Source organism: Bos taurus, chromosome 9 (assembly GCF_002263795.3).
Source record: "Bos taurus isolate L1 Dominette 01449 registration number 42190680 breed Hereford chromosome 9, ARS-UCD2.0, whole genome shotgun sequence".
Classification (NCBI taxonomy): Eukaryota; Metazoa; Chordata; class Mammalia; order Artiodactyla; family Bovidae; genus Bos; species Bos taurus.
The window spans coordinates 37,975,407-38,047,495 of NC_037336.1; the positions used below are offsets into that span (position 1 = coordinate 37,975,407).

At 38.9% G+C, this 72,089-nt stretch overlaps 1 pseudogene; it reads left to right on the forward strand.

Moving 5' to 3' along the window:
- The first annotated feature begins 639 nt into the window (after positions 1 to 639).
- Positions 640 to 16,851, forward strand: LOC112448157 (CWF19-like protein 1; annotated as a pseudogene).
- The last annotated feature ends 55,238 nt before the right edge of the window (positions 16,852 to 72,089 follow it).

Consider the following 72,089-nt stretch of genomic DNA (forward strand, 5'->3'; position numbering starts at 1 on the left):
TAAGTGGATGAATGGCTTCCCAGGTGGCACAAGTGGTAAAGAACCTGCCTGCAGTCTGCCTGCAATGTGGGAAACCCGGTTCAATCCCTAGGTGGAAAATCCCCTGGAGCAGGAAATGGCAACACAATCCAGTATTTTTGCCTGGAAAATCCCATGACGGCTGGCTACAGTCCATGGGGTCACAAACAGTACAAGCTGACTGAGCAAATAACACATACATGCATGCCAATGCAGGAGACATAAAGACCCCGGTTTGATCCCTGGATTTGAAAGATTCCCTGGAGAAGGAAATAGCAATCCACTCCAGTATTCTTGCCTGGAGAATCCCATGGTCAGAGGAGCCTGGTAGGCAACAATCCATGGGGTCCCAAGAAGTTGGACACAAGTTAGTGACTGAGCATTCACACACTCACTCTTACACACACACACACACACACACACACACACACACACACACACACACAAGAGGATGCATACAGTGCCAGAGTCACCCACAGTGCATTTTTTTAACGTTAAGAGATTATATTTACAGATGCTTCACAGAGAAATCTGTCAGAAGCCCCCAAGTTTCAGAGTGGATCAGTTTCTAAAATACATACCTACGCTCCACTTGTGCGTGTTGCCATTTACTGGTCCTCCATGGTTCAGGCTTTTACAGTACCACCAAGTCCTCGGGTGTCTACCTTCTTTACCGCCCTTTTCCCAGCTCAATGGATAGACCAGGCTGCAGGACCCTGGAGCAGTCTGAGATCGCAGAGCCAGCGCAATTGGCTGCGACGCAAGGTCAGTGTGAGGTCATCTCAAGGTCAGCGGAGGCACAGCCTCCACTTCTATTCCTGCCCTTTGGCCATGGGACAGAACACGGCCAATCTGGAGCTAAAGCAGGTTGTTTAAAAAAAAAAAAAGGTTTGAATCCACATCTTAAAGATCGTAAAGGGAATCACTCTTAGCAGATGGCGTTTTCCTACAGGAACAATACACTGGGATTTTCATTCCTAACCAGAGTCATCTTCAGATGATTCTTAAATATGACCAACAATGTCTTTAAAGTGAAGATACAGTAACTATAAACTACTAGAAATGGTAATGAAATTCCAAGTCCTAAGAAAGTGAAAGTGAAGTCGTGCCTGACTCTTTGCAAACCCATGGACTGTAGGGTATCAGGATCCTCCGTCCGTGGGATTTTCCAGGCAAGAGTGCTGGAGTGGATTGCCATTTCCTTCTCCAGGGGATCTTCCCAACCCAGGAATCGAAGCCGGGTCTCCCGCATTGCAGGCAGACGCTTTACCGTCTGAGATTTTAACTGTATAAGTCATACAGATGATTGTACCGCAAATCCCTATTATAAAGTGTCTCTAGATAAAGACAGAGGATTGTCCTCAATTTAGTTTAAGCCTAATGTGCTAAGTATAAAAGCTTATGATTAAGCACTTCATAATTACAAATATAGTGTTTTTTGAGCTGAAAGCAAACAGAGAACTCATCTAGTTCAATAATGTACTCGGTCTTTTTTTACTGATGAAGAAATGAATCCTGTTTTATATCTTAGTGTAGAAAAGGGATTTATTTAAATATCTCAGGTCTCTTAAGAAAATAAGTCATGATGTTTAAAATGGTTTCATTTTACTGCATTGAGGAGTTAAAACTGCAGTATCTGTTAACTGAGTAGCACCAGGATGTGTAGTAGTCCCTGAGACAAAGCCAAAGATAAGTCAAGCAAACTGTAGAGTTTCCCAGATATTACAGCTAGGTGTAATTAGCTGTTCTCAGTATTCTTACTAAAAGTATTACTTTTCACCTCATGCCTACTTGTAAATGCCCATATACAAGGAAATGACCCAAGTTTTAGGACTCAGGAGTCATGAGCTTATTCTATTTCAACCTACAGGTGAAAGACCCATAACATCGACCAAGTGAAGGGCTTTTCAGCCCAAGTCACTTAGTCGTTACAGTTCACTCCTGCTTCCTGAATTAAGCATGTCTGTGGATATAAAACCTATCAACTAAGAACACACTGGAAAATGAAGTAAATCATAAATGCCTATCAATTTACCAATTCTGAAAAACCACTCTTTTATTCACAAAATGAGTACTGATTGTCTTCAAACTGACTTATCTGTATAAGCCTCTCTCCTGATCAACTATGACATAACAAAAGGAATCGCAAATTAAAAAAAAAAAAAAAGGAATCTTAAATATATAACCTGTGTGTTACTAGCTATGTTTTGCTCTTTGAGTCTCACGAGCTATTCAGTTAACATTTCTTTAAAACTATGCAATTAACATTTGAAATAATAAGAACAACACTTGCAGGCAGGTGATGTGGAAGCTATATTCTCCCAAGGACTCTTAACTCTACAGTTTTGTATGAAGCAGCATCTGGTAAGACATGCTGAGTGTAGGAGACACTCAATGCACTTGTCTGATGAGCTGTGGAAGAATTTTCCTGTGGAATGTACATTGTGTCTCTTCTCTGAAGTTTTCAAAAGTGTTTTCTGATCATACACTTATTCCTCTTATTTTTGCAAAAGGTAAGAAGTAGATGAATTTTGCCGGAGAAGGCAATGGCACCCAACTCCAGTACTCTTGCCTGGAAAATCCCATGGACGGAGGAGCCTAGAGGGCTGCAGTCCATGGGGTCGCTGAGGGTCGGACACAACTGAGCGACTTCACTTTCACTTTTCACTTTCATGCATTGGAGAAGGAAATGGCAATCCACTCCAGTGTTCTTGCCTGGAGAATCCCAGGGACGGAGGAGTCTGGTGGGCTGTCGTCTATGGGGTCGCACAGAGTCAGACAAGACTGAAGTGACTTAGCAGCAGCAGCAGATGAATTTTGCTTCTGTTTTCAGAAGACTCAGGAACCTGAGATCACTGCATATTTCAGAAAATGTTACCCCATAGGGCTAGTGGTACATCAAATAATAAAGCTAGACCATAGGACAATCCCTGTGGCTCAGTCCCTGTGGTTCATAGGGTTTCCCTGGTGGCACAGACGGTAAAGAATCTGCCTCTGATGCAGGAGACCTGGGTTCAATCCCTGGATTGGGAAGATCCCCTGGAGAAGGGAATGACAACCCACTCCAGTACTCTTGCCTGGAAAATTCCATGGGCAGAGGAGCCTGGTGAGCTATATGGGTTGGCAAAAAATCAGACACGACTGAGCAACTAACACACACACACAAATAGGACAATCATAATGATAAATTTCATACAGCACTGAGTCCCTCGTATAAATTAAAACACAAGTGGTGAACCCCTCCTTACAACAGAATGACAATAGAAAGGTAACTAACTAATATGGATGGAATACTGGCATTAGAAAATCCCTTAGCTGCTAAAACTAGAGGATTAAAATCTAAAGCATTCCCCCACCTCAGCAATACTGGAATAAACTACCATTATGTAGCTTCTGATACAATACACTGAGAAAGACACAGCATCACTTCAGTGATATTCCTTCCTAAATACTTTATAACCTGAATCTAATCATGAGGAAACTAGACAAACCCAAATTAAGGAACGTTCTACACAATAAAAGACCTACTTATACTTTTCAAAAATCTCAAGGATGAGAAAAACAGGGAAAAAATGTAAAACTGTAAACTAAAGAAGACTAAAAGGACATGAAAAACTAACAGGACATAATAATTAAATGAAATTCATTTAATTTGGATTAGATTTTAGAGTAGGAAAATCTGTAAAGGATATCATGGAACATTCAATGAAATTTGAATATGTACTATGAATTAGAGTATGCATAAATGCCGAATTTTAGAATTTTAACAAATATACTGAATATACTGTGATTGTAAAAGAGACTGTACTCATTCTTAGAAAATAACCACTGAATTTTTAGAGGTAAAGTGGTATGCTGCTGCTGCTGCTAAGTCGCTTCAGTCGTGTCCGACTCTGCGCGACCCCAGAGACAGCAGCCCACCAGGCTCCCCCGTCCCTGGGATTCTCCAGGCAAGAACACTGGAGTGGGTTGCCATTTCCTTCTCCAATGCAGGAAAGTGAAAAGTGAAAGTGAAGTCGCTCAGTCGTGACCGACCCTCAGCGACCCCATGGACTGCAGCCCTCTAGGCTCCTCCGTCCATGGGATTTTCCAGGCAAGAGTACTGGAGTGAGGTGCCATCGCCTTCTCCGGTAAAGGGGCATATCTCCTTTCTATTCTAAAATGCAGGTAGATGGGTGATAGATGATATAGAAAGTTTAATTAAACAATTACTAATCTGGATAAAAGGGGTGTGTGTGTGTGTGTGTGTGTGTGTGTGTGTGTGTGTGCGCACGCGCACCCACGTGCACCCTTTCAACTCCTTGGAAAATTTGACACTACGTACAAGTTAAAAAGTAAATTAAAAAGTCTGCTAAGATCAGCCCTCTAAAATACCAACAGTCCAGGTTTGACAGCTCTTCAATTACTAACCATTTATTTTTCCCAGACCTAAGGGATTTCTTGGGTGAGAATTTTCATCACTGTAACCAGGAACGTCCCAGCAAACCAGGGAAAATTTGAGACCCGACCCCCAATATGCAGGGTGAGAATTCACATTGGACATGGACGAGAGGAGTTTCCTTGCTGTTTCATTTGAATGCCGAGATCTATGCATTTATAGAAGCATCAAATCAATGTAAGAGAAAACTATTAGGATGAGAAAAGAAGATAGGAATTGTACTATTGGAGAGTTTGGCTTGCTAGAGTAGTCATTTGTTAGAGGAAATAGCAGAAGTAGATATTTACTACACACTTTCTTTGTAAAGAAAGACATTTAGCCTGTACATGTGTAAGTTCCATCATCCAAAAATATAATAAATATGCAAAATTCTTTACTTGAATTTAAAGAGTGCCTCTTTATGTGAAAGATTAAAGGAAACTGATTCCTCTCTTGGTGGTGTTTAGTCTCTAATGAACGAACTTCAATTTATTTCAACTGAGACTACATTTTAGCATTCCATCCAAGGCACAGTACCTACCATAGCTGGTATGCATGGTACACTGATTGGTTCTAAAGGGAAAACAGATGAATAGTGTAATTGTATTTTTAAAACACTGAAAACATCTTTGATGCTTGGAATGTCACTTCATTTTTTTTTTTTTGCCAAAAAATAATGCCAATTTTTCTTTGATCTTAAGAAAATAATGCAAGTTTAAAGCAAGGTTTTCAGAGATTATTATGTATTTCACTTGAGAAAAATTTTGGAAAATACAGGCCAAAATTTCATATTACTACCATCAATTCAACTTAAACCTTTTTGTAAATAGATGTTAAGCTGAATGTGAAAAAAGAAATTCTGAAGGATTTTTCTGCAAGCATGGCTCAAGTGTCTGCCTTCAAAGTCTCTTTTAAAGAAAGTTAGCAAATAGACTGTTGAGTTACACAAATATCTTCACATAAATACTTTCTCCCCATGGGCCACAACTATACTTCTTAGACTTTGAAACAAAACCTAAGAGAAACATCCTTTATTTTTCAACTGAGTTTTTCTTTTGGAATTGCAACATTGCCTTGAGGAAGGTAATTGGACTGGAATCCTAAGATATTTTTTGAATCTCAGTTTCCCTAATTATTGGTCTTAAGATAGAACAAGTCCTATGAGCCTCTGAGCCTGTTTACATACCTGTGAAATCATAATACAATAACACTTGACTTATCTACCTCACAAAGGATGTTTAAAGCATCCACTGTAATAATGTATAAGAAAATAATTTGTAAACTTTGGTTATGATCCTTTTGGATCATAGTTCATATATATCACCCAAATACTGTCCTGATAGTGTTTACAATAGTTTTGACTCAAAATGTTTTCATTTCATTTTACCTAGCTTCAAGATAACTGTATTAAGAACAGACTAGATTGTGTGAGAAATTCACGTGTGCTGCTATAAGGGGCAAAATATGACTCTCTCCTTAATGAGGAGATAACACATGTTTAGGGCTTCCTAGGTGGCTCAGTGGTAAAGAATCCACCTGACAATGCAGGAGACACAGGAGATGCAGGTTTGATCCCTGGGTCAGGAAGATCCCCTGGAGAAAGGAATGACAACCCACTCCAGTATTCTTGCCTGGAAAATCCCATGAACAGAGGAGCCTGGTGGGATACAGTATATGGGGTCACAAAGAGTCTGACACAACCTAGTGACTGAACACATAATACACATTCTACAATAAGGGATGAACTGGAGATTTTCAACAATGAGTTCCTGCCTTTATTAAGGCAATTCCTGTCAACAAAACCTTCCATCAGAGCATCTCTGGCTCTGCTACCAGCAGCTCCAGGGTGGTTTTTCTTGAAGGATTAACTCTTAGCAAAGACCTTCTATGTAATTCCCATTTGTTTCTCAGTGGTCTCAACACCTTCCCCGAAGAGTGACCCTGGTCAGCTCTCTGAAGGATCTCCATGTTTTTTGGCAGTCCACAGTCCAGGGTCACTGTCTTAATATCATCTGTCCAACAAGTATTTATTATATTCCCACAGTTTTCCCAACACTGAGCTTAATGATTGGGATAAAAGTAAGCAAAACAATATGAGAAACTTATAGGCTAATGTTAGCCACAGACCCACTTCCAGAGACAGATATGCCTTGCTGACCCTCAGGTAACTGTCAACTCTTAAGGATCCCAGCTAAAACCAGAACTAAAGATTATGAGCAAAATAATGGATATATTTTTAATTCACCAAGTTTTGGAGTGATTAGTTAAATGGCAAAAACTAATGAAATGATAATAAATAAGGATGAAATAAATATAGTTTGTAAGAAACTACGCTAATCATATTGCTGCTGCTGATAGAAATGGCCATTATCATGGAGCAAATACTGGCAGTCATAAATGCCACACTTAGTGAGAGATGTTTAGGTTTTACAGTAATGCATTTTTAGCTCTTATATTAGTCACATCAGTCTGTCATAACAAAATACCATAGACAGGGTGCCTTAAACAGCAGAAATTAATTTTCTCACAGTTCTTTCACATGGTCAAGTGAACTCTGGTGTCTTTTACTCTTCTTTATAAGGGAACCAGCCCTACTGGTTTAGGGGTCCACCTTTCCCCACTGAATATTTATCACCTCCTTAAAGGTCTTATATCCAAATACAGTCACTTTGTGGGAACACAAACATTCAGTCCATACATAAAAAGCACTATTATTGTTGAAATTCCTATAGTAAAATTCACTTTGTTATTGCAAGATGGAAATTTTCTAACCCTTAACTCTCTTTTCCCTGTTAAACAATTGCTTTTGATAACACAGTTTCTTAGTAATGCAACTTTTGCAATATTAAGCTGAACACATTATAAAAATTGTTCTTGCTAAAATGTTTGCTGTAGAACCCAATATTTTATGAAGACAAAACATTATATTGGAATAAATAACCTTAGCTTTGGTAGCTTTTTAGAAGTAAAGATAGTTTTTAAAACAAGTAAGTCAAATTTGTTGTTTTACTCCTTAGAAGAACAATTCTCAGAGGTCTACAAATATATCTCATTTTTATTATTTCCCTTTCTTCTCATATATTTTTATTTTCACATTTTAGAAATAAGATGTCAACCTTGTGACATTAATTGAATAACAAAATAGAAACAGTTATATTATGTAAATGGCAAAGAATGTTTGAAGTCTATTAGGTATTTGTTTATGCTCAGTGAAACAAGGCAGAGAGAGCAAGACAAATACTATATAATGTCACTTATACATGAAATCTAAAAACTAAAACTAGTGAGTATAACAAAAAAGAAACAGACTCACAGATAGAGAACAAGCTTGTGGTTACCAGTAGGGAGAGGCAAGTGAGGAAGGGCAAAATAGGGGTAGGGGATTAAGAGGTACAGACTGCTAGGTATAAAATAAATCGGTTACAAGGGTATATTGTATAACACAGGGAATGTAGCCAGTATTATTCAATAATTATAAATGGAGTATAGCCTTTAAAATTTTGAATCACTGTTTAACACTTGAAGTTTATATAATTGTAATAATTGTAATCAGTGGATTCATGCTGATGTATGGCAAAACCAATACAATATTGTAAAGTAATTAGCCTCCAATTAAAATAAATAAATTTAAATTTAAAAAATAAATAAATAAAAAGCAGAGACATTACTTTGCCAACAAAGGTCAAAAAATAATAATTATATAATTATAATTGCAAATCAATTATATCTCAGGAAAAAGAAAAAAGTCTATTAGATATTTGAAGACTATAAGTTTACCACAATGCATATAAAAAGGCATTTTTGCAAATTTTGTATTTCCTATAGTACAATGCTACAAAGATATCACTGGTATACTGTTTCACACTTGAAGTGTTTTGTATTGTTTTAATAATTTTTTTAATGTTATTTATGTATTTATTTTATTTTTGGCCACACGGGTTCTTCACTGCTTTGCTCGAGTTTTCTGCAGTTGCCATGAGTAAGGACTACCCTGTTGTGGGGTGCGGGATTACATGTCAGTGGCTCCTCTTGGTGCAGAGCGTGGCTCTAGCCTTGTGGGCTTCAGCAGTTGCAACATTCAGGCTCCATAGCTGCAGTGCAGGGGCTTAGTTGCTCCACAGCCTGTGGAATCTTCCCAGACCAAGGATGGAACCCGTGTCCTGCACTGGCAAGCGGATTCTTAACCACTGTGTCACCAGCGAAGTCCCGTGTTTTGTATTTTAGGTGGTGCTCATGGTAAAGAACCCGCCTGCCAATGCAGGAGACATAAGAGACACAGTTTCAATCCCTAGGCCAGGAAGATTCCGCTGGAGGAGGGCATGGCGACCCACTCCAGTATTCTTGCCTGGAGAATCCCATGGACAGAGGAGGCTAGAGGGCTACAGCCTATAGGGTCACAAATGTCAGACATGACTGAAGCGACTTAGCACACATTCACGCGAGGAAAGAAGACTAAAGTGTACAAAACAGTGGCTACATCTTAACACATAAAGAAATGGCCTGTTCAATTCAATAAATATTGTTGGCTGTCCACTATTATATTTTTCTCTTTTTTACTACACCAACATGAAGTTAAAGATATAGAATATTCTGTACCCTGACATCATGAAGATATTTTCATGTGTTAATAATTTTGCCTTTCACCCAGGCTTTATTTTGTGTATGATATAAATTAGGATTCTGATGTGTTGTTCATATAAATACATGTGGTCTGAATAGAGTTTATGGAAAATATTGTTCATCCTCCACTAAACTCCCATGCCATCCCTGTCATACATGTCATACGTGCACATATGTGTGCACATCTACTTTGGGGCTCTCCATTTTCATTAGTCCGTCTATCTACACCCATACCACATTGTCTTAATTAATATAGATTTGTAATAAATCTTTTTTTTTAATTCCCCTCTTCCTACACCCTCACCTATAGTAGTCACAAATCTTATTTCTTTTTCTATGAGTTTCTTTGCTTGTTTGTTTGTAGAAGTGTAATTGACCTATGACACTAAATTAGTCCCTGATGCAATGGCACCCCACTCCAGTACTCTTGCCTGGAAAATCCATGGACAGAGGAGCCTGGTGGGCTGTAGTCCATGGGGTAGCTAAGAGTTGGACACAACTGAGCGACTTCACTTTCACTTTTCTCTTTCATGCATTGGAGAAGGAAATGGCAACCCACTCCAGTGTTCTTGCCTGGAGAATCCCAGGGACAGCAGAGCCTGGTGGGCTGCCGTCTATGGGGTCACACAGAGTCGGACACGACTGAAGTGACTTAGCAGCAGCAGCAGCAGCACAACACAGTGTTTCCATATTTTTATATATGTATATCCAGGCAATAAGTCTTAATATACAGAAGAGCAAGTCTTTTTAAGACTGTATCTATGTGGTCTCTTGAATTTACATATACATTTTTTAATCAGCTTGTCAATTTTTATGGAAAAACCATGCTATGATTTTGACTAGGATTGCACTGAATCTATAATCACTTAAAGATAATTAACGTAACTTATTTTTTCACTTATTTAGGTATTGGTGAATATCTTTCACTTATATTTTAAATCTCCTCATAGAGTTCTTGAACATATTGTGTTAAATATGTTTTATATAATTTGTATGCTTGGTGCTAGTACAAATAATATCTTTAAATTTTTTGTTTGTCAGTTCAGTTTGGTTGCTCAGCATTATCTGAGTCTTTGCGACCCCATGGACTGCAGCAACGCCAGGCTTCCCTGTCCATCACCAACTCCCAGAGCTTGCTCAAACTCATGGCCATTGAGTTGGTGATGCCATCCAACCATCTCATCCTCTGCCATCCCTTTCTCCTCCTGCCTTCAATCTTTCCCAGCATCAGGGTCTTTTCCAATGAGTCAGTTCTTCGCATCAGGTGGCCAAAGGATTAGAGCTTCAGCTTCAGTATCAAGCCTTCCAATGAATATTCAGGACTGATTTCCTTAGGATGGGCTGGTTGGATCTCCTTGCAGTCCAAGAGACTCTCAAGAGTCTTCTCCAGCACCACAGTTCAAAAGCATCAATTCTTTGGTGCTCAGCTTTCTTTATAGTCCAACTCTCACATCCATACATGACTATTGGAAAAATCATAGCTTTGACTAGACAGACCTTTGTTGGCATAGTGATGTCTCTGCTTTTTAATATGCTGTCTAGTTTGGTTATAGCTTTTCTTCCAAGGAGCAAGTGTCTTTTAATTTCATGGCTGCAATCACCATCTGCAGTGATTTTGGAAGCCAAAAAAATAAAGTCTGTCACTGTTTTCATTGTTTCCCCATCTATTTGCCATGAAGTGATGAGACCAGATGCCATAATTTTTATTTATTGAATGTTAAGTTTTAAGCCAGCTTTTGTTTGTAATCTTACTATTTATTACTGTTGTATATGAATGTAATCCCTGGAGGAGGGTATAGCAGCCTACTCCAGTATTCTTGCCTGGTGAATCCCCATGGACAGAGAAGCCTGATGGGCTACAGTCCATGGGGTTGCAGAGTCGGACAACAGAGAGCAACTAAGCACAGAATAGGAAAATAATAATTTTACTATATAGACTTCATTTGGCAACTTTGCTTTCCTCTTAATTTTGAGTAATTTACTTGTAGGTACCTATGGCCATTCCTTGTACACAATTATATGATTTGCAAATAAGCTTTTATATTTTTGTTCTTTTTAGTCATTAAATATATTTCTTTTTCTTGTGATAACACTGTCTAGAAACTCTGATAAAATATTGAATAAAAAGTTAGTACTTAGAATCTTGGTCTTTTTTTGCAAACTCAGAAGTAGAGCTTTCAGTTTGTTCTCCTCACTCTATATAAAATTTATTGTTGATTTTGAGTCAGTTCAGGTAATTCCCTTCTGGTTCTAATTTGCCAAGGACAGCAATATCAGTGAAGATTACATTTTACTGAGTGCTTTTTCTGCAATTGGTGAGGTAATTTTGTGATCTTCTTTAATCTTGTAGTATGGCAAATTATATTAAGATACATTTTAACATTAATACAAGTTTATCTTCCAGAAATAAACCCAAATTTGTCATGGTAGATTATACTATTATGCTTTATATATGTTCTAAATTCTCTTTGTAAGCATATTATTTATGATTTTTGTATCCTTGCTTCATAAATTCATAAATAAAATTTTCCAATGTTTTGTTTCCTTACTATCTTTGTTACATGTTGGTATTGAAATTACACAAGCTTCATTAAAAAAATTTAGCACCCTGGAATAGTATAATTAAGATTGAAATATTTGTTCTGTGAACACTCCTAGAACATATGGGTAGAGAAACTGTGCTTGGAATTTTCTTAGTGGGAATATCTTTGGTTACTGATACAATTTTTAGTTATTATAATACTATCCAGATCTTCAAATTCTTCTCTAGGTAAATTTGCATGTATGTATTATAGAAATTTGTCAGTTCAGTTAATATTTTTAAATCACCTAATATAAATTTTATGGCATATTTTCCATAAACTTGTCATAAATGTTAAAAATCCCAGAAATAGCCAAATAAGTTATAAACTTACGTCCAGACAAAAATCTGCACATAAATGTTTATAGCAGCATTGTTCATAATTGCCAAGACTTGGAAGCAACCAAATGTCTTTCAGTATGAATGGATAAATAATTCATGGCACATCTGTATGACAAGATATTATTCAGCAATACAAATAAATGAGCTATCAAGCCATGGGAAGATGTGAAGGAATCTTAAATGCATGTTGTTAAGTGAAATAATTCAATTTGAAAAGTCTGCATGCTATATGATTTCAACTCTGACATTCTTGAAAAGGTGAAACTGCGGAGACAACATAAAGATCAGTGGTTGCCAGGGGCTTGTAGAAGGGAAGATGGGATGACCAAGTGGAGCACAGAAAATTTTCAGGGCAGTGAAACTATTCTGAATGATACTGTGACAGCGAATAAGTGTCATTATACATTTGCCAAAACCCACAGAATATATAATGCAAACAGTGAACTCTGATGTTACTATAAACTTTAGTTAATAACAATGTGTGACTATAAGCTTATCAGTGGTAACAAATGTTCCACACCAGTGAAAAATGTTAATAATTAAGGGAAACTACATTCAGGATAAAAGGGGCTATCTGGGAATCCTCTGTTATTTTCTGCTCAATTTTCTTTAAATCTAAAACAGATTTTAAATATAGTCCTTTGAATAAATAAATAAGCATTGCATTAATTTTCTTTTTCTCATATGATGCTTTCTAGTTTCCTTTATAATTGCATCAATCTTTAAATATATGTTTCCATTACTATATTACATTTTTATAATGATGGAATCCAAAGCTGTCTAAGTCCTGGATCCAGTTTCCTTTGCAAACTCTTTCTGTGTCATTAAAACACTACATTTTTTCCCCTAATTGACTCACTTTTATGGGTATGTTACTTTGACAGACAATTTTCAGAAATGCTCTCATTAGTGTATGTTTCCTTCCTCAATAACTTTTTTAAAAATTAGAGTTCCATTATTGTTGCTAAACTGTGATATTTTTTAATAATTACTAAGCACCAGGTGTGCCAACTAAGATAATTCTTAGCTTACCTTAGTGCACATTTGCCTGAAATGTTGACTGAATAAATTTATTTATTTACATTAACATAGTGGTCATATAAAGCCATCAGAACAGATATTTCACAGCTTTAGATAAGTCCCATAACCCTGATGGAATGGTGATATTTTTCCAATAAGTATGGGAAACAGAAAAGAATCAATTCAAGAAATTAAACAGAGACATATGTCTCAGGACGCTTTGAGAGTTCCACGTTCTCTTTCCTATTGAATGCAGCCCATGTGCACAAAGATGAAAGCTTGTGTATGTGGCCCTCTGATTGCGTAAGAGAGTCTGGTTTTGTTTTATTTGAGATGTTTAGCTAATACAACTTTCCTAAACTTTAGAATTCAAGCCTCCTTTTTTCCTTTGGGCAGCTATTTTCCCCTCAAATTACAAATGATCTGTAAAGTGAAGGAAGTCATAAGATTGATTCTTTTGCACTGACTTAAGCAGCAAGTTCGAAATATCAGAATTATTTTATGAAATTCCCTGCAAGTAAGCAGAAAATTTGCTTGCTACTATTAGTTATCTTTTTTATATTTGATTAGGAGGAATTTTCTTTTGTTTATTCTTTCTTTTATTTATTTGACCTGGAGGAACCATATGAATGAAGGACAAAGCAAAAATAAACTATCTTTCCATGTATATGTATGGCTGAGTCCCTTTGCTATCCACCTGAAGCTATCACAACATTGTTAATTAGCTATGGTGCTCAGTCACTTAGTTGTGTCCAGTTCTTTGCAGCCCCATGGACTGTAGCCCACCAGGTTCCTCTGTCCATGGAATTTTCCAGGCAAGAATACTGGAGTGGGTTTCCATTTGTTTCTCCAAGGGATCTTCCCGATCCAGGGATCAAACCCACACTCCCTGCACTGGCAGGCAAATTCTTTACCACTAGTGCCGCCTGAGAAGCCCGTTAATCAGTTATACTCCAATATACAATTAAGAGTTTAAAAAATTGAAAAAATATACATAAATCTTATACAAAAATATACAAAAATCTTAATACATACATTTTAGGTTTAGTTCATAATTCTAAGCTCTTTTATTTAGAATAAACTTGAAACTATTTCTACTTCAAACTCCTAAATATCGGGAACTATGGCACGAACAGTAAGAAGGAAGAAAATAAAAGTCTTTTCTCCCTCCTGTGGGCATGCAGCTATGTGTTGGACTTCACTGTACTTTTTTACCTATAGGTCTCCAGCACAAAATCTCTACTATATAGCTATTTGCTAACAAAATCAGTTAGTCACAAAGTTTAGAGCAGGAATTTTTTTAGCTTTCTTGAATTAAAAAAAAAAAGAAATGAGTCATAGTCCAATACCTATTTTTGTAAATGTCCTCTCAGATCCAAAGCTCAACTAAAAATCAGATTTCTCCACTAGGTTAGTTGCTTAGAAAACAGCTGTGGAATCACCATGATTGAATCAGTCAGGTCTAGTCAGGAGGAGAAACCACACCAAGTAGTCCAATAGAGGTCACTAACATAGGACACCAGTTACAAAGGAGTAGGAGCTAGAGACACTGAGGGAAAGGTGAGGATACTCAGAGTTTACTGTCACTAGCCAGAGCCAAAAGTTATTCTAGAGCTGCAGAGACAAGGGAGGTGATGCTATCGAAGGTCTGAATACAGACCGTCCAGACAAAGGCCAAATCCACAGAGGAGCAGTCGCTCATGGAGTCGGAATTCAGATGGGAACTGGGGCTGTGGCAGAAATCTGCCCAGTGGAAACTGTGGCCACAGAATGGACTTCTAGAAAGAGATGGAATTACGGAGACTCCGATTATGCTAGAAATGCAATCCAAAGCCCAGGGAGATGGCAAAGAAGTAACCTGTCTTCCCTTCCCTAGTCCTCCAATTTCCCAGGTTTGTCACCCATTAGCCGCATCTACTTTGAAAATAATTGGGACTTCCCTGGTGGTCTAGTGGTTTAGAATCCTCTTGCCAATGTAGGGCACTTGGTTCCAATCCCTGGACCGGGAGGATTCCACAGGCCATGGGGCAACTAAGCCCATGTGCCACAACTACTGAGCCAGTGCTCTAGAGTCCACGAGCTGCATCTGGCCCCACAGGCCACAATGACTGAAGCCCAAGAACTTTAGAGCCTGTACTCCACAAGAGAAGCCATCACAGTGAGAAGCCTGTGCACTGAAACTAAAGAACAGCCCCGCTCACTGCAACTAGAGAAAGCCTATGTGCAGCAAGGAAAACCTGGCACAGTCAACTATTCGATTAATTAAAAAAAGAAAACAATTGGCAAAGGGGATGTAGAAAATCAAGTTCTCAGAGATCAGAACCTTGAGACACTGAGTAGGATTGCAAATGGACCCTTTCTCAAAGTGAAGTAGTCATGGTTTGGTGGGATTTAGTAAAACATGCAGAAGCTTGGAACTAGGAAAGGAGAAAGAAATGTAGGGTTGGAGAGTCCCATAGTAACTCAGAGTAACATTATAAGACAGAAATGTTCACATTATTAGTGTCTATATTAAGTTTTATAGCAAATAACAAAGGTTTCAGGAATGTTTTTAAAAGTGAACTCTTAAATCAGTAATAAATCTTGCTTATGCCCAAGTTCTTGTGATAGCAACCATCTATTGAACATGCATTATGTGCAAGGCACAGTGCTATATACACATTTTCTTATCTAATCCTCACAATAACTCTGTGAAGCAGATATGAGTATCTTCATTTTGCAGATAAAGGGACAAAGATATAAAATAGATTAAATAATTATCTGAGGTTACAATGGTAGTAAGGGGGAGAGTTTCTATGCAGACTCAGTTTTCCCAATCTCCAAGCTGTCAAGATCACCATGCAATTCTGCCCTAACCAGTGTTGGCCAAAGGGAGCTTCATTATGTGTTATTCATTATCACCTTTCTGGAGCAGATGGCTCTCTCCCACTTCCACAAGGCTGGCTCACAATAATGGTTAAAATTAAAAAGGTGTTTTACATCCAACCCACACAGAAGATGAAATCATTCCTACTTATGTGACCAATGACTTGTCTAAAAGTTGTATGTACATTTTTCTATCATCTCTTTCATCACCTGTGACTGTTCGTCTATAAGATGGCAAAGAGGACAGGTGCACTGAGGCAGGAAGGAGACATCCGTCTACTGGCAGTGATAGCAAGTCTTTTCCTCACCCAAAGCAACCTTTCAGACCTCCCTGGACTCCAAGCTCTTGCTGACTTTGCCCTGCCAGCCCTGAAGTAGAAAAACATCTGGTGTTCAAGATTGGCACACATTGTTACCTTGCCCTGGCCAAAGGAGGCTTATCTAATTACTATGTCCTCATCTTGCCTATTGGGCTAGAGCCCAAGCAGGGTCCATATGACTTAATTTGGTAACAAGACAGTAAGAGACATCACCTCCAGCAACGGGTCATTCCTGTGCAACTCAGCCAGGGCACCACTGCTGACATTAGAAATGCCTTCATTTCCCAGGGCACAGGAACAACAGATAGTGCTCTTGGGTATCTCAGAGCCCTCTGCCACCAAGCAGATGGCACTGCCAGGAGCAGAAACATATTTTCATGTTGAATTTGAAACAGGAGAGAAGCCTTTCCACAGAATTAAAAGGAATTTTCCTCTGTAGTTTGGAAGAGAGTTCTGGCCAGTAAAGCCATCCTTAATATTCCTGACAAGCCTGGCCGGAGGCAGTGTCGGAGCAGCAAAGAAGCAGAAGAGAATCTGTTCAGCAGGTGTCATTCTGGATGATTAAGCAAAGGGAGCAGGACTTTATGAATTTCACAGGAAGTAAGAGCGGCCTGATTTTAAAGAAACTACAATATCCCTTGGGTACTGGGGCCCTTCTTTTTCGTGCATTCCCTTGAACCCTACCTGCAGCAAAAGGCCTGAGATTGAATGGTTTTTGGAAAAAGTCCATTCTTGAATAAAAACTCCATTTGTTGAAAGCATGTCTGTCACCCAGATCCAAGTACAGCTTGTGTTTATCAACATTTTCAAAAAACATTTAGAGTATCAAAATCCAAATGCTTTTCCATGAAAGAAAAAAAAAGGTATGTGATGGATAGGGGGCAACACTAATTCTGATATTTTTATTTTAGACTAAATTAGGTATTTCTTTGAATAGTTAATCTGAAACAGCTTAATTACTGACTGATTAATATTTATTAACTTCTGATACACTATATAGTGTATATATGTTGTGTGTGTGAGTATAGTATGTGTATGTGTTTAGTAGGAAAGAGTGCAGTGTACTATACTGGAACTCTCTCAAAATTGCCTAAGACAATGGCATTTAAGAACCTTATTTTTAATGGGTATTAGTACTCATTAAAAATAAATAATAATAAAATATATGCTATATAGTAGTAAATCTAATCCTTACATATTTCTATATAATGCTACCCAGGTTACACTGGACATGTTTCTCAAAGAAATGTACTTCCAAGAAAAAGTAGTAAAGAGAGGAGAATTTCACCCATTGGGTATCATGAAACAATTTTCTGTCTCTGGGCCAGCACTCCATTGGGTAGAGATTCAAGTGTCCCTGTAACCGTGGATATGTCACTTAAGCCTGTCCCATTCACAGTCATTTCTCCAAAGTGTGAGGCAATTACTTCCTGAAAATACATTCCAGGTAGGAAAATGTAAAACAAGATGGTTGATGTTAATGTACTTTGCAAATAACAAAATGCTATACAAACTTAAGTTGCAAGAGAAATTCTTCTGAGTTCTTGTGCACCGGTTTAGATATACATACTCATCCATTATAAACACTTTCATACACACACACATATCCCTAGGGAAGGAGGGGTCATGCCATGTTATATGATTCACATTTTCTTATAAGGATTTTGATTCATGGACCATGAAAATTGTTGGAGGGGTGGGAAAGGAAGGCATATAGGTTCTATAGACTGGAGCAGTTGTCCTGGCCCCTATCCTACTGCTGAACTCTCTTAGTATGTTAAACAAAGAGAGAACGGTGTGCAATCTGATGCTGGGAAAAGCATCTGTGGCAGAAAATCAAATTAAACCATCTAATTATTTTATGGTCCCCTAAAGGTTTTTCTTAGTGAGATTAGAAAAAACACATTACCATCTCATCTCTATCTAGAAGAATATGGGATGATACTTTCACAGATAAATTACAAAAAGAACTTTCTCATGATTGACATCTAGAAAAATAATCAGAAACATCAAGCCTGTCATAAAGAGCAGGACTACATTCACTATTTTAAATATTTCACTATACAAGATATATTATATCTTGTATAGAGATTTCTATAACATAGAAATAAAAATAATATTTCTCTATACAAGAGCACCAAAGAATTAATCCTTTTGAACTGTGCTGTTGGAGAAGACTCTCGAGAGTCCCTTGGACTACACTGCCAGGAGATCAAACTGGTCAATCCTAAAGGAACTCAATCCTGAATATTCATTGGAAGGACTGATGCTGAATCTAAAGCTCCAATACTTTGACCACCTGATGTGAAGAACTGATTCATTAGAAAAGACCCTGATGCTGGGAAGATTGAAGGTAGGAGAAGAAGGGAACAACAGAGAATGAGAAGGTTGGATGGCATCACCGACTTAATGAACATGAGTTTGAGCAAACTCCCGGAGATGGTGAGGGAACAGGGAAGCCTGGCATGCTGCAGCCCATGGGGCTGCAAAGAGTTGGACACAACTGAGTGACTGAACAACAACAAATACAAGATAATTGTATTAACTGAAAATTGGAGAACTGAGAAATTTTCAATCTGGGGGATTTAATTCCAGCCAATTTACTTTCTTTTTTTATCCAACACAGAAGTTCAAAACACCATAGCCTACGTTTAAATTACTAGACCATCTTTTCTGTGAAAGTGAAGTTGCTCAGTCACGTCTGACTCTTTGCAACCCCATGGACTGTAACCTACTAGGCTCCTCTGTCCATGGGATTTTCCAGGCAAGAATACTGGATTGGGTTGCCATTTCCTTCTTTTCTATAGCTGTTGCCAAACCATTTGTCATTATTAATTTTGTTTATTGCCTAGGTTTTGGTTGGTTTGTTTGTTTTAGGTATGCCGGAGGTCAGTCTTCCTGATTGTCTTCATTTCAGAAACTACTTTATGGAAAATTCCAAGCTACTCATTTATATGTGCTGTGTGCTAAGTTACTTCAGTCATGTCTGACTCTGCAACTGCATGGACTGTATGTAGCCCACTGGGCTCCCCAGACAATGGGATTCTCCAGGCAAGAATACTAGAGTGGGTTGCCATTTGCTCCTCAACTGATCTTCCCCGACCCAGGGATCAAACCCATGTCTCTTTACTTCTCCTGCATTGGCAGGCAGGTTCTTTACTACTAACTCCATGGTAAAGGTTTTTCTTTACCACACCAACACATTTATGTGTTATTTTAAGCCTCAGTTTTATTCCTTTGAAATGCCACAGTAGGTAACTCAGACTTTAACTTCCCATTTTATTTTAAAATTAAATAATCACTTCTATCTCTCAACTGAAACTTTGCATTCTTCAAGAATATTTTACTCTCTTTTCTATAATTTCTGTTTGAATCTATACTTCACTTATCATTCTGGCAACACAAATGTCTATGAAGCTATAGAAAAAGTTGCCATGCCAACTCATTTATGTGTTGTTCTTAATTTTCTTCTTGACTACCTGAAGCTTTTTATCATTTTTCCTAAACTCTGAAATAAAATATTTTTTATATTTTGGCAGTTGTCACATGCCAACAAAGGAGCATAGCACAGAAGAAAAACTATATGGGAAATTACTTAAAATCTTGCACTTCAGAGCATCTCTTATACATAATCAGTTCAGTTCAGTTCAGTCGCTTAGTCATGTCCGACTCTTTGCAACCCCATGAACTGCGGCACACCAGGCCTCCCTGTCCATCACCAACTCCCGGACTTCACTCAGACTCACGTCCATTGAGTCAGTGATGCCATCCAGCCATCTCATCCTCTGTCGTCACCTTCTCCTGCCCCCAATCCCAACCAGCATCAAAGTCTTTTCCAATGAGTCAACTCTTCGCATGAGGTGGTCAAAATACTGGAGTTTCAGCTTTAGCATCATTCCTTCCAAAGAACACCCAGGGCTGATCTCCTTTAGAATGGACTGGTTGGATCTCCTTACAGTCCAAGGGACTCTCAAGAGTCTTCTCCAACACCACAGTTCAAAAGCATCAATTCTTCGATGCTCAGCCTTCTTCACAGTCCAACTCTCACATTCATACATGACCACAGGAAAAACCATAGCCTTGACTAGACGGACCTTTGTTGGCAAAGTAATGTCTCTGCTTTTCAATATGGTATCTAGGTTGGTCATAACCCTCCTCCCAAGGAGTAAGCGTCTTTTAACTTCATGGCTGCAATCACCATCTGCAGTGATTTGGGAGCCCAGAAAAATAAAGTCAGCCATTGCTTCCACTGTTTCCCCATCTATTTGCCATGAAGTGATGGGACTGGATGCCATGATCTTCATTTTCTGAATGTTGAGCTTTAAGCCAACTTTTTCACTCTTCTCTTTCACTTTCATCAAGAGGCTTTTGAGTTCCTCTTCACTTTCTGCCATAAGGGTGGTGTCATCTGCATATCTGAGGTTATTGATATTTCTCCCGGGAATCTTGATTTCAGCTTGTGCTTCTTCTAGCCCAGCGTTTCTCACCATGTACTCTGCATATAAGTTAAATAAGCAGGTGACAATATACAGCCTTGACGAACTCCTTTTCCTATTTGGAACCAGTCTGTTGTTCCATGTCCAGTTCTAACTGTTGTTTTCTGATGGTATGGACCTAACAGAAGCAGAAGATATTAAGAAGAGGTGGCAAGAATACACAGAAGAACAGTACAAAAAAGATCTTCACAACCAAGATAATCACGATGGTGTGATCACTCACCTAGAGCCAGACATCCTGGAAGGTGAAGTCAAGTGGGCCTTAGAAAGCATCATTATGAACAAAGCTAGTGGAGGTGATGGAATTCCAGTTTGAGCTATTTCAAACCCTGAAAGATGATGCTCTTAAAGTGCTGCACTCAATATGCCAGCAAATTTGGAAAACTCAGCAGTGGCCACAGGACTGGAAAAGGTCAGTTTTCATTCCAATCCCAAAGAAAGGCAATGCCAAAGAATGCTCAAACACCACACAGTTGCACTCATCTCACACGCTGGTAAAGTAATGCTCAAAATTCTCCAAACCAGGCTTCAGCAATACGTGAACCGTGAACTTCCAGATGTTCAAACTGGTTTTAGAAAAGGCAGAGGAACCAGAGATCAAATTGCCAACATCCGCTGGATCATCAAAAAAGCAAGAGAGTTCCAGAAAAACATCTATTTCTGCTTTATTGACTATGCCAAAGCCTTTAACTCTGTGGATCACAATAAACTGAGGAAAATTCTGAAAGAGATGGGAATACCAGACCACCTGACCTCCCTCTTGAGAAAAACATCTTATACATAATAGTGAAGCATGATTAAATAGACTTGGCTACCTGAAAATAATAGCTCCTAATTTGAAAGTGCTGATTATCATATTTTATTCTGGTGTATTTCCTAAAGCATTAGAGGTTTGTATTCATCTTTTGTAATCAACCTAAATTTATATTGCAATAAAGACTATGAAGTTTCTGGGCAGAAGAATGATCATTTGGTACTGATACCAGCTTTCTAGCTGATGGAACAGGGAGGGTGTAATGGCTGGCAGTAGGGCTAAGTATTATTGTGACTTTTCATCTTTTTCTATATCTTCATAGACATCTGTGCTGCCAGAATGATAACTGAAGTATAGATTCAAACAGAAATTATTGAAAAGAAAGTAAAATATTCTTGAAGAATGCAAAGTCCCATTTGAGAGATGGAAGTAATTATTTAATTTTAAAATAAAATGAGAAACTAAAGTCAGAGTTAACTACTGTGACATTTCAAAGGAATAAAACTGAGACATAAAATAACATTTATTGGCTCACAGATTTGCAGTTTGGGCTGCACCCCACTGGAGAGTCTTTCTTCTAATCTCACTTGGGGTCACTCAAGCAGTTTCTGGGATTGAGAGCTTTACTGGGAATGGATGGTCCAAAGTGACTTCACTCGTGGATCTAGTGGTATCCAAGACAGTCACCCAAGGCACCTCAAGTATTCTGTCCACATTTACTGATGGGGTGAAAGTAGACATTTTAACACCTCTTAGGATACAGGCATACAAATCATACAAGGTCCCTTATACTATACTTTAGGTCAAAGCAAGATGCAGCCCTATTCAAATCTAAGAGGTGGGAAAACAGACTCCAATTCTTGATGAGGGCTAAGAAATTGACATTGCAAAGGGGCATGGACACAAGAGTATAATTCACTGGAGGGTCTTATTGTCCTAGTCTATCCACCTAGACATAAAACTATTCTTTCACAATAATGATTAAAATAGCTTCTAATATGCATCAAAACATTTATACATCACGCAGCTTTTCTAAATAATTAATATGTAAATTTTCAGGCAACTATCTCTTGTGCTGAGATAAGTATTGATAATTCTGAAGATGATATATACAATGGAGTATCACTCAGCCATTAAAAAAGAATGAAATAATGCCATTTACAGCACCGTGGATGGACCTAGAGATTGTCATTCTGAGTGAAGGAAGTCAGATAAAGAAGGAGAAATAACGGATGACATCCCTTATATGTGGAATCGAAAAAGAAGTGACACAAATGAACTTACTTACAAAACAGAAACAGACTCACAGACTTAGAGACTGAACTTATGGTTGCCGGGGGAAGGATCAGGGGAAGGAATAGTTAGGGGATTTGGAATGTATAACATGTACACACTGTTATCTTTAAAATGAATGATCAACAAGACCTACTGTATAGCACAGGGAACTCTGCTCAATGTTATGTAGCAGCATGGAAGGGAAGTTTGGGGGAGAATGGATACATGTATATGTATGACTGAGTCCCTTCACTGTTCACCTGAAACTATCACAACATTGTTAATCATTATACCCCCAAAACAAAATAAAAAATTTAAAAATAAATAAATAAATAAAATGGATAACCAACAAGGTTCTACTATATAGCACAGAGGAGTCAATATTCTGTAATAACCTAAATGGGAAAAGAATTTGAAAAATAACAGATACATGTATATGTATAACTGAATCACTTTGCTGCACACATGAAACTATCACAACATTGTTAATTAACTGTATTTAAATATAAAATAAAAAGTTAAAAAAAGCAGGCGTTTCAAATTACTAAGATAAAATATACTATGCAACAAATTCTTACATTATTTGGTAATTATTTCATAAAATAGATTATGAACAAAATGCTCATTTATTTGGAAAAAAGTAAACTTTTGATACACATCTCACTGACCAAAATAAATACAAATAAATTGACTAAATAAGTGTATAAGTGTTAGCACTGGAACAAAGTATGAGTAAATACATCTAAAACCTTAGAGTGTCCAAGCACACATTTCTGACTTTTTTTTATTGAAGTACAGCTAGTTTATAATACTATATTAGTTTCAAGTACACAATATAGTGTTTCAATGTTTCATGGATATACTCTCTTTAAAGTTATTACAAAATAATGACTCTATTTCCTTGTGCTGCACAATATGTCTTTGTTGTTTATGTTATACATAGTAGTTTGGGTCTCTTAACCCGTATCCCTACCTTGCCCCTCCTCCCTTCACAAGCACATTTAGATCACAAAATTTTAGGTGAAGTCTGCCTATGAAAGTCAGATTATCAGAAAAAAATTATAGATTTTATTACATAGCGATAATCATAGCTAAGACTCATTAATAATTTATAGGCAGTATTCTTTTTTTTTTACATTTTTCTTTATTTTATTTTATTTTTTAAATTTACAATATTGTATTGGTTTTGCCATATATCAAAATGAATCTGCCACAGGTATACATGTGTTCCCCATCCTGAACCCTCCTCCCTCCCCATACCATCCCTCTGGGTCATCCCAGTGCACCAGCCCCAAGCATCCAGTATCATGCATCGAACCTGGACTGGGGACTCGTTTCATACATGATATTATACATGTTACAATGCCATTCTTCCAAATCATCCCACCCTCTCCCTCTCCCACAGAGTCCAAAAGACTGTTCTATACATCAGTGTCTCTTTTGCTGTCTCGTATACAGGGTTATTGTTACCACCTTTCTAAATTCCATATATATGCATTAGTATACTGTATTGGTGTTTTTCTTTCTGGCTTACTTCACTCTGTATAATAGGCTCCAGTTTCATCTACCTCATTAGAACTGATTCAAATGTATTCTTTTTAATGGCTGAGTAATATTCCATTGTGTATATGTACCATAGCTTTCTTATCCATTCATCTGCTGATGGACAGTATAGGCAGTATTCTAAATGTCTTACAATTATTATAACACTTAACATTCACATAATGTCTATTAGGTGCTATGCTATGTGTTTAGCCACTCAGTCATGTTTGATTCTTTGCGACCCCGTGGACTGTAGCTCGCCAGTCTCCTCTGTCCATGGGGATTCTCCAGGCAAGAATACTGGAGTGGGCGGCCATGTCCTCCTCCAGGGGATCTTCCCAATCCAGGGATCCAAGCCAGGTCTCCCACATTGCAGGCAGATTCTTTACCGTCTGAGCCACCAGAGAAGCCCATAACCTAGGTGTTAGCATTATTCACAATTTACATCTGAGGACACTGAGGCATGGAGTTGCTTATTTTCTATAACCACATAGCTTATAATTGGCCAGTTAAAACTAGAACCACAGCATTTGGACTACATAGCCTGTGCTCTGCTATAAAAATATTTTTTAAGGCCAAAAAATGAAGAAATATAAAGTTGAAGACATAAAAAAAAATGGAAAAGGGAAATAGATAAAAGACATGGCAAGTGAGAAAGAGTCCTAACAAAAAATAACACCAACAGAAAACAAATGGGCAAAGAACAGAAAATGGGACATTCATACATAAAAAGAAATATAAATATTCAATAGAAACAAAAAATGTTCAATAGCATTGTTAGTTGCTCAGTCATGCCTGACTCTTTGTGACCCCATCAGGCTCCTCTGTCCATGGAATTCTCCAAGCAAGAATACTGGAGTGGGTTGCCATTTCCTTCTCCAGGGGATCTTCCCAACCCAGGGACCAAACCCAGGTCTCCTGCATTGCAGGCACATTCTTTACCATCTGAACCACCAGGAAGCATTAGTAATCAAATAAATACAAACAAAAGCAAGAACAAATTATCAATGCAAATCATTATCCTGGGAAGCATAAAAATAATGAGCTTATGGAGAAGACTGTTGAGAGTCCCATGGACTGCAAGGAGATCAAACCAGTCAATCCTAAAGGAAATCAGTTGCAAATATTCATTGGAAGGACTGATGCTGAAGCTGAAGCTCCAATACTTTGGCCACCTGATGAGAAAAACTGACTCATTTGAAAAGACCCTGATGCTGGGAAAGATTGAAGGCAGGAAGAGAAGGGGACAACAGAGGATGAGATGGTTGGATGGCATCACCGACTCGATGGCTCTGAATTTGAGCAAGCTCTGGAAGTTGGTGGTGGACAGGGAAGCCCGGTGTGCAGCAGTCCATGGAGTTGCAAAGAGTCAGACATGACTAAGAAACTGAACTGAAGTATGACCTAGATTCTAAACACTGACTTTTGTATATATTTAATCTGTATTTAGTAGACAAACTGGTTATACTGTAATTAATGTACATAATTCCATTAGAGAAATAAAGTGTTAACCTACAGTACTGCAGAGATGAAGCTTTAAATAAATACCAATACTGGCATTAATTCTATAGGCAGTTTTCAGGATTAAAACTGATTCAGGTCCAAAAGTACTCTGTTTGCAAGTTATAATTTTTATCTATACAAAAATGTCAATCAAACAGAAATCCTGCAAATAAACTAGTAACAACAACAAAAAAAAATCTTATGAGATAGCTATCCATATACAGTGATGGGAGGGGTATAAATTGGAGGGTAACAAAATGTCCTCAAAGTCAGAATGATCACACTCTGATTACTGATAGTATTTCCTATAGAAGTTTATTCTGATAAGATACCTAGACAAATGTGCAAAGATGTACATTTATCACACTATTGTTTGTAAAATGAGAAAGAAAAGAAGTCATTTTAAAACTCCTCAGTGAGGGACTGCATAATAAATTGTAGAAAAACTGTGTCATAAAATGGAATTCTGTGCAGGCATTACAAAGGATGATGTGAATCTATTCACACTGATACTGAAATACCCCTATCTTGGTGAATGAAAAAAAAAAAAACAGTTCCTAAAACATTCTGTTAATTGTTGCAGGGAGGAAGCCAATTCTGATTCCATGTTGGAACTGTTTTTTTGACATGCTATTCGTTGCTTTTGTTATTATAATCCTACAGAATGGTTTGCCTCAGAGAATCCCGCCCCACTGCCTGACTGTTAAATTGAAGTACCTTTGCTCAGAACCCTATCCACCTGTGGATGGCAGGAAGGAAGAAATTAACACATCCCCTGCCTAAGGTTTGCCATTCTAGGAGATGTTTGTAAGATTGCTGCTGCTGCTGCTGCTAAATCGCTTCAGTCCAATTCTGTGCGACCCCATAGACGGCAGCCCACCAGGCTTCCCCGTCCCTGGGATTCTCCAGGCAAGAACACTGGAGTGGGTTGCCATTTCCTTCTCCAATGCATGTAATTGAAAAGTGAAAGTGAAGTCGCTCAGTCATCTCCGACTCTTCGAGACCCCATGGACTGCAGCCTACCAGGGTCCTCCATCCATGGGATTTGCCAGGCAAGAGTACTGGAGTGGGGTGCCATTGCCTTCTCTGGTTTGCAAGATTAATGGCCTTTTTACTTTACTTCCTTACCTTCCCTCATCTCTAATCTATAAAAGAATCTGGCATCCAGACCCCAATAAGATGGTTATTTTGAGGCACTAGCCTGCCATCTTCTCAGTCTGCTGGCTCCCGGATTAAAGTCTCTTCCTTGTCTCAGCACCTCTTTTGGATTCATTGGCCTATCGCGGGGTGAGCAGAGGGAGCTTGGACTCAGTAACATAATGTGTGGTTCTTAAAATAACATGGTAATGCATTAAGAGTATGAAAAAGTATTCATACAGGTTAATAGTAGTTACAATTGAAATAGAGAGGAATTGATTTTTATTCTTTATTCTTCTATGTATTATTTAACTTCTTTACAGGAAGCTCTTTTTTATTCATTTATTTATTTATTTATTTTTGGTAAAACAGAAGGCTTTGCTTTCTGGTTGTGGCAGCATGAAGACACTGGAAAATCCTCTCCCCCACCAAAAAAAAAGCATGAAACTCAACAAAGTTGTTAAAAACAAATATTGCAGAACCATAAAAAAAATTGACCCATGATAAACAACAAATTGAGACATAATTTGAGAGAGTGGGATGAACTGAGCAAGTAGCACTGACATATATACACTACCATGTGTGAAACTGATCACTAGTGGGAAGCTTCGGTACAACACAAAGAGCTCAGTCCAGTGCTCTGTGATGACCTAGAGGGGTGGGTGGGAGAAAGGCTGGGAGGGAGACTCAAGAAGCAAAGGATATATGTATACTTAGAGCTGACTCACATTGTCGTACAGCAGCTGCCGCTGCTAAGTCACGTCAGTCGTGTCCAATTCTGTGTGACCCCATAGACGGCAGCCCACCAGGTTCTCCCGGCCCTGGGATTCTCCAGGCAAGAACACTGGAGTGGGTTGCCATTTCCTTCTCCAATGCATGAAAGTGAAAAGTGAAAGTGAAGTCGCGCAGTTGTGTCCAACTCTTCTCGACCCCATGGACTGTAGCCCACCAGGCTCCTCCGTCCATGGGATTTTCCAGGCAAGAATACTGGAGTGGGTGCCATTGCCTCCTCCGGTCATACAGCAGAAACTAACACAATATTGTAAAGCAATTATCATCCAAAAAAAAAAAAACAGAGACACGTTGAAAGTAAAAGAGTGAAAAAAATCTACCCTACAAAATGAAGTGAAGTTGCTCAGTCGTGTTCGACTCTTTGCGACCCCATGGAGGAGCCTACCACGCTCCTCCGTCCATGGGATTTTCCAGGCAGGAGTACTGGAGTAATTATAAAAATGCTGGAATGGCTACACTAATATCAGGGAAAACAGAGGTTAAGACAAGAAATATTACTAGTGACAAAGAAGGACACTGCTTGATACAAAGGTCACTATATGTGGAAGTTATAAATGTATATGCGCCTAATATTAGAGCCCCAAAATACATAAGCCAAATATAGACAAAACTGAAAAGGGAAATCAACAGTTCAACAGTCATAGGTGGAGATTTCAATACTCTACGTCCAGCAATTGACAGAACAACTGGGCAGAAAATCGATACTGTTATAGAAGATTTGAACACCTCAATCAACTTGACCTGATATTTTTACAATACTCTACCCCAAAGCAGCAGAATATACATTCTTTTCAAGGACAAACAGAACATTTCCCAAAATACACCATAAGTCTAGGACATAAGATGTCTCAATAAATTTAAAAGAATTGAAGTCAGATGAAGTATGTTCTCTGAACAGAATGAAATTAAATTAGAAATTAACAGCAGAAAAAATTTTGAGAGATCCAAAATATTTTCAAATTAACACATTTATAAACAACCCAAAGATGAAATAAGAAAGCACAATGAATATAAGAAAATATCTTTAATTACTTGAAAAAGAAAACATAACATATCCAAACTTGGAAATACAGCAAAAGTAGTGCGTAGAGGGAAACTGAGTGCTTTGAACACTTACATTAGAAAGAAATAAAGATACAAAATTATTAAGCTTCCATCTCAAGAAAGAAGAAGCGCCAATCAAACCCAAAATAAAAGATTGGTGCTGAAATCAATGAATATGAAAATAGAAAACCAAAAGAGAAAATCCATGGAACCAAAATTTGTTCTTTGAAAAGTCAACAAAAACTGATAAAGACACATAGGCAAAAAACTGACAAAGGCAAAAAAGAAAGATGATACAAATCAATAAAGTTAGGGATGAATGAGGGGGCATTAGTAATTCTCCAACAGAAGTTCAAATAGTTATAAGAAAATATTGCAACCTACTTTATGTTAGCAAATTAAACAACTTAGATGAAATGGACACATTTATACAAATATATTTATTACCAAGAGAGATACAACAAAAAGTAGAAAATCTGTATAAAGCTATAACAAGTAAAGGAATGAACTTAGTAATTAAAAAGCTTCCCACAAAGAAAAGAACAGATCCAGGTGACTTCACTAAGCATTCTACCTCACATTTAAAAAAAAAAATGATACCAATCCATCACATTCTTTCAAAGAAGGAAGAAACTTCCAATTCATCCTGAGGTCAGAAAACTGTAAACAAACATCCTAAATGAATATAGATACAAAAATCCTTTATAAAATATTAGCAAATCTAGACAACATAGCAAAAGGATTATATACCATGTACAAATGAGATTTTCCAAAAGAACACAAAATTGCTTTAACATCCTGAACATCAAATAGTGTAATACACAATATCAGTGGAATAAAGCACAAAGTCACTTGGCCATCTCGGCAGAATCAGAAAAGCTTTTGAAAAGAAAAACTCAATACCCACTTACAATTTAAAAAATACTCTCAACAAATTAGTAATAGGAGGGAATGTTCTCAGTCTCATAAAGGGCACCATGAAAAGCCAACCATTCTTTATAATGAATGTTTGAATGATTTCACTCTTAGATCAGGAACAAAAAGAAGATGCTTGCTCTTGTCACATCTATTCAATACTGTGTGAGAGGTTCTAAATAGTTCAATCAGGCCATAAAAATAAATTAAAAACACATATCAGGAAATAAAAGAAATAAAACTGTCTTCATTTGCAAATAACATGATCCTCTGTGTAGAAAATCTTAAGGAACCTCAAAAGTGTAAAACAAAACCCAGAATCAGTAAACAAGTTTGAAAGGCCACAGGATGCAAAAATCAAAACTAAAAATGCAATTGTTTCGTAATGCTAGCAAAAAAAAACAAAAAACTGAGACCAATAAAACAATTTTATCCCCAATAATATAAAAATGAAATATTAAAGAATAAATTTAATAAAAGAAGTGAAAGACCTGTACATGGAAATATAAAAAGAGTACAGAAAGCAATTAAAGAAGATCTGTAAAAAAACGGAAACTTATTCTATATTCATGGATTATAAAACTCAATATTTTTAAGATGTCAGGTCTCCCCAAATTGACATCTATTTAATGTAATCTCTATTAAAAAATCATTATAGTCTTTTTTGAAAATAATTGATGGTGATCAAAAAATAAGTGTCAAAGCAAAAGACCTGGAATACCAAAAAAAAAAAAAGCTTTGAAAAGGAACAGAGTTGGAGGACTTCCACTACTACACAACTACACAACTTTCTATAAAACTATATAATTAAGAGTGTGGTATTGCATTAGGAGACATATAAATCATGAATCAGAAGAGAAAATCCCAAAATAAAGGCTTAGGTATATGGTCAATTGTTTCGTTTCATTTTCTAGACATATTTACATAAATGCTATTTCCCTAGTTATATTAAATTTTCTCAAAAGCCTTTTTAAAAAGTTAATGTTTTGTTTTAGAATAGTTTTAGATTTACAGAGAGTTGCTGCGTGTGGTGACTCGATTTCCCTATGGTTACTATATTACTGTGTTTATCAGTCACAACTTCCCTATGGCTCAGACAGTAGAGTCCACCAGCAATGCGGGAGACCCAGGTTCGCTCGCCGGCTCAGGAAGATCTGCTGGAGAAGGAAACAGCAACCCGCTCCAGTACTCTTGCCTGGAAAATCCCATGGATAGAGGAGCCTCGCAGGTCACAAAAAGTTGGACACAACTGAGCCGCTTCACTTTCACTTACACTTTATTTGAATTTCCTCAGCTTGTATCTAATATCCCTTTTCTGTCCCATCCTGGATACCCCATCCTGGATACCACATTCCATTTAGTCATCACGTCTCATTAAGCTCCTCTGGACTGTGACAGTTTGTCAAGCTGTCCTTGTTTTTATGACCTTGACAGTTTTGAGGTTTACTGGTCACGTTTTTAGAATGTCCCTCATTGGGTATTTCCAATTTTTCCCCTCCATGGATGTAGTGTGGTTATGTGTTTTGAGAAGAAAGATCACAAAGGTGAAGTGTCCTTATCACATCATATCAAGGACACATGCTATCAACATGACATCACAGAGGATGTTTTCCTGGATCACCTAGCTGTGCTAGCACTTGTCAGATTTTGCTAGTGTAAAATTCTTCCTTCATGCCCTCCCACTCCCATCCATACTGTACTCTTTGCAAAAAAGTCACAATGCAATCCCCACAGCAGGCAGGAAGAATTATTCTCCACAAGGGTCAGTTGGCAAACTGTTTGGTACTATTCACTATTCATTCTCTAAAGAAACTTTCATAGCAACTTAGAGTCATTTTTATCTGTTAAATGTGGAAATTGTGTTTTAACATATCTTTGTTTTATCACATTTTTCTAATAATCCTTCTTTATTACTCAAATTGAAGAAAGTAGGGAAAACCACTAGACCATTCAGGTATAACCTAAATCAAATCCCTTATGATTATACAGTGGAAGTGAGAAATAGATTTAAGGGCCTAGATCTGATAGATAGAGTGCATGATGAACTATGGAATGAGGTTCGTGACATTGTACAGGAGACAGGGATCAAGACCATCCCCATGGAAAAGAAATGCAAAAAAGCAAAATGGCTGTCTGGGGAGGCCTTACAAATAGCTGTGAAAAGAAGAGAAGTGAAAAGCAAAGGAGAAAAGGAAAGATATAAACATCTGAATGCAAAGTTCCAAAGAATAGCAAGAAGAGATAAGAAAGCCTTCTTCAGTGATCAATGCAAAGAAATAGAGGAAAACAACAGAATGGGAAAGACTAGGGATCTCTTCAAGAAAATCAGAGATACCAAAGGAACATTTCATGCAAAGATGAGCTCGATAAAGGACAGAAATGGTATGGACCTAACAGAAGCAGAAGATATTAAGAAGAGGTGGCAAGAATACACAGAAGAACAGTACAAAAAAGATCTTTACGACCCAGATAATCACGATGGTGTGATCACTGACCTAGAGCCAGACATCCTGGAATGTGAAGTCAAGTGGGCCTTAGAAAGCATCACTACGGACAAAGCTAGTGGAGGTGATGGAATTCCAGTTGAGCTATTCCAAATCCTGAAAGATGATGCTGTGAAAGTGCTGCACTCAATATGCCAGCAAATTTGGAAAACTCAGCAGTGGCCACAGGACTGGAAAAGGTCAGTTTTCATTCCAATCCAAAAGAAAGGCAATGCCAAAGAATGCTCAAACTACCGCACAATCGCACTCATCTCACACGCTAGTAAAGTAATGCTCAAAATTCTCCAAACCAGGCTTCAGCAATACGTGAACCGTGAACTTCCTGATGTTCAAGCTGGTTTTAGAAAAGGCAGAGGAACCAGAGATCAAATTGCCAACATCTGCTGGATCATAGAAAAAGCAAGAGAGTTCCAGAAAAACATCTATTTCTGCTTTATTGACTATGCCAAAGCCTTTGACTGTGTGGATCACAATAAACTGCAGAAAATTCTTCAAGAGAAGAATACCAGAAGAATTCCCTTCAAGAAGGGAATACCAGAACACCTGATTTGCCTCTTGAGAAATTTGTATGCAGGTCAGGAAGCAACAGTTAGAACTGGACATGGAACAACAGACTGGTTCCAAATAGGAAAAGGAGTTCGTCAAGGCTGTATATTGTCATCCTGTTTATTTAATTTATATGCAGAGTACATCATGAGAAATGCTGGACTGGAAGAAACACAAGCTGGAATCAAGATTGCCAGGAGAAATATCAATAACCTCAGATATGCAGATGACACCACCCTTATGGCAGAAAGTGAAGAGGAATTCAAAAGCCTCTTGATGAAAGTGAAAGTGGACAGTGAAAAAGTTGGCTTAAAGCTCAACATTCAGAAAACGAAGATCATGGCATCCGGTCCCACCACTTCATGGGAAATAGATGGGGAAACAGTGGAAGCAGTGTCAGACTTTATTTTTGGGGGGCTCCAAAATCACTGCAGATGGTGATTACAGCCATGAAATTAAAAGACGCTTACTCCTTGGAAGGAAAGTTATGACCAACCTAGATAGCATATTCAAAAGCAGAGACAGTACTTTGCCAACAAAGGTTCGTCTAGTCAAGGCTATGGTTTTTCCAGCAGTCATGTATGGATGTGAGAGTTGGACTGTGAAGAAGGCTGAGCACCGAAGAATTGATGCTTTTGAACTGTGGTGTTGGAGAAGACTCTTGAGAGTCCCTTGGACTGCAAGGAGATCCAACCAGTCCATTCTGAACGAGATCAGCCCTGGGATTTCTTTGGAAGGACTGATGCTAAAGCTGAAACTCCAGTACTTTGGCCACCTCATGCGAAGAGTTGACTCATTGGAAAAGACTCTGATGCTGGGAGGGATTGGGGGCAGGAGGAGAAGGGGATGACAGAGGATGAGATGGCTAGATGGCATCACCGACTCGATGGATGTGAGTCTGAGTGAACTCCGGGAGTTGGTGATGGACAGGGAGGCCTGGCGTGCTGTGATTCATGGGGTCGCAAAGAGTCAGACACTACTGAGCGACTGATCTGATCTGATCTGATTATATTTAATTAGATATATGGTTCATGATAGACTGAATATTTTAAAAAAGAACAAACTTCTTTTCCAGAGTTGGAGAAGCAGTGATCTTTAACTATTTAATAGGTGAAGAAGCATGAAAAAATTTTGAAAAATATAACACTGGATGAAAAAAAGAAAATTTGAAAAGTGTATAGTATATCACCAGTGATTTTATAAATAAATGTATACTTAGTAAAATATTTGTCATATATATATGTTAAAATGAAATGGTAAAAAATATATAACCTGTATAGTAAAAAGAGTAAGTATATATGGATGAGTCATTCATGAGACTGATATACACCAACCTCTGTGTAGAAGCACCCTCTGCAGAAGGGAAGGAGGCAAGGAGGCAAGTAGACTCAGAGGAGTAGGGGCTTCAACAGTATATGGGGTGTTTTTGCTTCTTTCTAAAAATATATCTAAAACAAGTATGGCAAATGCTACATTTTTTAAAGTTTGCTCGTGGGTATGTGGGTATTCATTAAACTGTTCTCTACCTTTTATGTTTGAAATATTCTATAATAAAATACATAAAAGTAAACAAAGTTTTTTTTTCCAAATGCAATATAAATTACAGATTGTTGGAAATTTTCCATGGAAAAAAAAAATGAAAAGAGATCTAAGAGAACATCAAAGTTTTTCTGAAGTATCTGACAAATTTTAATGAGTTAGGTATCTTTCCAAAGTCCTTTATTGAACAACTATGTGCGAAGAACTCTGCAAGGTCTTGAAAGTAGGGAAAACTATGTGCTGAGGATATGGAAGAGACTACTGGAGAGGAACCCGAGACTAAAACAAGGGTTTATGAAGCCAGATGTCTTGATACATACCCAAAACCAAAACTGGATCTGTATCTTAGACGGGCAAGATTTTACCTGGAAAGGGACAAGTTTCCCTCTGTTATTACTTCATTTTCCCATATTATCGTTGTCTCATATTATCCTGGTCTTAGCACTATTGCCTGGTAAACTGGCACTTCTAGGAACACAGTCTGAAGCTCATCAGAAAGACAAAGTTTCTAACAACAGATGCTGGGCAGATGTCCCCCCTCCAACTATTTTTTTCTTTCTTTTCTTTTTTGTTTTTCCTTTTCTTTTTAATTCAGAAGTTGGGCAAGTGTGATCTTTATGTTTTTGTTTAACTCTGCAGACCAGCTGCCTCCACAGCAGCCTCAGAACAAGTGAGTTTCCTTTGTGTTTGAAATCATCCAACACCAGATGTCAGCTTAGAGGTTTCCATCCCTCAAGAGTACAGGGCTGCCATGTTACTGAGCACTGGGAATGATGCTTCAGAAACAGTGCTTTCCTATCCCGTTTCATTAAATTGAATGTGAAGTGAAAGAGAATTTGACCTCCCTGAGAGGATGGTTTCTTTGACCTGTGAGAAGTTTGCTGTTATAAAATGAAAATGCAATCACCAGAGAGATGTAAAATACGAAGCTAAGCTGGGCAGCTTGTAAATCATTTAACAGTCTGCATGTGATTTAATAGTAATAGGGTCAAGATTTCCAGAGAAAACAATTTGATGCTGATTACATGATACTAAAATGTAGAGATGCTTCTGTGTGCCACTGAACAATGAGGACATAAGAAGAGCAATAAACATTCTTCATTATGACTCTGCCCCTCTAGGGTCTGGTCACTTCAGATATCCTTCAGTAGAAGCTTGAGCAATTAAGATGGCTGATTACCCAGGGAGAGAGCGAGCTTTGTGTTAGCAAAGCTCAACTGAGCACAAAAGCCGAGAAGACTGTCTGAAAATAGCTAACTCTATTGGCTCTAAAATTTCTCTTGTCTTAATTTACAGCCTAAATTAAACCTGACTGTTTTTCAGAACCAAGTATCCAACTGTTAAAGTAATCTGGGGAAAAGAAAGATATTTTTTTGTTGACATGAATTTAGAAATTTGCCTTGTAGAATTTTGCAGGAATCTTTTAAAGTCATTTTTCAGATCTAAAGAGAAAAATCAGAGCCATTTTACTGAGTAAAGGAGATGAAATCTGCCACAGGTAAAATTTGTTAGCTATTCGTGAAATTCTTTTTTCTCTTCTGTCATGTTTAAGGAATAAAAGCTGAGGCCAAAACCCAGCCTGATAGAAACACTGAAATCAGTGGTTTCTAAAGCTGGTTTTGTAGCATCACAGCATATCTCCAATGAGCCTCGGGATTTCTTAATTAACTTTCCACCATGTAAATGTTTATGTTATTAATAAGACAGAAAGGCAAAGCAGAGGAGCATCTCAGGGAATTGCAAGCCCTTAGCCACCCTCTGCCCTCTCTCACCTCATAGGTTCTCCATGAATGTTAAAAGCAATGACTCTCCAGCAGGCCTAGAATCCTGCTTCTGCTACCTCATAGGAGCAAAACGGCTCAAACCCTCTGCACCTCCTCTCTTCATCAATAAAATGGGAAATCACAGAGTACCTACATCACTATTCTGAAGAGTTAGAGCTTTATATTAACATGTGGCAAGGGCACAGTACCTCTTACAAGCAACATGTAAACGTCAGCTACTCTTATCATCTAACTTAATTGGGTCATTTTCCAGTTGAAACATTTTATTCAGTAATGATGTTAACTAGATAAACTTGCACAATTTTTGGCCTTAAAATTTTGTAAATACCTATCTGCACTTCAATATAGAGATATAGATATACATGTTTTAAAACAAAAGGAAATATCAGAAAATAATGAGTGATTATGAGTTTAGTGACATTTTCTTTTTGATGTTTTTCTATTTTCTAATTTTTTAATGATTTCTCCTATTTTTCAAATTTTACTTTTGTAATAAAAAAATAGAATTTCATGAGGAAGTAAAAGATATCAGAAAGTTGCAGTTCTAGCATTTGATACCTTGTCCTCCAGGACACCTGAATTCCATGCTCTTTTAGCAAGCTGGACCCAGATCTCTGCTATTTCCTAATTGACAGCTTTCAATTTATAGGCGTGTGTATGTGGTAAGTTGCGTCAGTCGTGTCCGACAACTCTTTGCGGCTCACCAGGCTCCTCTGTCCATAGGGATTCTCCAGGCAAGAATACTGGAATTCAGTTTATATGTCTGACATGCTTCTCTAAGAAGAAATTTCCAGCTTCTTTCAAGATTGAACTCTACTGACAACAGCTCTAGGAACAGATTCCTCATTTAGTGTAACTATAACCATTTGGGGTTCTTCTTTTGTCTACATTGGAAACACCTACAAATATAATTGCAAATACTAAGGATTAGTCTTAAAGCAACCCACCCTGGTATTTGGTACTTTTTTCACTTTATTTGGGGCCTCATTACTCTCTGAACAAGCTGAGGCCCCAAACTAACAGGTGGCCTAAGTGAAGACATAGGAAATTTGGTTTCTCTTCAGAACTACTCTGAGATCTTTTTAAAAGATGTTTTTGGGACCCTCTCCAATCCTATTAAATCAGAAACTCTCAGGAAAGAAATGAGAAGGGAGGAAAGACCTGCATTTTTGAATGACAGCTAAGGATGCTAGTAACTGGGCAACTTTGTAAACAGTTACAGTTTGGGACCAGGTAATATTAGGAGAAATGGTCAGTAATAATTGTATGTAGCTCTATTTTATATCATATGTGTTATATACTATAACATATACATATACAGCATCTATAAATGTTCTGTATATTTGATGTATTTTTAGCTCTACATTATCAGTTCTCCATCACCTTGAGTAAATGGAGATGTTTGTAATTGCTGGTAGGCAAATAATCCTCACTCAAAATGTTATCTTAGGCTCATTTATTTGGTCCAGTATTTGGGTGGTAAGTCCTCTACAATTTCCCTCAGAAGATTTCTTTGTTTTAAGTCTAGTGGTTTTCAGTAACAGAAATGCAAAGAGATTTTTCTGGCAGGACACTCCGTACTTTTGGCTTCTTGCATTTGGACCAATTCTGAAGTTGAAAGGTGTTTGGGAAATGGTTCAGAGGCCCCTCTAATAAGGCATTAGGCTTCAGTTTTACGTGGACTGCAAATGAATGTTCAATTATTGGTGCGTGAATTGAGTACCTTCCAGTTCAATGATAATATCAAAGCATTATAAAAGTATGCTCTGATCCAACTTTACTGATTTTAGGTGCTTCAGTTTGGCTTGAAAAATTCCTTTTCAATCAAGTTGCAGACATTAGAGTTACTTCGAGAGTGGCTGATATAATCATGAAAAATTCCCAAATATTTTGCCAATTTCTTTCCAAAAAAAAAACACCCTAGTTTTTCCACTTAAGTTATGTAAATTCTATGGGTATTGGGAAATAAATATAAAACAATAATGAAAGCAACTCCCCCTACTGAGGAAGAGAGTAAATAGAAAAGTAGTAGTTTCCTACATTCAGTTTTTACCTTAAGAACAATTTGACCAGGCAATTGACTTGCTGGTCTGTTTCTCCCTACACCTTGCAACTTGAATAGCATGAATCTTGTTGATTCAAGACAGGATTATTTGTTTCTAACCTTCATATTTAAAAAGTCATTTTTATTTAACTAAAGAGAAGATTCTTAAAGGTTTTATCATCCCCAAAATAAGTTCATAATGGAAAAAAAAATAAGTCCATAGTGATATTGGGCTTCCCAGGTGGCACTAGTCATACAGAACTCATCTGCCAACACAGGAAACATAAGAGACGTGGGTTCATCCCTGGGTGGGGAAGATCCCCTGGAGGAGAAAACAGCAACCCCTTCCAGTATTCTTGCCTGGCGAATCCATTGGACAGAGGAGCCTGGTGGGCTACAGCCCTTAGGGTCACAAAGAGCTGGACACGACCGAAGTAACTTAGCACGCACGCATAGTGATATTATTATTTTATGGGTTGAGACTGCTCTTTCAACTAGACACAAAAAATTTTCCAAGATTTAGATTTTTAACATTCAACTTTCAACTAACCTGTCAGTATACATTCCAATGCCATATTCTCAAAATTAAAGCACCAAAATTTCAAATGAAAGAATTATTTGAGAGAAACGAACAATGACTCACAATACCCTGGTATGCTGATTTTGATTGCTGTATCTTAAAAGCTTAGTTTTTAATTATAAGATAACATCACATCACTAAGGATGAGCTTCTTCCATATGATGAACCAGGTTTGAAGAGATTCCATGTTGAAAAAACACAAGTCTAAATTCTAAGATCCTGAGTTAAAACAGTCCTGCTTTGATAAATCCTACTTAAGAATACTTTAGTCTGAGGACCTTGGGAGAAAACAGCAGAGTACACTGTTTCCTTTCCAAATCACTCTCCCTGGAGAATAAGTGACCATCCAGACTTGGAGAGACCAAAAATGGCCCTCAGTAACTTCAAGAAACCAGATTAAAGGAAGTGATATATTTCTTTCCTTGATAGAAAACTGTTACTTTACAAAGTTGCCCCAAACCAAAGGCCTCTTGTGTTCCAATTTATTTAGTATTCTTTGTAATACCATGCATTCAAAGAGTTCTGTCCTTCTCAGGGAAATTCAGGGGGAAAAAAACCATATTTAATTAACCAGCCAAATGAGTGAAAATTTCATTTAAAGTTAAATATTTTTGAAATATTTGGCTTAGTCCCATAATTCAATACCCAAAGTGTCTTTAGATTTTTGTTCCTAAGTGGGTTTTCAAATTCAATTAAACTTTCTGGCTTCAAAGCTACTTAAGAAGTATTCTGGGCCAAAGATATTTCGGTTACCTTTAAGCCCCCTGGGGAACGCCTCTCCAAAAAAATCAGGTCATTTATTCTTGAAACTCATAAATGTCAATGCAAACATATCCTGAAGTTTCATTTATCACATAGAGGTTCAGTGAACCTATGATTGGAAGTAGAATGAATAGTAATAACTTCTGAATATATTCCGTACTTTTGCACGCTCTGTAGTTTTTAGTATCAGTTTTCATTTGGTACCGCAGAGCTGGAATTTATTAAGGTATATTAGGGATAGGACCTAGATTCATATTTCAAATATTTCTGCCAACTCCCATGCCAAAGTAAAAAATAAGTGTTCATTGATACTGATAATTCCCACCACTGTTGACAAGTTTCACTTTTTTTTTTTTTTTTTCCTTCCTTTTCCCAGCTGAGAAAATACTTGCTGTTGAACATCTGGCTAAGGAATGTTGAAAAGTCCAAAGGCCTGTAGTATCATATGAAGTGGACTTTTTGAAGAACAGTAACATGGAGTACTAGGCAGTTTCCCAGAAAAAGATTTTCAGAAAAAAAAAAAAAATTGCCCAGTGACATTTTGTGAAAGTCAGAACATTTTAAAAATGGAAGGATGGGAAAAAGACTTTGATCAGTATGGTGAAGTTATTGTGGGTTTAGGATAAGAACACTGTTATCCACCTGTGTTAGCACTCCTGATAGGAACCAGGAGGAAAGTACATAAAATTGTCCTTACTGAATCATCTAATCAAGCACTTGACCTTCCAGGATTGAATTCAATGAATTTTTGTGCTGAAAATACATTCACGGGTAGAAGGAATGGTTGGGGGTATAATTCAGCATCGGAAGAGTTTATGGCAAATTAAAGAGTACGTTTATACATGTATAAACAGGCCTCCACAAACTAATATCTGTTGAGTTACTCTAACACTCCGTCCCCAGCAGGTCAACAGCACAGGCTGAATGAATACTTACAACCTCATATCTATGTGCCTTATCTTCCCTGGTCACTCAGACAGTAAAGAGCCTGCCTGCAATGTGGGAGACCCAGGTTCAAACCCTGGGTTGGGAAGATCCCTTGGAGAAGGAAATGGCAACCCACTCCAGTATTTTTGCCTGGAAAATTCCATGGACAGAGGAGCCCACTGGGCTATGGTCTGAGGGGTCACAAAGAGTCCAACACGACTGAGTGACTAACACTTTCCCTTTCATACTTCACCACAAAGCCTTTGCATTGATTATGTTAATGTGTTTCAGAAACAAATGCTACTCATTTTAGACAAGTGAGAACCACTTGTAGCATAATGTGAGTTATGCAAAAGTAAGGATCTTATCCCCCAAACCTGGCACTAAAAATGTCTACTGTCTGAATTTAAATGTGCCCGCTTAATATATAGAATTTTAGATCCGTAAAAGGACAGAGACATCATCTAGTCCAATCTTCTCATCTGGCTGAGTAAGAAAGTGTGATAGGAAGTGGGATATTTCCCTAAAAATATAGAAATAAGTATCAGATTCAGAGCCCCTACCTCTTTCTGTCACACTATAAGAATTCTTTTATGTTCATTGTCATGATATGTATTGCCTTGACTATTAGGAAATTGTTTTGTTTAGGTTTTCTTCTAATTTCTGGAATTGTTAAATTCTCCTGCAGTGCATTCAGTGGAACTTTTATTTATTTTTTTAATCCTGAAATGTTAATATGGAGGAGATGAGATGCATGCCAGAAAACCAAGACCAACAAAAGGGGCTGAGAGCTGGTGTGCTGCAGTGTCACAGCCCAGGACCTAAAAACAGGATCCCTGGGGGTCTTTTACCTTCTCTATTTCTCCCTTCCTTATTTTCTTTCTTCCTTCTTTTCTTTTTTCCTTTGTAATAGTTTAACAAATGCAGCTATTACTGTGACTGGGGAAATGATTCTTTCAGAAATGTGCAGCCTGATACCCATTACACTAGAAACAGGAATTTTAACACATTCTCTTGAAAAATGACCATTACTTTTGGAATGGTAATAATTTTCCCATTGAGTTAATGCTAAATTGCCCTCCCCCCTTTATTTTGGCTAGGAGCTTTTTTCTTATTTTATAAAGGTAGAAAATAAAGTTCTTGCACAGTGCTTGGTGGTTTGGGTTTGGGTTTCAGGCTCTTCTGGAGGAACAGAGAGGCATAAACGGCTGCCTTCAAAGCCTAATGTGGGTTGTCCTTTCCCTGTGGCTCCTACCAATTATTCACAGCCAAACAGTAGAACTACCGATCCAGTTCCCATTTTGTTGATAGCTTTCACTTCCAGATCCAATTTTCCCTAGTGAATCCTGTTGGAAACCTAGCATTCCCACACATGGGCTCACATTTTCTCATTTCCAAAATGAACAAAGAATGGACTATTAGTCACAGAACCACAGAACTGGGAACAATGTTAGCCTCATGCATGTAACAAAACCAAAAACAAATAAGCAAACAGAGACCCGGGTCTGTGGGAGGTGAGCACTAACACCAGGAGATGACTGCCTTCCATCCCCTAGAGTCCTGTATTATTCAGAGAGTTCTCAGACAATAATAAATTAGTTTGACAAATTATTCCTCTCACCAGACTTAACCGTTATCAACCTTTCTGAGAAGGGTTTTAGAAAAGAAGCTTTGTCTGCAAGTGACAGGCTGAAGGCATCTGTTTAACAGATTCATTTTCTTAAGGGTCTGTGAAGGCTGCTTTCATGAGGGTAGAGTGTGGGGTACGGCGGCTCTTCATTCTTACAGAGCTCACACCCCATGTGTCACTGTCAGTCTCTCTGCCGCATGCTGATCCGTCCTTTCCCTGCCCTCTGGAGTGATGACCGCTCTCAGAGGGATGGCTCAGCCCACATCACATCCTGTTTTGCAGAACACATACCTGCCACTCACGTATTTCACAAGTACATTTTTCTATTATCTGGGTGAAATTCATTTTCCAAAGATCATAAAACAAAAGCCAAAACATTTTAGTCAATAAATTGCATTACCGTATTTCTCCTCAGCATAATCATTAAGATATATTTTTCATCCTACGAGAAATGAACAGCAAGCACATCCATTTACCAAACTCTTCAAAAAGGCACTGCCACAAATCCTGGAAAAATTAAGGCTGGTCTTTGTGTCCAGCCTTGCCCTCTCCAATCCATCCTTCACAATGCAGCTAGAGTCATCTTTCAAAAATACAGATCTGAGCACATCGTAGACCTCAGCTTTAAATGCCTGAATAATTCACTTCTCTTACAATAAGGCTAAATTCTTAGCAAGATGTATAACATCCTTCATGATCTGGCTTCTATCTCCCTCTGAGATCAGTTTTATCTCTTGATACATTATAATACCACCCTTGTAACCTGTATCAGTTCAGTTCAGTCGCTCAGTCGTGTCCGACTCTTTGCGACTCCATGAATCACAGCATGCCAGGCCTCCCTGTCCATCACCAACTCCAGGAGTTCACTCAGACTCACGTCCATCGAGCCAATGATGCCATCCAGCCATCTCATCCTCTGTCGTCCCCTTCTCCTCTTGCCCCCAATCCCTCCCAGCATCAGAGTCTTTTCCAATGAGTCAACTCTTCTCATGAGGTGGCCAAAGTACTGGAGTTTCAGCTTTAGCATCATTCCTTCCAAAGAAATCCCAGGGCTGATCTCCTTCAGAATGGACTGGTTGGATCTCCTTGCAGTCCAAGGGACTCTCAAGAGTCTTCTCCAACACCACAGTTCAAAAGCATCAATTCTTCAGTGCTCAGCCTTCTTCACAGTCCAACTCTCACATCCATACATGACTGCTGGAAAAACCATAGCCCTGACTAGACGGACCTTTGTTGCCAAAGTAATGTCTCTGCTTTTGAATATGCTATCTAGGTTGGTCATAACTTTCCTTCCAAGGAGTAAGCGTCTTTTAATTTCATGGCTGCAGTCACCATCTGTAGTGATTTTGGAGCCCAGAAAAATAAAGTCTGACACTGTTTCCCCATCTATTTCCCATGAAGTGGTCGGACCAGATGCCATGATCTTCATTTTCTGAATGTTGAGCTTTAAGCCAACTTTTTCACTCTCCACTTTCACTTTCATCAAGAGGCTTTTGAGTTTCTCTTCACTTTCTGCCATAAGGGTGGTGTCATCTGCATATCTGAGGTTATTGATATTTCTCCAGGCAATCTTGATTCCAGCTTGTGCTTCTTCCCAGACCACTAAAATGCCTTTGGTGGTGGTGGTTTAGTAGCTACGTAATGTCTGACTCTTGTGACCCCATGGACCCACCAGACTCCTCTGTCCATCGGATTTTCCAGGCAAGAATACTGGAGTGGGTTGCCATTTCCTTCTCCAGGGGATATTTCTGACCCAGGGATTGAACCTGGGTCTCTTCCACTGCAGGCAGTTTCTTTACTGACTGAGCTACCAGGGAAGCCCCAAAAGGGACCTGTTTCTACCCAGTTACAGGCAGAAACATACACTAAATGCCTTTAGTTTATCCAAATGTGCCTTACAAAATAACTTACCCGCCTTGCTCTCACTTCCAGGTCTTTGAACGTGTAATCTTCTCTGCTTGCAACATTCTTTTCCATTGCCTTCCTCCTTTGGATAAATTATAATTTGTGTTTCTCATCTTAGTTGCCATGCTCTTCAGGATGATCCCTGGTCCCCCAAGATTGGGCTAAATGCCCACAATCCTAACCAACTCAGTTACACTGATCAATTCAATTGTAGCGAACTATTTTCTTCTTTTTCGTCCCAGCAGTCAGTAAATAAAGTGCTTTCAGATAAGGAGTATATCTAACAAGTCATTATAGTCCCAGCATCTAGAATAGCGTCTCATACAAAAATGGCAAAATGTAATAATTTGTTAAATGGTAAGCCTATTACATAAAATAAGAGCTGTTAAAAAATGCCCTCCTAGTGCTGATGGAAACATAACATTTTTACTCAAGGAATTTGCTATTTATTTGGAGTAATGAGAATTCATGTTTTAAAAATCATTAATAAAAGAAATAAGGCACATAACTATTGGATACAAATGATACATAAGTAAAATAAAACAAAAACAATTGCTACAATACTTGATAGGGAAAAGTCATCACAAACTATGTAGCCAGGGGGACTCTATGGGGGTGAGATTAACCCTAAACTGTGAGAGACAGGACTCCTTGAATAAAAAGAGTACAAGGATAGAAATTCAAGAATCAAAGAAAGGAAAGGTCTAGATGGAAAGGCATACATATAAGTTCAACAAACAATGACTGACTGGTTAATCTGGAAAGAAGGAAAAGAAGAGTCTTGTGAGACCATTCCTTAATTTAAGCAACACGTACACCACATATCCTATATGCCAGGCACTGCTCTCAGCACCTGGGAAAAGTCAGTGGGCTAAAAACAATGAACATTGCCCTCATGGAGTCCACCCTCCAGTGGAGAGAAAAAAAACACCACCAGTATATGAGTCTACAATCCCTTCACTGAAAAACAAGTCTAAATAGGTCTAAAACCCTAAAGTTTTTGCTGTTTGTCAGTAAACTTGATCTGAACTGAATGACTATGTGTAGTGTTTATTTCAATTAAAAAGCTTACTTCTGTGTTTTGCTTCAGAAATATTACTGTATTTGATCACAGAACTCAGCTATGAATGAGATGTAATGTATGGTATCTAATGTGGCATTCTCTACTAAAATTTGAAAAAGGCTAAATGCTGAAAAGCATCATCCCAAGGGTTTTGGATGGGATTGTGAACCTAGAGACCTAGAAAATGTGGAGCAGGGTGAGGGAGATCTGGAGGGACAGAGGCGGGGAGGGGAGCTGATGCAGAATTAATTAGAGTGGTCAGGCCTCTTGGAAAGGTGAGATTTAGGCACTTTCACTCACAGAGGGGAGGGAGTTAGCTAAGCAGGGACCCAAGGCAAGAGTGTTTCAGAAGCAGGAGAGCAAAGATCCAGGAATCAGGGGAACACAGGGCACCCCTAGGCACCTGTAAGAAAACATAAAGACACGATCAAGAAGGAAGAGTAGAAAAGACAACCAGAGGAGTAATAGGAGACCAAATCATGTTGAATCGCTAAGCAACTTCAGGGTTTTGAGCAGAGGAGTGACATAACACAACTTCAATATTAAAAGTGTCATTCCAACCGCTATGTTGAAAATAAGCTGCAGGAAAATAAGGGTAGAATAATGAAGACCTACTAGCAGGGGATTGTGAGAATCCACATGAGACCATGGTGGTTCAGACAGGGGTGATGGTAACAGAGGTGGTGAAAAGCAGTCTGATCCTGGAGAGATTTCAAGGACAAAATCAATAGGATTTCTTAACATCCTGGAGAGAGAGGAGACATGGGAGACTCCAAGATTTGAGGCCTGAATAATCAGAAGACGGGAGATGTCATCGTCAAATAGATAAACTAAAGGTTCAGCAGGTTTGGTAGTGATGATTGGGAGGAACTGGACTTATGTTAAGTTCAGACATCTATGGGACTCCTAAGAGGTGATGTGGAATAGGCAGTTGTACATAAAAGTCTGGAGTTAGTCCAGCCTAGATATAAATTTGGGGTTATTAGCATAGCATCGGGAGAAGGTAATGGCAACCCACTCCAGTGCTCTCGCCTGGAGGGTCCTATGGATGGAGGAGCCTGGGTAGGCTGCAGTCCATGGGGTCGGGAAGAGTCAGACACAACTGAGCGACTTCACTTTCACTTTTCACTTCCATGCATTGGAGAATGAAATGGCAACCCACTCCAGTGTTCTTGCCTGGAGACTCCCAGGGATGGGGGAGCCTGGTGGGCTGCCATCTATGGGGTCACTCAGAGTCGGACACGACTGAAGTGACTTAGCAGCAGCAGCATAGCATTGGCATTTAAAGCCATATGACTAGATGAGAACTATAAGGAAGCAGATGAAGCTAGAGAAGAGACATTCAACGATTGAACCCCAAGAAAGAAGATAAACAGAGGGGGAAGTACCAGTAGGGAAGTCATACATGTGTATCTCTAGAATTGAGCATTCACACCTGTTGTCATCTCAAGTAGTATCGAACTCAGAATAGTATGAATGAGTCTAGTAATCCCTAAATATAAGGTTGGGAGATGTAAATAAGATACATTAGAAAATGAACATACATTTCCTGGTTTTTAAAGTATTGGCTGAGACTGGAAATAAGAGTTTACCAGAGTAATGTAGCTCTCCAGTGCCTAATATATTCCTGGCAGGATTCAAATCAACATAAAAGCATACCATTCAGACCTAATTTTTATTCCCACAGAGCTGGAAGAAATGTAATAAATGTTTTCAGTTACTCTAATAATCAGCATCAATTATGGTAACAATGGTGTTTGCTGCTGTGGTGAGAACTAATAGGGAGACTTTAGAAGGTGCCAGGCACTGTTCTAAGTGCTTTATGCTTGTTAACTCATTAATTCTCACAGTAACTCCCTGAAATAAATAACATTACTAAGGTTTAAGAATATTGCCTAAGATCACACAGTTGTGAGTTGATAGAACTTGGATTTGAACTCCAGCAGGGTGAATGAGGGGAGTGAAAAAGCTGGCTTAAAACATTCAGAAAACTAAGATCATGGCACCTGGTTCCATCACTTCATGCCAAATAGAAGAGGAAAAAGTGAAAGCAGTGACAGATTTTATTTTCTTGGGCTCCAAAATCACTGTGGATTGTGACTGCAGCCATGAAATTAAGACATTTGCTCCTTGGAAGGAAAACTATGACAAACCTAGCCAGTATATTAAAAAGCAGAGATATCACTTTGCCAACAAAGTTCTGAATAGTCAAAACTATCATTTTTCCAGTAGTCATGTACAGATATGAGAGTTGGACCATAAAGAAGGCTGAGCACTGAAGAACTGATGTTTTCTAATTGTGGTGCTAGATAAGACTCTTGAGAGTCTCTTGGAGAGCAAGGAGATCAAACCAGTCAGTCCTAAAGGAAATCAATCCTGAATATACACAGGAAGGACTGATGCTGAAGCTGAAGCTCTGATAGTTTGGCCACCTGATGCAAAGAGCCAACTCATTGGAAAAGACCCCAAAGCTGGAAAGATAGAGGGAAAAGGAGAAGAGGGTGGCAGAGAATGAGATAGGTAGCATCACCAACTCAATGGACATGAGTTTGAGCAAACTCTGGGAGATAATGAAGGACAGGGAAACCTGGTGTGCTGCAGACCATGGAGTGGCAGAGTCAGACTCAACTTAGGGACTGAAGAGCAAAAACAACAACCCAGTTACTTTACCATCATGCTACACTTCTCCTTAGGAGGAACCTTATTACTTAGCATCTGATTTCTGTAATAAGTTCTAAAAGTGAATCTATCTCTCCAGGATGATATACTATTAAACCAAACAACTAACAGAATAATTGAGATTGACATCAGAATACAGACTCAAGTTTACGCTCTGCCACTCTCTAGTCATGTACCCTGACTTAATATAACAATCTAGAACCCTCCTATGCAAATTAGGATAAAGTGCATGCATGCATGTATGCTTGCCAAGTTGCTTCATTCATGTCCGGCTCTTTGCTATCCTATGAACTATAGTCCCCAGGCTCCTCTATCCATGGGATTTCCCAGGCAAGAATACCCGAGTGGGTTGCCATGCCCTCCTCCAGGGGATCTTCCCAACCCCGGGCTCAAACCCTTGTCTCTCAATCTCCTGCATTAGCAGGCCAGTTTTGTTGTTGTTGTTGTTGTTGTTAGCCTTCAGTTGTGAAAACGGGGAGCCTTCTATCCTCAAATCACCTTCTGCTTTATAGTGGGTTCTTTACCAGCGCCACCTGAGAAACCCAAATTAGGATAACAATGGCACTTAATACAACCTAGCTATGAGGATTTATGGCAAGTATATATGAAAATAATGCTCTGTATGTCTTGAAGCATATGTATGTTATTTTTTAGGACCTGACAAGTGGGAGGAAATTCTTTGGGAAGAAAATATCTTCTGTTACAATGACACTGCCCCAGTCCCACAAAGTGACAAGGTTCCATGCTCAGTCCCAGAGCAGAAAATCCTCCTCTCGTTACAGATATCCCCAGAGACAGAATTTGGTCCCTTCTTCATACCTCTTCCTACTCCCCTTTTCTTCTTGCATATTATATTCTCATTATCTATTATAATTCTGACCTATTGCACCTTAGAGCCAGTTCCTTGCAGCTGCTTACACCCAGAAGCCAGCCTTGATGACAGGTCTCTGAGCCAGAACTGAAAAACACTAGCACTAGGTTGCTTGCCTGGATTAAGTGTTTTAGAGTCTTCTGGGGCAGCAAGAGCACACTTATTTTTGAAAATGTGGGACTGTGACAAAGAGCTTCTCAACGTATTAGTAATCCCTATAAAGGTGGATTTTATGCATCAAGGAATTTCCTCTTCCTTGCAAATTTCACTGAAGGTACTTCCCCATTTGAACTGGTTACAAGTTTGCTGAGAAAGCTGTATGCCTTGGCTGCAAGGTGTGAGCAACAATTCCCTCCCGTTGAGAAATGAGCTGTTTAACAAGGAGCATTCAGAAGCCATTGGGCTATGTTAAAAGCTGTGAAAATGACTTAGACTGGTAGCCAGTGATGAACTTCTCATAAATTACTTTGTTTTTTACAGATTATCAGGGGGTGATATCTCTGGAGATATATGTGAAAGAAATCAGCATTGCTTAACTGTCATATTTATCAGTCCTGTGACCTGTATAAATTCTATTCACTGCTCCCAACCTTACATTATGACCTGGAATGCTGTATCAGTTTTCTTTATGGGATCCCATTAAGGAAACTCTCAGAAATGAAGCATAGACTATCACCGCTACTGAAGCCACATTGACTTTTGCTATTTTCCAACTTTTGCTTTATTCCACACGGGATGAAATCATCACCTCTGCCATTAGCACCTGTTTCAGGTCTCTGATACCACAGAAGTTGAAATGAATTCATGTATGTCTGAGGGCATGATCCAGAGAAATAGGAGAAGTAACATGGGAAAGAAACACTTTCTTTTCTCTCTAAAATTTGTTGGAAAAAATTGAAGTAAAGCTGTTTTCTGCTTGATGCTTTGAGAGCCTAATATGTTGGGGAGCTCTTCTCTCAGCAAAGCTCATTAACATTGTGTTTGAGAAAAACAAACGATTGAACTATTCCAACCAAAGCTTTAAGACACCATCTGTCTCAGTTGGTGGTAAGACATTAAAGAATCCTACCAAAAAAAAAAAAAAAGTATGGTGAAATGCAATCTTATGAAGAGGAAAGTGTGCTGCTAACAACTCCTATTCTGTATTTATGAAAATTAAAGAAATCAAATAATAAATAATCTTTAAAATACCCTGAGAGATCCAATTGCCAATCTGACCATTAGTGGCCAAACTCCTTCCTCAAATACAAACTCAAAAGTATTCTTTTAATTATCCAATTACAAGCAGAATGTTCTCAGGCATTTACTCAAAGTCATATCAGTGGGCAAAGGTAGGATTTTCATAAAAGAATTGGGATCTTTAATACCCATTCAGATCTTTCTTTGTTTCAGGACATACTCAGATTCGAATCTCTAAGACTTTGAAAATATTCTCTAGCCTTCCAGCCCCACCTTTCACTCCCACTTTGTATTTACAAATTTACTGAGAAAAGTAAGCAGTGGTCTACTTCTCTGCCAAAATACAGCTTAGAGTTCTCTTAAATTCTGCTCATGTTTTCTTTTAAAAACAGCTTTATTTAAATATAGTTGGCGTACAACTAACTACACACAGTATACAATTTTATGAGTTTTTAAACATGTACATACTAGTCAAACCGTCATCAAAACAAAGACAATGAAAGTGTTCAATCCCCTGCTAAAAGTTACCTTTAGCCTCTTTGTATTTCCTCTTTCCTCTGCCCCTTCTCCTCCCAAAGCAGCCACTAGCCTGCTCTCTGTCGCTACAGATTAGTTTTCAATTTCTAGACTTTTGCATAAATGAAATCATACAGTATGTGATGTCTTTGGTTTCTTTCACACAACATAATTATTTTGAGATTCATGCATGTTGTACAGTTCTCTCCTTTTTATTGATGTGTAGTATTCTATTCTATGGATACAGCATCCATTTACTTATTTCTAGACATTTGAGTTCTTTCCAGTTTTTGACAATTTGAAATAAAACTGCAATAAATATTTGAATTTTTGAATATTTGAAATAAATGCCTTTGAATGGACATACACTTTCATTTCTCCGGGTTAAATATTTAGGCATGAAATAGCTGAATCATATGACAGCCATGGGCATTCCTGGTGACTCAGCAGTAAAGAATCTGCCTATAGTGCAGGAGCTGCAGGAGACCTGGGCTCGATCCCTGGGTTGGGAAGATTCCCCCAGAGGAGGACATGGCAACCCACTTCACTATTCTTGCCTGGAGAATCCCCATGGACAGAGGAGCCTGATGGGCTACAGTCCGTGGGGTCGCAAAGAGTCAGACATGACTGAGCAACTAAGCATAGCACAGCAAACCACACATTTACTTTCTATTGGGCACATTTTCGTATCACATAGATCTACCCCATCTTTTTTCAGAGCTGAATAACATTTCACTCTTGGGAGGTCCGTTAATGGATTTTTCAACCCCTCCCTATTGATGGGCATTTTAGTTTCCATAATTTTGTTATTAAACAAAACTTACCTTTTTACACGCACACAACTTCCTGTTAGGAAAGCAGTGCACATTTGTTACTGGAACTGTTGCTGTATTTTCTACCTAGCACTTCCTTCTCAGGTGCATCCCTGCTTTCCGTAGTCTCTCATTCTATGCATGTTCTTTACATGTCAAGAGGCACCAGTTGAATCCTCAGAATTAATAGCTGCTGTGCCACGTTGTGTGCCTCCCAGGTGGCACTAGTGGCAAAGAACCTGCTTGCCAATACTGGAGACTTAGACGCAGGTTCGATCCCTGGTTTGGGAAGATCCCCTGGAGGAGGGCATGGCAACCTGCTCCAGTATACTTGCCTGGAGAATCCCATGAATGGAGGAGCCTGGCAGGCCACAGTCCATCTGGTCACAAAGAGTCAGACATGACAGAGCAGCTTAGCACGCATGCACATGCCACATTTTGAGGAGAAAAAGCAGCCAGCAAAAGGAAAGTGAGTGCTCTGTGACTTGTCTTGAATCTCTGTGGCCCCGCACTCCACTGCTGCAAGAGGTAGTATGCTTGGTGACAAAGGCTTGGAGCCATATCTGGACTTAGAGTTGAGCCCAGCCTCTAGTTACCTTTGCCCCCACCCCCCACCCCCTAGCAAGTCACTGTAACACTCTGAGACTTGCCTTCCCTATTGTCAGTGGGAAGTGAACGGGGGTGGTATTTGAATAAATCTGGGTGGGGTGATATCCCTACAAACAGAAATGGAAGGACATACTCAAGGAGCTCAGGGCAGCAGTTATTAATATTTCCAACTGGTACAGAACCATATATTACCACCACAGAAGTCTGACTCTTATCCACTCACAGAAGAACATCAGTGTAAAGCATTGTACCTGAAACTTGGTTCAGTTCAGTACAGTCGCTCAGTCGTGTCCAACTCTTTGTGACCCCATGAACCGCAGCACACCAGGCCTCTCTGTCCATCACCAACTCGTGGAGCCTACCCAAACTCATGTCCATTGAGTCAGTGATGCCATCCAACCATCTCATCCTCTGCCATCCCCTTCTCCTCCTGCCCTCAATCTTTCCCAGCATCAGGGTCTTTTCAAATGAGTCAGCTCTTTGCATCAGGTGGCCAAAGGATTGGAGTTTCACCTTCAACATCAGTCCTTCCAATGAACATTCAGGTCTGATCTTTAGGATGGACTGGTTTGATCTCCTCGCAGTCCAAGGGACTCTCAAGAGTCTTCTCCAACACCACAGTTCAAAAGCATCAATTGTTCAGTGCTCAACTTTCTTTATAGTCCAACTCTCACATCCATACATGACCACTGGAAAAACCATAGCTTTGACCAGACAGACCTTTGTTAGCAAAGTAATGTCTCTGGTTTTTAATATGCTGTCTAGATTGGTCATAACTTTCCTTCCAAGGAGTAAGCATCTTTTAATTTCATGACTGCAATCAACATTTGCAGTGATTTTGGAGCCCAAAAAAATAAACTGTATCAGCCACTGTATCCACTGTTCCCCCATCTATTTCCCATGAAGTGATGGGACCAGATGCCATGATCTTAGTTTTCTGAATGTTGAGCTTTAAGCCCACTTTTTCACTCTCCTCTTTCACTTTCATCAAGAGGCTCTTTAGTTCTGCACTTTCTGCCATAAGGGTAGTGTCATCTGCATATCTGAGGTTATAGTAAACATTTAATTCTTTCCCTCTATATTATAAAACATGTCTTTAACATTTCTTTCATTTGTTTTTCTGTGTCCTAGCCATATATTTTTGGTTTGTCATGCTTCTAATATAGGAGAATAACATCTTCTTGGAAAGTTTTATAATATCTTTGTGATGAAAAGGGTAATATTAGCAGTCAATTTTTATAGAAAACTAAATCTATTACAAATGCTAAAGAAATCATGGGCTTCCCAGGTGGCTCAGTGGTAAAGAATCTGCCTGCCAATGCAGGATATGGGTGTTTGATTCATGGGTTGGGAAGATCCCCTGGAGAAGGAAATGGCAACAACTCCAGTATTCTTGCCTGGAAAATCCCATGGACAGAGGAAACTGGTGATCTATTGTCTATGGGGTCACAATATAAGTTGGACATAACTTGGTAAACTAAACAAAAACAAAAATAAATCATATTTGAGCCATTACCTTCCTCTATTTCTTCTTCTATAGTTGTACCGTCAGTACAACTAACAAATAACTACATTAAAAGTTACATTAGGGCTAGTGTAGGCATTCTGTCCTTGTTTGAGTGAGGAACAGTGTCTATGAGAAGACAGGTAGCCAACCCCATGGTGTGACAAAGGTCCTTATATACTGTTCAGTTAAAACGAAGACCCATTTGTCTGTGCAGTTCCCAGCACCATGCCTGACAGAGGGATGCTGAAGAACATACTTGTTGAGGGAATCCTCTGGCAGTCCATGGTGAAGACTCAGTGCTTTCGCTGCCAGGGCCTCAGTTGATCCCTGGTCAGGGAACTAAGATCCCACAAGCCACGTGGCATGCATGGTCAAAAAAAAAAAAAAAGAGAGAGAGAGAGAGAGAAAAAAAAAAAACTCAACAACGGAAGAGAACCTGTGATGAAACTTTGGTAGAGCTACCGTACTAACTGGAATACCACCACCTGTTTTTGCTTTTCCTCTCTAGTATATGGAGGGGACAAGAAAAACTGGGATGGGAGGCAAGCAAAAGAGAGCAGTAGTGAAGAGCTCAGGGATGAACTAACAAAACACAAACTAGAAAATAATCCTGCTGTAAATTCTATGTACATAACAAGCTATGAAGACAGACATCCAGTTGAAAACCTACAGGTACGAACAACTCCGTGTTCACACTCCCTCTCTTTCATTGTCTATGTCTTCATAAAGTTAAGTCAATGCACACATCTCACAGCCCTACAGTTGCAGCTGAAACTCTCAGGATGGGGTTGTTTCACCCATCATTACAATGATACAAACGGCATCAATAGAAAAGTATCAACATGGAAACAAAAATGGGTGTTTTTATTCATCTAACTAAGCTCTGGCAATGCTGCTGCTATAATCACTTATCCTTGCAAGGAATCTTGCTCTCATTCCCACTAGTTCAGATTGCTCTTAATAGCTCTTGCTTCTCTAATTGGTCACATTTCTTACTTCAGGGCTAATGTGGGCTCCTCATTGTCCCAGCTAATAGGTTTTTAATATTTTAGATTCTCAGTTATGTTTGCTTTACTTGGCCTCATTCCATAAAAATTAATCTTTCCTTGTGGTGTGTTTGCTGTTGTAGTGAAGGCTTAGGCAAGACCCAGGTCGCCACTCGGAGATGAGCCAGCCCCAGGATGTGGCCTCTGGCCAAAGGAATCCAGGTGTTTTGAATCAGAAGGGGAATGAACTGTGTTCTTGGCGTGGGACTCCCAGATCAGAATGAACTTTGGGCTAATGAAGTGAGTAGGGACTGTGTCCAGCAAGGTTAACCAAGCAGGGTCTGCCTGCGAGGTTGCTGTGCCTGGCTAGATAGCCCCTTCATGTCACACATCAGAACAATCTAACACTTTCCTAGTTGCAATGAAAATGATTCTCCAGGCCTCTTTCTCTGAGGTCCTTTTCTTGTTCTCCACTCATATGGCCTAAAGGACGGGAATGTAATAGGAAGTTTGCTACTCTCTAGACAATCCAAAGTCTAAGAAAGGGATTAAATGTTTCCAGGCACTTACAGATACAAAACGTGGATGTAATTGGTCATCAATGAAAAGATCACATTAAGTAGGAGCATATGCATTATGTCAAGGGTATCATTATGTCCATTTCATAGTTAATGGGATGGAGACCCAAGAGATTAAGTGATTTTCCCAAAGATGATACAGTTAATTAATGGCCAAGCTCAGAATAAAACAGGTTTCTTAGCTGCAAAACTATATTCTCTCATCTTCTTTCCTCTTCCAAACCTCTAAAAACCTTTCTGATTTCTCTGTTCTTTGATTATGAAAACAACAGCAATACACAAATGCAAATTAAAATAATAACTTCCTTGTGATAATTTTTTTTATATAAGCTTTGGGAAAAAACTCTGGCTCCTCCATCCATGGAATTCTCCAAGCAAGAATGCTGGAGTGGGTAGCTATTCCCTTCTCCAGGGGATCTTCGCAACCCAGGGATCAAACCTAGGACTCCTGCACTGCAGGCAGATCTTCACTGTCTGAGCCTCCAGGGAAGTCCATATGAAGTATATAAATGGCTATATTAAAAAGTGATATGCCAATGGTATCTCATACCAGAAGTATGGGCAATGGAGTGCCATTAATCATATATCATGTAACTGTGAAAGTTACTGAAAGCCTCCTGTGTAACAGACCCTATTTTAAGAGCTCTACAGACACTAACTCACTTTGTTAGTTTGTTGTTTCATCGCTAAGTCGTGTCCAACTCTTTTGCGACCATGGACTGTAGCCTGCCAGGCTCCTCTGTCGATAGGATTTCCCAGGCAAGAATACTGGAGTGAATTGCCATTTCCTTCTCCAGGGGATCTTCCTGACCCAGGTATTGAATCCTCATCTCCTGCCTTGGCAGGTGACTCTTTATCATGGAGCCACTTAAGAAACCCTTAACTTGCTTACTCTTCACAGATACCAGTGGAGTAGGTACTATTATTACACCGTGAGTAGTAGAGCTGAGGTTTGAACCCAGGCAACCCAATGCCCCAAGTCTACATATTAAGGATTCTGCTTTATGCATATTCTTAATATTTAGTAAATAAAAACAGACAGTAATGTCCCTTGTTCAGAGAAACACATTTTTTTTCCTTTCTTTCCATCCAACCAAAAAATGATACTAAGGTTAAAATAAAATACACTATGTAAAAGATTCTTTCTGAGTCTCTATGTACTCAAATTGTCTATAATTGGTCTCTTACAAGCAATTACAATGTATATATAAATTAATACTTTTATTTAATCACAGTTAGAGTCAACTTTAACTAAAATCCGTGAATACAAATTAGCTGAATTGCTTGAGTAGAACAGAAGTGTTTGCAGAGATGTCAGCAGGTCCATGTTACTAACATTTTCAGTTCAGTTCAGTCGCTCAGTCATGTCTGACTCTTTGCAACCCCATGGACTGCAGCACGCCAGGCTTCCCTGTACATCACCAACTCCCGGAGCTTGCTCAAACTCATGTCCATCAAGTCGGTGATGCCATCCAGCCATTTCATCCTCTGTCATCCCTTCTCCACCCGCCTTCAATCTTTCCGAGCATCAGGGTCTTTTCCAAGGAGTCAGTTCTTTGCATCAGGTGGCCAAAGTATTGGAGTTCCAGCTCCAGCATCAGTCCTTCCAATGAATATTCAGGACTGATTTCCTTTAGGATGAACTGGTTGGATCTCCTTGCAGTCCAAGGGACTCTCAAGAGTCTTCTCCAACACCACAGTTCAAAAGCATCAATTCTTCAGCACTCAACTTTCTTTATAGTCCAACTCTCACATCCATACATGACTACTGGAAAAACCATAGCTTTGACTAGATGGGTCTTTGTTGGTAAAGTAATGTCTCTGCTTTTTAATATGCTGTCTAGGTTGATCATAGCTTTCCTTCCAAAGAGAAAGTGTCTTTTAATTTCATGGCTGTAGTCACCATCTGCAGTGATTTTGGAGGCCACCCCCCCAAAAAAATAAAGTCTGTCACTGTTTCCATTGTTTCCCCATCTATTTGCCATGAAGTGATGGGACCAGATGCCATGATTTTCATTTTCTGAATGTTGAGTTTTAAGCCAACTTTTTCACTTTCATCAAGAGACTCTTTAGTTCTTCTTTGCTTTCTGTCATAAGGGTGGTGTTATCTGCATATCTGAGGTTATTAGTATTTCTCCCAGCAATCTTGATTCCAGCTTGTCCTTCATCCAGCCCAGCATTTTGCATGATGTACTCTGCATATAAGTTAAATAAGCAGGGTGACAATATACAGCCTTGACATACTCCTTTCTGGATTTGAAACCAGTCTATTGTTCCATGTCCAATACCAACTGTTGCTTCTTGACCTGCATACAGATTTCTCAGGAGGCAGGTCAGGTGGTCTGACATTCCCATCTCTTGAAGAATTTTACACAGTTTGTTGTGATCCACACAGTCAAAGGCTTTGGCATAGTCAATAAAGCAGAAATAGATGTTTTTCTGGAACTCTCTTGCTTTTTCAATGATCCAATAGATGTTGGCAATTTGACCTCTGGTTCCTCTGCCTTTTCTAAATCCAGCTTGAGCATCTGGAAGTTCACATACTGTTGAAGCCTGGCTTGGAGAATTTTGAGCATTACTTTGCTAGCATGTGAGATGAGTGCAATTGTGTGGTAGTTTGAACATTCTTTGGCATTGCTTTTCTTTGGGATTGGAATGAAAACTGACCTTTTCCAGTCCTGTGGCCACTGCTGCTGAGTTTACAAATACTCTATTTTTTTTTTTTTACATTTTACAAATATTCTAATAATTTCAAAAATTATTCTCATTCTTTGTTAAACTGATTCTTAGTCACTCTTGTTGAATAACATACAGAATTTAATATTAACTGGAATGAAACTTTAGCTATAAATAGTTGGTTTTTGTATTTGGAATACATTATTTCTAATGCTACCACTGTTTGTATCAACCAATTCTTTAAAAAAATAATCGATGGTGAACTATAAACTCGGGGAATAAAAAAAAGCAAGCCATTCGTTTAAGAGGCTAAATGATTCATTTAGGGAATTATTTAACAAAACCACCAGCTGTACCCTCAATCACCATATTAATTAAATATAACTTGTAGTGTCCTAGAAGAACAGAACCATGATTGTATTCTCATATTTCCAGACCATAGCTCTGGTGGTGTTTGAGGAAAAGTCCTTTGTCTGATAGAAGTTTGTAAAAGTGAGATGCATTTTTAAATGGTTCCTGCAAATGGTGAGCATTTCATTTCAGTTTCACTGAAGTTATCAGTGATATTGACAGATGCTCATAAAGAAGGAAAATTATCCTCTGACTTGCAATTTTATTACTTTCCAAAAAACTTGGTTTTTCTTTTAAGCATTTGAAACCATTTTTCAAGATGCAAGAAAATAGATTCCCTATTATTAGTTGGGACCTTAACAAACTAATAATGATAGCCTTCTTCTAAAGACACTGGTTTGCAACCCTTCTTGAATTTTAATGATTCTAGAGACTCATGCAATAAAGGAGAATCAAATAAATGATTGAAAGAATGAAACAATTGTTCCATGTGTCAATTATCTGGACTTATGCTACTTATGACCACAGAAAATTTATCTGCTCCTTGCCTGTGTGGAATATTTTCAAAGTAATATAAACCATGGCCTTTTGCATTCTTTTCTTCTTGTGATAGTTTATGAAACAAATAGATGTATCCACATAGACATATTAAGGCTTTATATCACTTTCTATTGAGAAACATAATGATTAGATAAGACATTAAAAATATAACTACACCCTTTGTCTTCAAAATGATAGGAGCTGGCACTTGGTATAATGGGAAGAATAAAGCTTTGAAAGTCAGACCTAATTTCCAATTGAAGTCTTATGAAGACTTACAAATGTCTGACTTCTAACAGAGCCTAACCTCTTTGAGCTTCAGTTCCTGAGCTGGACACCTTCCTCTTGTTCACCCAGATGTACTACCCACTCCTCCACCCCATTCTCTTTCACAGGAGGCTGACCTCCAGGGACAATGTCATCAGATGACCTTGCCCACTGGCTTCTCATTAAGCTCAAGTATGTGGAGCCTGGCAGAAAACTGGCAGGAGGAAACCAGGTTCAGTATTCACTCTCCAGCTCCCTTTCTGCAGAGTCCCTCCAGTCAACCCTGTCATTTAATTAAAAGGTCACAACATCTCTCAAGGCATCATGCTCCACCAGTCTCCTTCCAGGTTCCAGTGCCCACTCCCACTTCCTCCCCTTGTCCTTCGAGTTTGAGTGTGGGAATAGCTCTGTAATGACCAGCCTTAGAAGACTGCACTACCCTCTGTGGGTCCCTCACCATGAGGACTTTCATAAAGAGCCCCTTTAAGTCACCCTTGATTTATTCTGTTGCAAGGGTCCCATCCGCTTCCTGTTAAAACCCTGACTGATATAGTTCTCCCAACCAAACAAATGGGAATAATCATACCCACCCCATAGGGTTATTATGAAAAGTGAAAAGATAAATGTGTGCAGGGCTCGGCCCTTCCTTGGCATTCAGTATACATTTGTTTTCCCTATAATACTTTGGTTCAGTTATGAATTTTCATTATGTGCAAAAGTGAAAGTATTATATGCTTTGGAATGGATCCTCAGATTCCACAGTTTAAACATTGGTGTGATATCTGTGTGCTACAAAGACTTCACTAATAAAGTGCTAGAAACTGAAGAGGAATTCTACTTCACCACCACCAAGCATTTTGTTTTCTAGTCACACAACATCTTGTTAAATACATAGGTTCTTATTCCCACAGCCAGTCTCTGGATAGGAACATGAAAGAATTACTCTGTGAGATCTATTATATCCAGCTATGGATAACATCTTACTACATATGTAACTACGCTGCTTAAGTAAGTAACCATCCAAGTAACATATCAGTAACATATGTTAAGTAAATAATATCTTACTAAGTTAAACAGGAAACTGGCTATTCTTTATGTTCAAGAAACAGTATATGGGTTTTTAAAGATAATTTCTGGCTTTGGAATTCAACCATGCTAGCCTTATTTCATTCAAAATCAAGTTAAGCATGTATATGTTGATTTACCATTTTATTGCAAAAGAAATATCTAGAATTGCCTTTTCATACATCACATTATTTATTCAACCAGTTTGCCAGGTTTTGCAAACATTGCAATTATTTAAGTTTTTATTTATTGAGTCCATATATCACATATATACAAAATTTTATATATATTTCGCTTCACCTAGCATACTTGATAATCACTTTTATAACATTTTAAATCATTCTGACTCTTTGAACAGCAATTACTCACCAAAAATGATTTAGTTGCATCAGTTCAAGGAACCTATTTCATATCTTCATTTTAAATATGGGGCTGATTATGCTAATCATTTCCAGTTTAAATAGACTAGATATTTGAAAAACTCTGAACTGATATGAATTCCCTGAGCTTAAGAGGAATATTTTAAAAGGGAAGCTTTAGAGAGAAGGAAACATCTATTCCCTCTCTAGGTCAATGGGAAAGGACACTCCTTTATATGAAACTGATGATGTAATAGTGGCCAGATGTCTCTCAGGCTTCTTTATGTGTACTAAGAATAGTACAGTGCATTTTAGATCTATAATCAAATCAATCTTCCTAACACTATAAGATAGCATGTAAATAAGGAATAGCTTTTGGCTGTTCCTTTAGTTAAGTCAATAATGGTTTGTCTTTTTGTTTAACAAAGTCCCAAGTGATGATGCCAGGCTGGTGGAGAAGCTTCACCAGGCCCCAGCAACCCAACTCCTTTCACATACAGATATAGCCCACAACCTCATGTTCACAAGATACCCTGGAGCTCCAACCATTGCATGCATCTCCTTGGAAGGAACAAGAGGATGAGGAAAGAGCAAAGGCAAAAAAGTACCAGTTGGCTAAGTGTACCACCTGTCAAAGCCCTCATTAAACAACTCCCACTCACATCTCTTGATCCAAGACATGACCACCTGGCAAAGTATGCTCCAAAATGGAGTACCTTGCCAATGTCATCAAATTTACTATTCTTTTAAAAAGTATTTAAGAATGGATACTGGTTAGGCAGCCAACTTGCCTCTATCATAGGTAAGTACTGCTGTTATCTCCATTTTATAGATGAGAAATTTAAGCAATCTGCCTTTGGATATACAACCAAGAAGCGGCATTAGTAGTACAAGTAACACTAGAATCCTTCTTGGCCTTACTATGAAACCAGTGCTTCATTTTGTTTAATTAAACTTAAAGTATCAAGTCACCATTTTTGCCATAGGAAAAAAAAAAAAAAAAGCTAATTTTTTCTATTCCCTTTACACCAAGAGTTGGGTTTGCCTGGTACCTCAGACAGTAAAGAGTCTGCCTGCAATGTGGGAGACCTCAGTTCAATCCCTAGGTCAGGAAAATCCTCTGGAGAAGGGAATGGCAACCCACTCCAGTATTCTTGCCTGGAGAATTCCATGGACAGTGGAGCCTAGTAGGCTATAGTCCATGGGATTGCAAAGAGTCAGACATGACTGAGCAACTAAACACACTAATTACACCAAGAGTTAGCTTTTAAACCTTCCCTCAATTTTACGTTAAACATTTTCAAACCTCCAGAAAAGCTGCAAGAATACCATAAGAAATACCATTTATATCCTTCACCCAGATTTACTAATTATTAAAATTTCATCACATTTGTTTAGTATCTATTTATATGCATACATATATACACACTTATGTATGTTTATGTGTATATGTATGTATATGTATGTATATAATATGTTATATGATATATATATATACATTTATATATATATCATAGCTGGAGCCTTTTAAGAATTACCAACAAACATCAATACCCTTTATATCAAATACTTCAGATTATATCAGCTAAGAACAAAGACATTATCCTACAATAACCAAATGCAGTTATCACCAGAAAATGTTAATAACATTATCTATTATATGAGCCATATCCAATAACCTTTGTTATCCTGATAATGACCCAGAACTCTGTCAAAGACCACACACTAAATTTTGTTTCCCTGTCCCTTTAATCCTCTTTTATCAAGAATAGTTTCTCAACTTTATTGCCTTTCATTTTCCTGATATTGATATTTCTTTATATCAATGGTTTTGCTGAATGCTGCTTGATATGGATTTGTCTGAATTGTCCTCATGATTGGATATGGATTAAACACTTACAGAAAGAATAGTTCTATTTTTCTTAGTACTTTGCATGGTGGTAGGAGGTTGCGGGGGAGTTGATATTGGTCTCTCGTTAACGTAACTTTGATCACTTGACTAAAGCAATATCTGCCTAGGATAGAAGTTGGGATTTTTTTTTAGTATTTATTTATTTTTGGCTCCACTGCGTCTTCCTTGCTATGTTCAGCAGACTTTCTCTAGTTGCAGCAAGCTAGAGCCACTATTTATCGTGTGAGGGCTTCTCATTGCTGTGGCTTCTCTGGTTGCAGAGGACAGGCTCTAGGGCACAAGGGCTCAGTAGTTGTGGTGCAAGGTTTATTCGCCCCTCTGCATGAGGGATCTTCCCAGACCAGGGATTGAACCCGTTCCCCTTCCTTGGCAGGTGAATTCTTAACCACTGGACCCCAGGGAAGTCCTTGAAGTTGGTTTGGGGGTCTCTATCCTTGGCTTGTAACTAGCTACCTTCATGCTGTGTCTTTGCATCATCTTTACTCCGGTTTTAGGTCTCTAAATTTCCTCCTCTTGGGCCCCTAGTCACATTGAATTCAGGCTCGCCATAATGACCTCATTTTAACTTAATTCAAAGACTCTATCTCCAAATACAGTTACATTCTGAGGTTCTCAGGGTTAGGACTTCAAAATATGAACTGGAGGGTGGCTGGACACTATTCAGTTCATGACATATAGGAGGTACAATAGAATTCCTCGAGAGTTTCAAAAATTACTTTTGATGGGAAGGCTCCTCTCAGTGAGATGTTAATTCTACAGCTTTGCAAATGAATGAGCAGAAATGCTCCAGTGTGATGGCTCCCATTATAGTTGGAAAGAACATAAGGAAGACTTTATTCTGGGAAATAGAGTACTTTAGGTTATTTTACTCCTGTGTGTCACTGGCTTCCTTATATTCTTTTTTCTCTTCTCTATCCATGGTGAATGTCTGTGAAGTTACCAAATGCCATCTCTTCTATTTGACTCCAAAGCTTATGTTAAACTTCATTCCCCTGGACACACACACACTAAACACCCACCCACTTTTTTTGGAAGGTGCTATTCTCTCAGGCTTTATCTAGGGAAGAAACATAATAGCCAGGCATTTTGTACACATAAAACAGATGACCGTGGGGGGTGGGGGAGGAAAACAGATGACTGGTGTAGCTCTTTTAAAGTCCTCTAATTAATGTTACTGCTGGATCTCTAGCCCACTTCCTGTCCTCACCCTTGCTGATTTCAAGCTTGTATCCCTATGAAAATCTCATGGAAAAAGATAGCTCTTGACTCTATAGCAACCTTCTCTATACTTCTGTCTTTTCCTAGTATCTGTTTCTTCAGCACTCTCAGAAACCTGTCTTTTTTTCTAATTTTTTTTTTCCTGTAATTTCAGTACAAGTTGGGAAGGTAGAAGAGGGAAATCTGTGTCTCAACTAGCTATCTTGATCCAGAAGTCATGAACACTATTCTAAGTTCTTGTAAACCCAATATTTAATAATACATTCTGCAAACTTTCTACAGATCAACATCAAGCTCTGCCTGAAAGTGACAGAATATATATTCCCTTATAGACACAATAACATTTCTCACACCTCTCCTGTGTGCCATGGTTTCTACAGGAAGATAAATGTTCATTCTGAGATCAAGTCTGTAACCTTTTCCATGCCTGAAATGTATTTCCACTTTTAAAGTTGCTGAGTAATCTCTTCTTACCTCATCTGCCTGGCTCTTCTCTTTTTAACCTCCTAAGTTTTTTGTTTTTGTTTTTTTCTTATCCTCCAGGCTGGAGACACTTTCTAGTGAAAAAGCATGTCATTGTATTTTATGGGCAGTAACTCTTGACTTCATCTGAGGCTGTCACACAAGATGTAATCTTAACTTTATTTGACAAATGAACACACCAAGATTCAGAGACAGCAAGAATCAAACCAGAGGGAAAGCTGGAGAAAAAGTTTGCAATTCTTTCTGTTAAGTCAGGATTTGTGACTGATTGAGGATTCTGAACAAGGACGTTAAAGAGAGACTCTCCCTAGTATCCACCTCATTTGGTCTTCTATACTTGACCTAATTCCAGTAGAGGCTTGAGATAGGCTTCAGTGAAAGAATCACAAGACACAAAATTCTTAAAATAGAGATGTAAAAAGGATGCATACATTAGAAATGAGAAGGGGATGAGCCATGGTTATCACCACTATATAAATCTAAATAGTATCTGTTAGATGTTTTAAGTAAGTAACACACAATTGGTCCCACTGGTGAATGTACATCTCAGAGATAAACTATGTGGAATGGGCTTTCTTTTAAAATTCCATAAGTTTGTCAAATACCCCTGTCTTGAGTAAAGCAGCAGTTGTGCAAGATCTTATTATTTTTATATATATTTTATATTTTAACCCCCACAGCCTCATCAGGAACAAAATATTATAGCAAATAATTTGAGTTTGCAAGAACTCAAAAAGGGAACCCAAACAATAACATCAAAATGCAGAATGTCAGAGGATATCTAATAAGAAAAGATAATGAATTTGATGTCTGTTTGGAACAGAAAAATATTGAAAAATTTTAAAGTAGATAAGTGTACTGCAAGGAGATCAAACCAGTCAATCCTAAAGGAAATCAGTCCTGAATATTCATTGGAAGGACTGATGCTGAAGCTGAAACTCCAATGCTTTGGCCATCTGATACGAACAAGTGACTCATGGGAAAAGATCCTGATGCTGGAAAAGATTGAGGGCAGGAGGAAAAGGGGATGACAGAGGATGAGATGGTTGGATGGCATCAGTGACTCAGCGGACATGAGTTTGAGCAAGCTCTGGGAGAAGGTGAAGGACAGGGAAGCCTGGCGTGCTGCAGTCCATGCAGTCGCAAATAGCTGGATACAACTGAGTGACTGAACTGAACTGAAAGGTAGACAGGTGCCTTTAAAAATAAATGAGAAGGGAAAAAATGTCCCTAGTAAGAAAAAGAGAAAGTGCTATTTAACTCCTGAAGATCCCACTTGAAACCTTAATAAGGACAAGGAAGGAATAGGGTATCTTGGAAAATTAAGATCAGAGGAAGGACACACCCTCTACCTCAGGAGTTCCAGAGGATCAATGTAAGTAGAAAAATAGGAGATGGAGGAGGAAATACAAAATGAGGCAAAGGGAACCTCAAGGAGGAGTGGAATCTGAGATGGAAGGAAAGAGAGAGAAGAAGGTTATTCATAATAGCTCATTAAAACCACAAAAAGATGTGTTTGAAGAAACTGTAATGTAAACAGAAAATATACAGTATCAGAACTCTGAAACAGAGCAAAAACAAAATAAAACTCCAAACAGCCTTTTGTAGTTTGATTGAATTTTGAAAATTTTGTGACCATGGTTTAATAGTATATGTAATTGTTACTCAGTCATGTCTGACTCTTTTCGACACCATGGACTGTAGCTCACTGGGCTCCTCTGTTCGTGGGATTCTCTAGGCAAGAATACTGGAGTGGGTTGCCATTTCCTTCTCCAGGGGATCTTCCCAACCCACGGATCGAACACGGGTCTCCCGCATTGCAGGCAGATTCTTTACCATCTGAGCCACTAGGGAAGCCCTAATAGTATATTTAAGAAAGACTGTAAATACAGAGGTTTTCCCTGGTGACTCAGTCGGCAAAGAATCTACGTGCAATGCAGGAGACCTATGTTCAATTTCTGGGTTGGGAAGATCCTCTGGAGGAGGGCATGGCAATCCACTCCAGTATTCTTGCCTGGAGAATCCCCATGGACAGAGGAGCCTGGCAAACTACAGTCCATGGGGTCACAAAGAGTCTGACATGAATGAGCAATTAAATGAGCAGTTACAGTTGTGAAGACTTTCAGAAAAGCAGCCATGTGAAAAACACCTTATCCACTTAAGATACCATGCATTTTATCAGATACCTTTACGGTAGCAATGGATTAGGATAGTAGTAAATGTGTTTTCATAAATATGATAGATACTACTAATTGTCCCCCAGAATCCAGAACCCCTTGAGCCTTAGCTACATATATAGCTGCTCAAATATGACTATATTTTTCCTCACTCCCATGCAGCTAGACACAGCCAGGTGACTAAGCTGTACCAATGGATTAGGAGAAAAAGCAGTGTGTACAACTTCTGAGTCTGGCTCTTCAAAGTCATTGCTTACCCTCCTGCTATGGTCTGAATGTTGTGTCCCCCCAGACTTCACATGCTGATTCCTAATGCCAAATTCACATGGGGAATCCTAATGTGATGGTGTTAGAAGGATGGATCTCTGGGAGGTGATTAGGTCATGAGGATGGAGTTCTTACAAATGAGATTAGTGTTTTTTTAATTTATTATTTTAAGTGAAGTAAAGTTGATTCACAATATTGTGTTAGTTTCAGGTGTACAGCAAACTGATTCATCAGATCAGATCAGTCGTGTCTGACTCTTTGCCACCCCATGAATCGCAGCACGCCAGGCCTCCCTGTCCATCACCAACTCCTGGAATTCACTCAGACTCACGTTCATCAAGTCAGTGATGCCATCCAGCCATCTCATCCTCTGTCGTCCCCTTCTCCTCCTGCCCCCAATCCCTCCCAGCATCAGAGTCTTTTCCAAGGAGTCAACTCTTCATATGAGGTGGCCAAAGTATTGGAGTTTCAGCTTTAGCATCATTCCTTCCAAAGAAATCCCAGGTCTGATCTCCTTCAGAATGGACTGGTTGGATCTCCTTGCAGTCCAAGGGACTCTCAAGAGTCTTCTCCAACACCACAGTTCAAAAGCATCAATTCTTCGGTGCTCAGCTTTCTTCACAGTCCAACTTTCACATCCATACATGACCACTGGAAAAACCATAGCCTTGACTAGATGAACCTTTGTTGGCAAAGTAATGTCTCTGCTTTTGAATATGCTATCTAGGTTGGTCATAACTTTCCTTCCAAGGAGTAAGCGTCTTTTAATTTCATGGCTGCAGTCACCATCTGTAGTGATTTTGGAGCCCAGAAAAATAAAGTCTGACACTGTTTCCACTGTTTCCCCATCTATTTCCCATGAAGTGGTGGGACCGGATGCCATGATCTTCGTTTTCTGAATGTTGAGCTTTAAGCCAACTTTTTCACTCTCTACTTTCACGTTCATCAAGAGGCTTTTGAGTTCCTCTTCACTTTCTGTCATAAGGGTGGTGTCATCTGCATATCTGAGGTTATTGATATTTCTCCATAATATATATATATATTCTTTTTTTATTATTTTCCTTTATAGGTTATTGGAAGATATTGAATATAGTTTTCTGTGGTACACAGTAAATCTTTGTTGCTTGTCTATTTTATATATGGTAGTGTGTATCTGTTAATCCCATACTCCTAATTTACCCCCACCCCTCCTTTCCCTTTGGTAACCATAAGTTTGTTTTCTATGTCTGTGAGATTGTTTCTGTTTTGTGAATAAGTTCATTTGTATTATTTGGGGGTTAGTGCTGTTACAAAAGAGATTCCGCCAGCTCCCCAGCCCCTTCTGCCATGTAAGCATACAATAAGATATCTAGGATATCTAGGACCCAGAAGAGAGGCATGCCTGGCACCATGATCTGGGAATTCCAGCCTCCAGAATTGTGAGCAATACATTTCAATTTATAAGCCACCCAGTCTGTGGTATTTTGTTATAGCAGCTGGAACAGACAAAGACACGTCCTCTTCCTCTTTACTGTGGATAAAAAACTGCAGCCCAGACAATGAGGTCACGAGCAGTCTTCAGCCACACAGACAAGGGCAATGTCTTAGGAGGAGACAGAGTAACAAGATAGAACGGACTTTGGTCCCTCGGGTACTTCATGTAGAACACCCTCATATCCCATGCATATGACAATAAAAAAATTTCTATCTTACTTAATCACCATTATTTGGTCTCTTTTGGGGAGCACATGTATACCTGTGATGGGATTCATTTTGATATTTGGCAAAACTAATACAATTATGTAAAGTTTAAAAATAAAATAAAATTTAAAAAAAAATAAATAAAACAAACAACAATCTGATATATTATAGTAAGCTTATCAGTACTACCTCTTACCATGTCTTTTAACAAATATTTTTGCTCCCTTAATATGGAAATATGTTCAGTGATTTAAATATTTAATTACATCAAAACTAAAAGAAATCTGAAGAGTTCATTATGATCAATGATGTAGTGTTCCTGTTCTCATGTGTATATGTGCATGTGTTATTGTTTAAAGAATAAAAATAAATAGTAATGATGGTGAGAAATTAAACACATGCTGACAAAAGAGAAAAAAGGTAGAGAGCAAAAATCTGTGTGCAAGGAAATTTCAATTTACAAGCAGCATGTATCAATCAACTTAAAACTTAGATGAGCAAGAAATGCGACTTAGCTTATGTTTTTAACCAGACTTGATATTGAGCTGCTCTGCACAAGCACAGGCAGAACAGATGTTAAATACCGAAATGCCTCATTACCGGTTCAAGTGCACCCCTCTACTGCCACTGCCACTCTAGGCCATACTCCATAAACTCCTAGCCATCTGAATGTTCCAACAATTTAAGAGATTTCACAGCAGGAGGACTCTAGGATTTTTAAGCCAACAGCTGTTCTTAGGGATTGGTACCAGTGTTACATGGTTGCTAAATATTTAATGTTACCTTTGTCTTTATTTAAATTTAATTTTAGTTTTTAATGCCCATCTCACCAAATAGCAGGAGCAATGTCAGTTAATTTAAGGTTCTCATCTCTTTTCCCAGGGGTTTTCTCTACAGTCCAGAAAGGTTAAGTCATGCAAAAAGCATCAGATAGAATGATCTAAGGATGGGTGTGGAGAGATTCTGCCCTGTAAGATTGGGAAAACGCACTTTGGCAGTTTGCCACCTTATCTCCAATTTCACTGGCACTCAGCTGTCAGCAAGTAGAAAACCCAGTCCTTGAAATGTTAACAGTGTGTTTACCCTGTCCCACAAATGTCTTCTTTGCCAAGTAAGCACAGTTTAGTAGTTTACAGAAAAACCATTAATAACTCTAAACTTTGGAGTACCAAGTTCACTCAGGGAGAAAATTAAGAGACTTTCAATGGCTTAACACATCATTGGTCACTAAGGTTTGGAACTGAATAGCTGCAAGCTGCAAAACCAAGAAGACTAATTAAGCAAAGAAGCTATAAATATACTGCCTAGCTACTAACCTCAGAGGTACATGGAGGTTCATCACAAATGAGCAGGGCTGTGCACAGCAGAAGAGAATCAGTGGGCCAGTGATCCATCACAAGGGGCTCTACTGCATGAATACATGCATGGGAGGGGCCCCAAATGCAGGACCTGGGTTGGAGAAGTTATAGGAATTATCCAGGGAAGAAATAGAGAAAGAAAAAAAAAACATTCAAAGACTATAGAAGGTAAATCTAGATAGTTGAAAAGTTCACATAACAGTACTAAGAGAAATTTTAAAAGACTAAAGGTAGCATGGATTTGAGGGGGTTTAAATGCAGCATGGAACAACAGACTGGTTCCAAATAGGAAAAGGAGTACGTCAAGGCTGTATATTGTCACCCTGCTTATTTAACTTCTATGCAGAGTACATCATGAGAAACGCTGGGCTAGAAGAAGGACAAGCTGGAATCAAGATTGCAGGGAGAAATATCAATAACCTCAGATATGCAGATGACACCACCCTTATGGCAGAAAGTGAAGAGGAACTCAAAAGCCTCTTGATGAAAGTGAAAGAGGAGAGTAAAAAGTTGGCTTAAAGCTCAGCGTTCAGAAAACAAAGATCATGGCATCTGGTCCCATCACTGCATGGCAAATAGATGGGGAAACAGTGGAAATAGTGTCAGAGTTTATTTTTGGGGGCTCCAAAATCACTGCAGATGATGACTGCAGCCATGAAATTAAAAGATGCTTACTTCTTGGAAGGAAAGTTATGACCAACCTAGATAGCATATTAAAAAGCAGAGACTTTACTTTGCCAACAAAGGTTCATCTAGTCATTGCTATGGTTTTTCCAGTGGTCATGTATGGATGTGAGAGTTGGACTGTGAAGAAAGCTGAGCGCTGAAGAATTGATGCTTTTGAACTGTGGTGTTGGAGAAGACTCTTGAGAGTCCCTTGGACTGCAAGGAGATCCAACCAGTCCATCCTAAAGGAGATCAGTCCTGGGTGTTCTTTGGAAGGACTGATGTTGAAGCTGAAACTCCAATACTTTGGCCACCTAATGCAAAGAATGACTCCTTGGAAAAGACCTGTTGCTGGGAAAGATTGAGGGCAGGTGGAGAAGGGATGACAGAGGATGAGATGGCTGGATGGCATCACCGACTCAATGGACGTGAGTTTGAGTAAACTCCAAGAGTTGGTGATGGACAGGGAGGCCTGGCATGCTGCGATTCATAGGGTTGCAAAGAGTTGGACACGACTGAGCGACTGAACTGAACTGAACTGAAATGGAGCTCACTAACTTCAATAACAAAATAAACAAGGTTACTGCCCAGTTATTCCCCATCTCTAATCAAGGTAAAGAGAGAAGAAACGATATTAAATTCAAGCAGCAGCAATCAGCAATCAGATGGGGTATTAGAAATACTTTCTCCATCATAAGAGTGAGGATGGATTTTAAATTCTTCATAACTATTGAATACCTTCTGCTATAACTAAAAAAACAGACAGGAGGGAGACTGACCAGGGTGCTACGTGGGTACCCTGAACACTCTTATTTACTGCAGGGATCTGGCTAGCAGAGGAGAAGTGTTTATAAATATTATTACTACATGTGTGTACCACTTCTTTCAATTATATTAAGAACAGCTGCTATGAAGGAACAAACATTTGGGCCGTTCTGGGGCTGTGATTTTCAACTCCAGAATGCACCAATAACGATGACATTTAAACAGTGCTTTCAAAGCCTTACATAAAAGTTTAAATGAAGACAAGGCTTATTCCCCCACATTTTCCTTCTCATTCTGGCCTCACCTTTGACCCTGGTATATTCCCTCAGGACAGGACTTAAAAACCTAAATTATGTGGAGGCTCTCTCCCCACTTCACCCTATGCCCCAGCTCCAACAACCGCCCAGAGCCCCGTAGATCTACTAGGATTGAAATTCACTTGCAATCATACGCTGATAAATCAAGGACATCGGGGAGCTCTGACCTGTGGCATTCGCTGATTTTCATCTTGTAAATACTTCCACCATGGCCAATTTCAAAGATGACTGTGTTTAACAAACGGCTTGTAAAATTCCTGAAAACTTCACAGTGGGCTCTCATGAGCTGTTGTGGGAAAACTAGTGAGGGAAGTCACCCTGAATTCAGTTCTTAGCCCCAGTCAAGAAATAATCCAAACCTCTGAGCAGCCTTAAATAAAACTATAAAATTAACAGTTACCTAGTGTTCTTGCCTGGAGAATCCCAGGGACGGGGGAGCCTGGTGGGCTGCCATCTATGGGGTCGCACAGAGTCGGACACGACTGACGTGACTTAGCAGCAGCAGCAGCAACTCTTAACATGCATAGCTTTGATGTCCTTCAGGATAAAATTGATCACCACCTGAACCTTATGAAGTCATTATCATTACGTCCAAGTGTTAGTCTCTCAGTTCTGTCAGGCTCTTTGTGACCCCTGTAGCCCGCCAGGCTCCTCTGTCCAGGGGCTTTCTCCAGGCAAAATTTGGAGTGGGTTGCCATGCTCTCCTCCAGGGGATCTTCCCAACTCAGGAATCAAACCCAGGTCTCCCGAGTTGCAGGCAGATTCTTTACCGTCTGAGTCACCAGGGAAGCCCCTATGTAATAAATGCTGCTGCTGCTGCTGCTAAGTGGCTTCAGTCATGTCCAACTCTGTGCGACCCCATAGACGGCAGCCCACCAGGCTCCCTGGTCCCTGGGATTCTCCAGGCAAGAACACTGAAGTGGGTTGCCATTTCCTTCTCCAGTGTATGAAAGTAAAAAGTGAAAGTGAATTCGCTCAGTCGTGTCCGACTCTTCAGTAGCCCATGGACTGCAGCCTACCAGGCTCCTCCGTCCATGGGGTTTTCCAGGCAAGAGTACTGGAGTGGGGTGCCATTGCCTTCTCAGCTGTGTAATAAATAGGGGAAGCTAAATAACCTGAACAAGGTCATGGTATTGGAAGTTAAGGAAGGAAAATTCAAACTCACACCTGACTCCAAAATCCATGGCTTAACCTCTACCCAGTCCTGCTTATTTTACAGTGGAAAGTATCTAGATGGTCTTCCAAAAGTCCTGCTGCCTCTCTTTAATACTTTCCTGCCATTTCTCTTTACCTTCCCTGGGGTCCCCCATCACTTTCTCCCTCCAG